Here is a 72089-nt window from a genome sequence, read left to right on the forward strand (position 1 = left end):
CGACACAAAGGTCGGAGGTGTCGTTGACAGTGTAGAGGGCTATTGTAGGCTGCAGCGGGACATTGACAGGATGCAGAGATGGGCTGAGAGGTGGCAGATGGAGTTCAACCTGGATAAATGCGAGGTGATGCATTTTGGAAGGTCGAATTTGAAAGCTGAGTACAGGATTAAGGATAGGATTCTTGGCAGCGTGGAGGAACAGAGGGATCTTGGTGGGCAGATACATAGATCCCTTAAAATGGCCACCCAAGTGGACAGGGTTGTTAAGAAAGCATATGGTGTTTTGGCTTTCATTAACAGGGGGATTGAGTTTAAGAGTCGTGAGATCTTATTGCAGCTCTATAAAACTTTGGTTAGACCGCACTTGGAATACTGCGTCCAGTTCTGGGCGCCCTATTATAGGAAAGATGTGGATGCTTTGGAGAGGGTTCAGAGGAGGTTTACCAGGATGCTGCCTGGACTGGAGGGCTTATCTTATGAAGAGAGGTTGACTGAGCTCGGTCTCTTTTCATTGGAGAAAAGGAGGAGGAGAGGGGACCTAATTGAGGTATACAAGATAATGAGAGGCATAGATAGAGTTGATAGCCAGAGACTATTTCCCAGGGCAGAAATGGCTAGCACGAGGGGTCATAGTTTTAAGCTGGTTGGTGGAAAGTATCGAGGGGATGTCAGAGGCAGGTTCTTTACGCAGAGAGTTGTGAGAGCATGGAATGCGTTGCCAGCAGCAGTTGTGGAAGCAAGGTCATTGGGGTCATTTAAGAGACTGCTGGACATGTATGTGATCACAGAAATTTGAGGGTGCATACATGAGGATCAATGGTCAGCACAACATTGTGGGCTGAAGGGCCTGTTCTGTGCTGTACTGTTCTATGTTCTATACTTTAACTAGCAAGTGTTATTAGAATTCATGTTCTATTTGATAATGAATATTAAAGGATGTTGATGGTCCAACTGGCAAAGGAACTTTGGATTCGAGAAGATCATAGATGTTGGAACAAAATTAAACCATTCAGCCCATCAAGTCTACTCCACCATTCAATGAGATTGTGGCTGATCTGATCATTTTCATCCTCATTTTCTTGCCTGTTCCCTGTCAACCTTGCTGCTCTTACTGATTAAAAGTCTACTCTAATGATTCACTGTTCCTCTTCAACAAAACTTGCAAAAACAAATTGTGATGGTTAAATATTAAGATATTGTGCATGGAATCACCTACTTACAGGCACTGCCTACTTTCATATTGGTTCCAATGTCACACTTAGAGGATTGGGCATCCAGATTATGTTCTGTAAAAGAGCATCTGAAAAAGCACACTAATGTGTTGGTTACTTCAACACTTTTTTCTATTTGGAATGTATTGTTAAGATCCATGTTTTTTTAACATTGATGGTACTTGTGCATTACGATACAGCTCCTTAATAAAACCCCAAACAAAATGTGCCAACTCTGATGAAGGGTCCAGGCCCGAAACGTCGGCTTTTGTGCTCCTGAGATGCTGCTTGGCCTGCTGTGTTCATCCAGCCTCACATTTTATTATCTTGGAATTCTCCAGCATCTGCAGTTCCCATTATCTCTGAGGACATCTAATAGCATCAGTCAACAATTGGACTTGCCTCTGCAATCTTCAACTCAAAGAACAATGGCCACTAAGTCACTGAAAGTGAGTTGAGAGTGACCCAGTAAGTCAAACCAAGCCTCTGCAACTAGCTATATACTTCCTTAAGCCAAGAGAATGAAGGAGTAAAAGAAAACACTTTAAGGACTAAGATGGCAGTGAACAATGCAGTGCAACTTTTCAAAATCCATGTTGGTGCCAAAAGGAGTAATGAAGAGTAGTACAATTGGTAATAGCTTTTTTGAAATATAACAATGAGTAAGGAATAGGGCAAGAACAAGTGTTGCATGAATGTATTTAATGGAGACAGCTGTCCATATTAACAGTTGCTGTCTATACTCATGTCCAAACTTGGTGAATCAGCTATGTAAATATAATATGCGTAGATTTGACATGATTGGAGCAGGCCTGAACTTTGTGTGAAATTTATAGAAAAGATCTCTGTCATTTTGAAAATCAGATGTAAAAGGAAAACTCTGATGTCTTTAATTTGAGATCCAAAATAGATGACCTCACAATCATTTGTACTGAAACATATGTTCCCACTCACTTCACAGCTGAGAAGGAAGGCAGAAAAAGGACAGATGCTGCATCTCCTGTCTTTACCCAGAAATATGCAGTGGGGGTGGGAAACAGAGTTGCTGGTGACAGAGAAATGGGCTAGGTTGTCACAGAGGAAATGGGATGTAATATAAAAAGAATTATCTGGAAGTTCTGCAAAGGCAATGTCAGATATTAGGGGATAAAACAAAAGCAGGATAACAAAGCTAATCACTTCTGAATCACTGGCTGAACCAGTTACAAATTGACAAATGGCAAAAGATAGAGACGAATATATGGTTAAGGACTGCTGTGAGAAGGAACGATCCCATTTCTTCATTTACTTGCACTAGTATTGAGAGAGGATCAAACAAACATGTCAACTAGGAACAAGAGTACGCCACTTCGCCCTTCGAGTCTACTGTACCATTTAATGAAATCATGACTGCTCTGATTTTAACCTGAACTCCACATTTCTACATATCCCTACAAAAAGAAATATTTCCTCATCTGTCTTAAATGAATGACCTCTTTTATTTTAAAATTTGACTGCTAGTTCTATGGGAAACTGGAGGAAGCTGGGATGGGCTTTACCTGAGTTGGGCAAATACTAAGCTCCTAATGCAAATGATAAATAATGGTGGCAAAAGACTTTTCAAATGGCTAATTGGAGAAATGGTGCAAGGATCAATCCATAATCTATTATTACAGAATTGAAAATAGAATGCTGAGGTGCGAATTCAGGTCATAAATTTTAGGACTGAATTTTGCTTGTGACAGAGGCCCTCTTCGTTATCGTTAAAACATTGGATAGGTCCAGAGCTTGCAAAACCCACCCCAGACATGGCACTTCCCACTTGAGAGGGCAGGAATGGATATGATTCTTCATGAAATAATTGGCAAGTAAGATCATCAGTTGACTTTTGTAACATAAATGTTGGTAGCCTAAAAGTTCAAAATGTGAACTGTGCGGAATAGAACTCAAGAAAACTAACCTGAACCTTTGTGCATGACTCTTTGTTGGACAGTGTACTCCTTTGAAAAGCTGAAGTATTATTTTAGATTTAGACCCTGGAAAGCTTTGGGGAAGGTAAGAAAGGGGCTATTTTGGAAGAGGATCAGGTGCCATACAGGAGAGATCATGTGCAATTGGGTGATGTGAAATGTTCTTTGGGATTAATAAAGTGAGCATAGGAAGAGTACAAGCAGATTAACTGTCAAATTCTTTGGAATACGTCAAAGCAATTATAAATACAAATTGTTAAAATTGTCAAGAAGATACGTGAGTATGGTCGAGAGGAACTGTCCGTACTCATGCCCAAATTTGGTGACTCAGCTATGTCAATATGATATGTGCAGATTGGACATGATTGGAGCAGGTCTGAACTTTGTGAAATTTATGGAAAGTATCTCTGTCATTTTGAAAGACAGATTTAAAATTCTAGATTTTGATAAGGCAAACATAAATGGAATGACAGACTTATGATGAAAAACTGACAAAACTATAGCTGTTAATTTTGCCTATTGTTGTTTAATCACCTGATCTTATTGCAATTAACATCTCATTGGTTTTGTACGATTTAAATGTTTTGTCATTTAATATTTCTTGCTGGCTATCTGACCACTGTTCTCTGTTTCTTTCATTTTTCTGACCTTCCCCCACCCCCTCCCATCCCACCCCCAGACACTTGCTCAAAATATATTGTGTTTCTAACACTTTTCAGTGCTGATCAAAAGTCACAGTTTTGAAAAAAGAAAGCCTTCTACTTTCTACCTCCAAAGGTACTGCCAGGCCTGCTGAGTATTTCCAACATTTCCTGTTGTTATCCATTTTGTCATATAAACACTCCTTCCATCCTATCACACACTTTCTCTTGTGTTCTATTATCTCCCTTGCCCTTTTTATTGTCTTTGAACTTCTTTAACCATGTCATTTTTTAACATGTACCAGTTCTGATGCAAAGCCTGGACCATTCACTCTGCTCAGCAGGTTTGCAGTCAGATCTGTTGGGCATTTTCACCATTTTCTGTTTTTAATTCAAATTTACAGCATTTGCAATATTTTTATGCCTTATCACTTTTTAGTGCCTACTCACCTTTCAACTGCATGAAATTGAATACTTTCTAGTGGTTAGGCAGGGAAGTGTTACTTTGTGAAGCAGCACAACTTGGGCATCAAATCTTTGTTTTGACAATTGATCAGCTCCTCATTCCAGTTGCTGCATGATTTTTAGTCAACAACATACTTACCATTATTTGATAAATGAAGTACAAACCATTCATTAGGTAATTCACACTACAGATAATGACTAATGCTCAAAATAATGAAAGAAAATTTATCCAATATGTTAATGCAAAGGGCAAATTTTGGTACATTTTATCTTATGGAAAGAAAATAAGCTTCCTGTGATCTTTTTAGCACTATGTATAACATTGTGATGGTTGTGAATTTCTTTTGGCTTTGTTCCAATTGCTGAGAAAGTTCACAGGGGGCATTGGAAAATTTGGAATGTTTAATCATTTTCTTGGGTGAATTTTGAGTATGGGAGACTGATGATTACAATCATGACAAAAAACAAAGATTTGAGAAAGAAATTGCAAGAAAAAGATATCAGAGTAATCAAGGAGAAAAAAGACATTCAAGGAACCAGAACTGAAATATATGGGTCAGCTATTCCCTAAAGACTCACTAAACCCAAATTCTGCTATAGTTGAGGTAGGGTTCAGAATGTTTCCTTCCATCAACAACGACGGTATCTAGAGAATTCTTGGAATGACTAATTATCCACTTCAATTTGCTCCAAGTTTCAGAGCTAATTGCTACTCTTTGTGAGAGAAGTTGCTTTACCTGGGACTGTTGCCATCAAAGTGTTTCATGAGGTCAAGGCAATCTCCTCTTAAGCACCAGTACTAAACTATTCTGATATCACTAAGAATGTATTCATTTGAAATTCTGCAACAAGATCAACATAAAGCATATACATTGAAATGTATAATCGAAAGCATACTTGAAGAAAAATCTCTATGTTCTTTTGACTGGAAGATATTTGAATTTTATGAGCTTGAAAAAAAATTACAAGTACGCAAATTACATGAAGCTACTTTGAAACTGTTCAATCATTAAACTCATTTGGCTCCAGAGAATGATTCAAAATTTTCAAAATCATGTAAGAGACAACGAGATATTTCTCAGTGGAATATTAGACAGAGTATCTTGACTGCTCATAGCCAGAAAAGCTGACAACTAAAGATATTTTGTTCGATCAAAACATAAGTAGAGACAAAAGCAGGAACCGTTAATGTGCTGCAATAATGCTCCTTATCTGAAGATAGCATGGCCAAGATTCAGCAAGCTATGAAATAAATAAGATCTAAAATACATGAGAATGATAATCTGGAAATTATGACATGAGGGATGGGAATGACCACTGCGGGTTATTGTGATTTCTGTTGTAAATGTAAACTTAATTCTATTTGTTTAATTAAATGTAAGGCCAGTCAAGTAAGTTATAGAAGGAAAACAAAAATGAAAAAAAGAGATCTCTAAAAGCACATTAAAAACTAAAGTTATCTGAGAGACTTGTTGGCCTTTGATAAAAGTGATCTAGATATTGAGGTTTGATGTATGGCAAAGCTACACAGCATAAATTGCCTTCATCAGCAACTACCTAGTAGAAAATCCATGGGGTGATACTTTAAATTTCCCATGGGATCTACAATTAACATAGGACCAGACTTGAATATTTCAGGCCAGAGTGTACATTCCCAGTTGCAGGCCCTCTCAAATATCAAGACAAGCAGCCTTTGGGCACCATATGGATGGGATTGCTTTTCTCTCATTTTCAACTGTCTATTACCAAACAGGCACACCTCTACATTCATCAGGGAATTTGATACAGATACAGAGAAGAATTTAGCAAGTTTAGCCTAGACAGTAAAAACACACTTTTGTAGGTAGGAATCAGAATTCATTTTGTGTTGGTTAATTACAAATGGCCTTTTCTTATCCTGACAATGTCGTGCATCTCTTACTAGACTTTTCTCCTTGGTCCAAATGTCACTTCTTCACAGTTTTAATGTTTTGCCTCTGGTTCTCGTAAGTCAGACATTAGCACACTTTTTAAAATGCTTGAGCTTCATTGACTGACTGATTTCTTGCTGCTTCCCATGTGGATGGTGGGCTGTTAGACTGATAGAATGCATATGACTGGGGTTCAGCAGTGATATGTTGAACCCCAGAAGTATATTTCCTTAATAATACATTATTCATTAGAAAATAACTAAACAATATAACACCTCCTGTTAATGGCCCACAGACAACCATGAAGAAACATTTTTAGGAGATGTGAAATGTGAAAAATAAAATTATCATTAATGGAGATGCCAGGCAATTGTTTATAAGTTATACAGCATGAGTGGAACTTTTTGCCAGTCCACAGTTAAGAAATTATAATAAGAGCATTGCAACAAAAGGTTCATAACCTGTAATTAGAAAAGCAATATGGTAAATGTTAAACTATCACAGGAACAGGAACTGCTCATGGAATAAGCTCTCTTTAACAATACGAAAAAAAATCCTGACTTCAAAGAATGGGGTTGGCTGGAGCGGAATAATGCAAAACCACACAATAACACAAACTTCGTAAAGCAATGCCTCTGAAATGTTTGTTATTACACATTCTTGCTTAAGTGTTCATTTACTAACGTAAAAAAAGTGTCAATATCCACTGTGAATTCAAAATTGATAACTGAGCAGGTCAGGATAAAACAGGTAAATCCAGGCTAGTCAGCCCTACAACAGAAAGTGAAATGTCTTAGAGACAAAACTCTGGAATGAAATTGCCATTTTTAAAGTCACGGGTTAATCTGTAAAAGCAATGTAACCATGGATCTTTGAAATCAGAAATAAAAACAGAGTGCTGGAAATATTCAACGGGTTGGGCAGCACCTGTGAAGAGGGGAACAAAGTAAACACTTCAGGTCTGTAACCTTTCCTCAGAACAGGGAAATATAAGTGTAGACAGGGTAGAGACTAGACAGGAAACTTTCTGAAGAAGGGTCTCGACCCAAAACCGTAGCTTTCCTGCTTCTCTGATGCTGCTTGGCCTGCTGTGTTCATCCAGCACTACACCTTGTACCTCAGGGAAATATGAGTGTTGAGCAACAGGTGGGTGGGAAATGAGCTAAAGGAAGCGTTTTGTGATGGTTAAAAGACACGTCAGTTCATTGACATGGACACTACATCACACATGGCAATACCACCCACTATGTACATGGCAGATACTGATGTGACTCAGCCAATATTGTCTATCTCATACACTGCAGGCAAGGAATCCCTAAGGCACAGTACATTGGTGAAACCATGCAGGCGTTATGACAATGGATAAATGGACACCGTGCAATAATTGCCAGAGAGGGATGTTCCCTCCCAGTGGGCGAACACTTCAGTGGCCTCGGATCTTTGGATAAACATCCTCCAAGGTGGATTTCAGGATACACAACAACTCAAAGTCACTGACCAGAGGCTAATACCCAAGTTCAGTTACTGATGAGGACAGCCTTAATCAGGAAGGCGCTATAGGTGACCCCCACCACATCATACACTCACTCACTTCCCACCCCCCCCCCACCTTTCATATACACAACCTCTCTCACACACGGACACATTCTCTCTCTCTCTCTCTCTCTCTCTCTCTCTCGAGCATACACATACACATTGTCTCTCCCACACACACATATTTTCCCTTTCTCTTTCCACACACACACACACACACACACACACACCCACACACACACCCACACCCCTATGGGGTGGCAGATACATTCTATTTTGTTCAAAAAGCACATAATTTGTGGACAATGTCGTATTTTGTAAACTTCTACTTTGAAATAGAACGAGCCTGACTTCGAGTTGATCTCCAGCCAGATTCTAAACAAGGCCTCACACCTAAAATGCATTGTCTGACCTGAGATGTCGCACTGGTGTACTGTGGGAATGAATAAAACCTTCAGTTATCTCAGGGAAGTGACTTGAAAGGAATTCTTGAATTTGCATGTTAATCCTTTCTAACTGATTAAAGATTTAGTGGCTATCTTGGGTTTGTTTAACACATTCACATAAGTTCTATGGCTTGTTGATCTTTTGCTTCTAAATTCTGCCTCTGATGTCACATCTCTCACTGGCATCTGAATAAGGAACAAGGCTCCGAAAGTTTGTGTCTTCAAATAAATCTGTTGGACATAACCTGGTATTGTGATTTTTGATCATGTCCACTCCAATCAACACTGGCACCTCCGCAGCACGGTTAAAAGAGAGGGAAGATGGCTTATCAATCAGGGGAACTTTTGCTAACATAAACTTTTATCTCACCCAGTGATAATGGCAACTGCAGATGCTGGAGAATTCGAAATAACAAAGTGTGGAGCTGGATGAACGCAACAGGCCAAGCAGCATCTTAGGAGCACAACAGCTGATGTTTCGGGCCGAGACCCTTTATCAGAGAGGGGGATGGGGAGAGGATTCTGAAATAAATAGGCAGAGAGGGGGAGGCAGACTGAAGATGGATAAAGGAGAAGATAGGTGGAGAGGAGAGTAATGGCAGGGGGGAAGGTAGGGAGGGGATAGGTCAGTCCGGGGAGGACAGACAGGTCAAGGGGGTGAGATGAGGTTAGTAGGTAGGAAATGAAGGTGCGGCTTGAGGTGGGAGGAGGGGATAGATGAGAGGAAGAACAGGTTCGGCAGATGGGGACAGGCTGGGCTGGTTTTGGGATGCAGTGGGGAGAGGATATTTTGAAGCTGGTGAAGTCCACATTGATACCATTGGGCTGCAGGGTTCCCAAGCGGAATATGTGTTGCTGTTCCTGCAACCTACCAGCCACCCCACCAACCTCTGGATACAACGCATCATCCTCCGACACTTCCGCCATCTACAATCCGACCCCACCACCCAAGACATTTTTCCATCCCCACCCTTGTCTGCTTTCCGGAGAGACCACTCTCTCCGTGACTCCCTTGTCCGCTCCACACTCCTCTCCAACTCCACCACACCCGACATCTTCCCCTACAACCGCAGGAAATGCTACACTTGCCCCCACACCTCCTCCCTCACCCCCATCCCAGGCCCCAAGATGACTTTCCACATCATGCAGATGTTCACCTGCACATCCGCCAATGTGGTATACTGCATCAGCTGTACATGGTGTGGCTTCCTCTACATTGGGGAAACAAAGCAGAGGCTTGGGGACTGCTTTGCAGAACACCTTCACTCGGTTCGCAATAAACAACTGCACCTCCCAGTCGCGAACCATTTCAACTCCCCCTCCCATTCCTTAGACGACATGTCCACCCTGGGCCTCCTGCAGTGCCATAATGATGCCATCCGTAGGTTGCATGAACAGCAACTCATATTCCACTTAGGAACCCTGCAGCCCAATGGTATCAATGTGAATTTCACCAACTTCAAAATCTCCACTGCCCCCCACTGCATCCTAAAACCAGCCCAGCTCGTCCCCACCTGCCAAACCTGTTCTTCCTCTCACCTATCCCCTCCTCCCACCTCAAGCCGCACCTCCATTTCCTACCTACTAACCTCATCTTGCCCCCTTGACCTGTCCATCCCCCCGGACTGACCTATCCCCTCCCTACCTCCCCCATCCATACTTTCCTCTCCACCTATCTTCTCCTCTATCCATCTTCAGTCCGCCTCCCCCTCTCTCCCCATTTAATTCAGAATCCTCTCCCCATCCCCTTTTTCTGATAAAAGCTGACGTTTCAGGTTTAGACCTTTTGTGCTCCTGAGATGCTGCTTGGCCTGCTGTGTTCATCCAGCCCCACATTTTATTTCACCCACTTGACTTGATTTCTTTAGTTAATTCATAGCAAAGTTTGGTGAGGAAGTATATGTTGTGCGTGAGTTCCTCCAAATCTGAAATGAGGTGTTCCAAATCATGAAGCTGAGACCTCATCTTCAAAATCACTGTGTGCTGGTCACTTTTTCTAGCCTTACCATGGAAAGATACATCGGTAAAAGATAGTTTTTTAAACACAAAGGCAGACTTGCTTTTGTTTGTTCTCTCATTGCCTGTGCAAGATCTACTTTAGCGACTATGTCCTTTCGTGCTGGACTAGCCCAGTCAGCCCCTAGCCACCCAAAGTTAATTCTATGACTTTCCCCACTGCACCCTACTTCACAAGTATACATCTTCCAAGTGATGCTTGAAATAGAAAGTATTGATTCATCAACCAACACTGAAAGGATGTGTTGGGTCACAATGTATCAATTAGCAGGAAATTTCCTTCACCACGATTGAACTACTGCCATGAGACTTCATGGTCCCAAAGGCAAAATTGAGGACTCCAGGGACAACACCATCCTTACTGTAGACTATTGTCCTGCCACCTGTGATGGTTCTGTCCAGCTGGTAGAACAGACACAGTGAAAGTAATGTTTGCGACATTTTCTGTCATGTAAGATTTGGTGAGAAAGACAATGCTAGGCTGTTGTTGATTGTACAGGTCTCCCATTTTTCAAGCAAGGCCTCAGATGCTAGCACTTTAGGATACAAGCAGGACTTTATAGGATTGGCAGGGCTTAGATTGCTATTAAAATAAACACAAAGAACTGTGGATGCTGGAAATCTGAAACAAAAACAGAAGGTGCTGGGGAAACACAGTAGGTGTGGCAGTGTCTGTGGAGGAAAAAGTCTACAGATGCTGACAGATGTGTTGTTTTTCTCCAGCATTGCCTGTTTTTGTTTGTAGCTTGCCATTGTTGTTTCCTTATGCCTTGGCTTATACTGGTGGATCATCTGATTTAACTCCTTTTCTTAGCCTGCATTGTGATTTGACTTGACTAAGTGATTTCAAGGCTACTTCAGAGAGCATTTAATAGTTAACATTGTAGGTCCAGAGTTATATGCAGGCCAGACCAGTTATGGATGTAAGAATTTCCTTCCCAGTAGCACACTAATAAACCAAATGAGATTTTGCAATTTTATTGGTCACCAACAGACCTGCTTTTAATTCCAGACATGTTAATTGAATTCAAATGTCACCATCTGTAACAGTGAGATTCAAACCCATGAATCTTGAAGCATCAATCTGGGCCTCTGAATTTCAAATCCAATGACATTACCACTACCTCAACATTTCCTCCAAAATGAATATTAAATAACTTATAATAATGTAAAACATTTGTTTGGCTGTCCAAAGATTTTATGGCGTGATTATTTTACTTCTGCTCATTTTTATTGGTAAGAAAGGATGGGTACCTGATAGTTGAATAAAAAATTTTAAAAATGCATTTTTACAACCTCTGAAAACAGTAATAGGACAATATTTTTTGTTTTTCTCCGTGTTGTTTGTCAAACATCCTTGTCTTAATTATTACCATTTGCAGTATCAGTGCACATATATCTTCTTGTCTTCTAAAGGAAGTGTAAGCAAGTGTTGCATCAGTGACATCTGGACTTGAATTGCATGTGTTTGGAAGGAAAATGGTCCTGGCATCACTTGTGAATCTCTAGAGAGTGTGTGATCGTTGTTTTGTAAAGTAATTAGCTAGATTTGGAAACATGATGTGATTGGTGACATCATTCATTACCAATTGTGTATTTCAAGAACTCGTTTAAAATATTTCTGAAATTGCTTTTGTTTGAACTGCTGAAGAGATGATAGCTTTGCAAGGGTAACTTGTCTGTTACTGTGTGAGTAGATCCCCAGGGTACAAAATGACACCTCTATGAGCCAAGCTGTTTCTGACTTTGAGCTTGTTAGGAAAGCTCTCATGTAAACAACATAACCCTTCTTTCAGTGCAGTTACCTGCATTCGTTCGGAAAGAAGATTAAGGTCAAGCATGTGGGCTTATGCCTTTCTATTTTCGAGGCTTTCTCTGGGCACTGAGGACATCTCAGTGGGTTTCTATCCTGTTCAGATTATTTTATTGAATAAACACTGGGTACTTAATAAAGTTGGGTCTTACATCATATTTACATTTCCTAGAAATGCAGTTATAAATAGGAAATATCAAAGAAAACATATCACCACATATATTTTGCTTCAGGACATTTCATATAGATGCTAATTGTCAGCCTTGCAGCTCCTAAAGTACTAGAGAGGTGTGATGTTGCTATGGCTACAGAATTTCAGGTGTGATAAATATGTAGTAGATGAACTAGTGCTGCAAGAAAACTCTAGTGATATGTTATTGACTTTGTGCAGTGCATATTAAGTTCAAAGTTTATTTAATTATGACTATTACTGGAATAAATAATAGATTACAAAACAAAATCTGTAAACAGATGTTCTTGACAGACAAAATGAAGCAAACATGCTCTTCTGAGAAATCAGGTTTACAAGTAATTACCTTAATTCCATGTTTATGAATGCTTATGAGTGAATTCAATGATACCAGTAAATTTTTGCGAGGTCTCAGTATCACATGCTTAATAAGAAACTACTTTTAAAAATAGCATCTTCCACACGAGAGATATAGAACATAGAACATAGAACAATACAACGCAGAACAGGCCCTTCGGCCCTCGATGTTGCGCCGACCTGTGAACTAATCTAAGCCCCTCCCCCTACACTATCCCATCATTATCCATATGCTTATCCAAGGACTGTTTAAATGCCCCTAATGTGGCCGAGTTAACTACATTGGCAGGCAGGGAGTTCCACGCCCTTACCACTCTCTGAGTAGAGAACCTGCCTCTGACATCTGTCTTAAATCTATCACCCCTCAATTTGTACCTATGCCCCCTTGTACAAGCTGAAGTAATCATCCTCGGAAAAAGACTCACACTGTCCACCCTATCTAATCCTCTGATCATCTTGTACGTCTCTATTAAATCCCCTCTTAGCCTCCTTCTCTCCAATGAGAACAGATCCAAGTCCCTCAGCCTTTCTTCATAGGGCCTGCACTCCAGACCAGGCAACATCCTGGTAAATCTCCTCTGCACCTTTTCCAATGCTTCCACATCTTTCTTGTAATTGGGCGTCCAGAACTGTACGCAATATTCCAAGTGAGGCCACACTAGCATTTTGTACAGTTGCAGCATGACATCACGGCTCCGGAACTCAATCCCTCTACCAATAAAACCTAAAACACTGGAGGCCTTCTTAACAGCACTATCAACCTGGGTGGCAACTTTCAGGGATCCCATGTACATGGACACCAAGATCCCTCTGCATATCTACACTACCAAGAATCTTTCCATTGACCTGGTATTCTGCCTTCCTATTATTCCTCCCAAAGTGAATCACCTCACATTTATCCGTATTAAACTCCATTTGCCACCTTTCGGCCCAATTCTGCAGTTTATCCAAGTCTCCTTGCAACCTGCAACATTCTTCCACCCTGTCCACCACTCCTCCGACTTTAGTGTCATCTGCAAACTTACGAACCCATCCACCTATGCCTGCGTCCAAGTCATTTATAAAAATGACAAACAGCAGTGGTCCCAAAATAGATCCTTGAGGCACAACACTAGTAACCGGACTCCAGGCTGAATATGTTCCATTAACCACCACTTTTCTTACAGATAGCCAGTTTCTAATCCAAACTGCTAAATCTCCCTTAATCCCGTGCCTCTGTATTTTCTCCAATAGCCTACCATGTGGAACCTTATCAAAGGTTTTACTGAAGTCCATGCACACCACGTCAACTGCCCTTCCCTCATCCACATGCTTGGTCACCTCCTCAAAAAACTCAATGAGGTTTGTGAGACACGGCCTGCCCTTGACGAATCCATGCTGACTATCTCCAATCAAATTGTTGCTTGCTAGATTATTATAAATCCTATCACTTATAATCCTTTCCAAAACTTTTCCTACAACAGACGTAAGGCTCACAGGTCTATAATTACCTGGGTCATCCCTACTGCCCTTCTTGAACAAGGGCACAACATTTGCAATCCTCCAGTCCTCTGATACTAAACCTGTAGACAATGAGGACTCAAAGATCAAGGCCAAAGGCTCCACCACCTCCTCCCTAGCTTCCCAGGCAATCCTCAGAAAAGTCCCATCTGGCCCAGGGGATTTATCTACCTTCACACCTTCTAGAATTGATAACACCTCCTCCGTACTAACCTTAGTCCTTTCAATTCTAGTAGCCTGTAACTCAGTCATCTCCTCTACAATATTCTCCTGTTCCTCAGTGAAAACAAATGAGAAATAATCATTTAACACCTCTCCAATCTCCACAGGGTCCACACACAACTTCCCACTTCTGTCTTTGACTGGCTCTTTTCCTACCCTAGTCATCCTCTTATTCCTCACATGTCTATAGAAAGCTTTAAGGTTCTCCTTTATTCTACCTGCCAATGTCTGCTCATGTCCCCTCCTTGCTCTTCTTAACTCTCTCCTTAAACCCTTCCCAGCTAATCTGTAACTCTCCATCACCTCATCTAACGATCTCATCTCATCGTCACATAAGCCTCCCTCTTCCACTTAACAAGCGATACAATTTCTTTAGTAAACCACAGTTCCCTTACCTTATCGCTTCCTCCCTGCCTAACAGGGACATACCTATCAAGGACACGCAATATCTGTTCCTTAAACCAGCTCCACATTTCGATTGTCCCCATCCCCTGCATTTTATGCCTCCTAAGTCTTGCCTAATCATATTATAATTGCTCTTCCCCCATCTATAACTCTTGCTCTTTGGCATGTTATTATCCCTTTCTATTGCTAAAGTAAACATAACCAAATTATGGTCACTCTCTCCAAAGTGCTCACCTACCACTAAATCAAACATCTGGCCTGGTTCATTATCAAGTACCAGATCCAGTGTGGCCTCCCCTCTTGTCGGCCCTTCGACATACTGAGTCAGGAAACCCTCCTCCACACATTGGACAAAAGCTGATCCATCCAACGTACTCGAGTTATAGCATTTCCAGTCAATATGGTCAAGATAGATTGGCTTTGTATTAAACTCCACCTGGGAAATAGCCTATCAATGTTCACTATGAGTGATGCATAAGTGAAGGCTACCATGGGAGAGATACCATAACTCTCAGAGATCTACAGCACAGAAAAAGGATCTTTGGCCCATCATGTCCAAACCAGCTGAAAGCAAACACAAAACTATTCTAATTAGTAATAAGTCTGATGTATTACCAACTGAGCTACCCAGTGCCCCTTAGGCCAATAAGATAATTGTCACTGGAAATTGATTCTGGAAAAAGTGCCAGTACAGGGTTTTGTGGGGAAGCGGTAATGTCCATACCTTTAACCTTGAGTACCTGTGTTGAAGTCCTACTAGAGGATGTAGTGATCACAGAGGTACGTTGTAACATGTTCGGACAAGGTGGAAGGTAAGTGAAAGAGCCCTTAGCAGAGGAGTAAGAATTGCACATAAAATAATTGAAAGTTAACAAGGTGATGATATGATTATTGTACATAATTGACAGCAAATGTGAAGCTGAAATACTGCAGCAGGTTAGATAATAAAATGGAGCCATTATGGTACTAATATCTTTATGCTGCTGATGAAGTAAAGGGTTAAGTCAGGAGGTAATAGTAATATGTACATGATTATATCTCAGAATCACTAATAACCAATGATTTACAACTTTGATTTTACGGAGACATAATTCTCTTGAGCTTTGATTTTGCATAATAAATTTAAATTTTCATAATTATGTAACATGAACTGCAGCTTGCTGTGTCCATGGTACAAACTTTTACATGCAAGCTTTTCTTTTCTAAATAGGGTGCTAGTAAATCTAGCAGTGTACATGCTGCATATCTATATCCCCCCCACCCCCCCCACCCTAACCATCTATCTATTGAATGGAGAATCCCATGGCATCATATGTAGTTAGGCGCAAGTTCTTTTTAATATCACTAACTGGGCTTACACTATTATTAGATTAAATTACTGAAAAGAATATGCCATTTCAATTTTAAACATTATAGTTCATTTGTATTAATTCATGGTCTTCTTGGATTAAACTAAAAGAAATGTAATCTTTATTAGTATTTCCTGTTTTATCTTTTAAAAATTGCTTTCTCGATTCCCAAAGGAGTTAATGGCTTTCATTAACACAAAGGGAATAGATCTACTTTCACTAGAATTAATTCAAACCGCTGTTTTGGATGAATCGGTGGTGTACAAACAGAAGTGGTTAACACGTCTTAAGAGATTGATTAGAAATATCAAAACAGAGATGGAGAGGGGGGTGCGGTGGGTGGGTGGGGGGATGGGATGGTGGATGGTGCTTCTGTGGTACAATGATAATGTCCCTGTCTCTGAACCAACAGGTCTGAATTCAAGTCCCACCCTTTTTCTTAGCTCACTCATGGGGCATGGGCATTACTGGCTAGGCCAGCATTTATTCCTCATCTTCATTACCCATGAGAAAGTGCTGGTGAGCTGCCCTCTTGAAGCACAGCAGGCCATGTCCAAGTGAAGATGGTGAGTGGCTTGGAGGCGAACTTACAGATTGTGGTGTTCCTACGTGTCTGTTACTCTTGACCTTCTAGGTAGTAATGGTTGTGGTTTTGTAAGATGCTATCTGAAGATTTTTGGTGAACTTCTGAAGTGCAACTTGTAGAAAGTACACATTGCTACTAACTGAGTGTCAACCGTGGAGTGACTGAAGATTTATGGATGTGTGCCAATCAAGTGGTCTGCTTTGTTCTGGATGGTGCCAAGCTTCTTGAATTTTGGAGCTGCACTGATCCAGGCAAGTGGGCATTATCCCATCACACTCTTGATTTGTGTCTTGTAGATGATGGACAAGCTTTGGGGACTCATGAGGTAAGTCATTTGCTGCAGCATTCCTAGCTTATGACCTACTGTTGAAGCTATTGTAGTTTTGTATGCCTCCAGCACAGATGCTGGTCAATGGTAACCCCCAGAGTGTTGGTAGTGGGGATTTAGTGATGATACTGAGTGTCAAGGGGTGGTGATTATATTGTCTCCTGTTGGAGATGGCTATTGCATTGTATTTGTGTGGCATGAATGTTACTTATTACTCATCCTATTGCATTTGGACATCGAATGCTTCAGTATCTGAAGAGTCTCAGGTGTTGCTGAACATTCTAAAATCATTGGTGAACATCTCCACTTCTGAACTTATCAGGGAGGGAAGGTCATTGGTGAAGCAGCTGAAGATGATTGGGCCTAGTACTACCCTGAGATACACCTGTAGAGATGTCGTGGAGCTGAGATGACTGACCTTCAGCAACAATAGTCATGTTCCTGTGTGCAAGGTATGACTCCAACAATTAGAGATTATTCCCCTTGATTTCCATTGACCTCAGTTTTGCTAGAGCTCCTTGATGCCACACTCAACCAAATGTGGTCTTGTTGTTACTGATGTCATTCTCACTGGAATTCAGCTCTTTTGTCCATGTTTCAAGATCTGCAATGAAGTCAGGAGCTGAATGGACCTGGTAGAATCCAAACTAGGTGTCAGTCAGCAGGCTTTTGATGAGAAGATAAAAACCAATAGAACTGCGGATGCCGTAAATCAGGAACAAAAACAAAGTTGCTGGAAAAACTCAGCAGGTTTGGCAGCATCTGTGAAGGAGAAAACGGAGTTAACATTTTCGGGTCTGGTGATCTTTCATCAGAACTGAGGAAGTTCTGAGGAAGGGTCACTGGACCTGAAGCATTAACTCTGTTTTCTTCTTTTGATGCGCAGATGCTGCTTGACAGCACTATTGATGACACTTTGATCATTTTCACTGATTATCGATAATAAACTTATGGGGCTTTAGTTGACTGTGTTGGATTTGAACTGCCTTTTAATGTATAGGACATACCTGGGCAACTTAGATGCCATTGTATAGTTATACTGGAACAGCTTGGCCAGGAAAGTGGCAACTTTTGCAGCACAAGTCTTCAGTACTATTGCTGAACGGTGCCTTTGCAATATCCAGTGCCTCCAACTGTTTCTTGATATCATGTGGAATGACTGAAATTGGGAGAAAACTGATTTCTGTGATACTTGGGACCTCTGGAGGAGTCAAGGATGGACCATCCTTCTGCTCTAGATGTGTATGATAACATTTCTGAACAGGTTGATTAGAAAGTATCTAATTTCCACAATCAAAGGGCTCTTGTGGCACCATGATAGTGCACCTACATCTGGGTCGAAGTGGTACCTACTCCTGAGGTGTGACAGAGGATATCTGAACAGTTTGATTAGGAAATATCTATAATATTTCATGGGCCACTTAGCCTGAGTATATTGTCTGAACTCAGATGGAGGTGGATATGACTTTCAATATATTGGCAGGACCACAAATTAAAAGTCAAACCAAACTAAGAAAATAACTTGATCTTGGAAGTAATATTGTTGCCAAAAATAAGGAATCTGTAATAAATCAAGTAGCCAGATGTTGAAGTATACATGTCTGCAAAATTTAATACATGAGCAGTAGGAAATTGTCAAAATTTTAAAAATCAGAATGAAAATGTGACAAACTGATCAAAATGAGAATAAAATCATTTTATGACTTCCTATAAGGTGCGTACATTATTCCAGAGATTTTAAGATTGTTTCTCTTCTAGAGAATGGAAATTGCACTGCTCGTGTCAACAAAAGTGTATTTATAACTAGATTTGATTAAATGTCTTGCATCTTAAATACTTTTCCTGGAATGGTGGTTGGAATTTTGAGAGACCATGAGCAATGAGCTTGGAGGTGAACAAGTTTGTGAAGTGACAGTGGAAGGCATAAGGGTGTTCCTAATGTCTGCCCTTCTACTTTGTCAATAATGAGAAAGGTGCTGGATTGGCAACCTGCCTGGTGTCTATAGACTGTCTTGGGGTGGCCCGGTGGCTCAGTGGCTAGCATTGCTGCCGCACAGTGCCAGGGACCCAGGTTCCATTCCACCCCTGTGTGACGATCTGTGCGGAGTTTGCACATTCTTCCCGTGTCTACATGGGTTTCCTTTGGGTGCTCTGGTTTCCTCACAGTCCAAAGATGTGCAGGCTAGGTGGATTGGCCATGCTAAATTGCCCGTAGTGTTCAAGGACATGTAGATTATGGGGATAGGTCAGGGTGGGATTCTCTGTGGGTTGGTGTGGACTTCTTAGGCCGAAGGGCTGTTTCCACACTGAAGGGATTCTATGGTGCTCTTAAGTGGTCAATTAAAAGTCATCTCCTGTGTTCACTTTGACAGTGCACTTCCTGAAATTGGAACAATATATTGAAGATCAGCATGGCCCCTGCGCAAGAACGACATGCAAATTCATGAAAGGAGGTTTTATGAAAAAGGCCCTTTGATCCAACTCATGCATGCCAAAAAAGTTTCCTAAACTAAGCCAGTCCCACTTGCCTGCATTTCGCCCATATTGCTCTAAACCTTTCTTACTTATGTACTTGTCCAAACGTCTTTTAAGTGCCGTAACTATACCCGCATCTGCAGCTTCCTTTGGCTGTTCATTCCACATTTGAACCACAATCTGTGTGAAAAAGTTGCCCCTCAAGTCCATTTTAAATCTGTCTCCTCTCACCTTAAAAATATGCCCTCTAATTCTGAATTCCCCTACCCTGGCAAAAGACCTTGGCTACTCACTTTATCTATGACCCTCGTGATTTTAGAAACCTCTACAAGGTCACCGCTCAACCACCTATGCTCAAGTGAAAAAAATTCCAGCCTATCCAGACTCTCATAATTCAAACGTTCTAGTCCTGGCAAAGTTCTGGTAAACCTATTCTGCACTTTCTCCAATTTGATCTTGGGTCAGGTATCCCTTAGACCCCTAACTTGCGGAAGCAATGTTGGACTCACTGGTAATGTTTTCTTTAAAAATACATTCTGATTGATCTGCATTTAGTCAATTTCTATTTGGTAGTTTAACAGAAAATAATAAACTGCGTATCAGGGCAACCCCCTGTCAAATTTGCAACCTTGCTTTTGGAATTCCAAAAAGCAGTCAGCAGATGTTGCACTCAACTGGGACCCCCAGTGTGCTACAGGCCATTAGTCCTCAGTAGGAGACACTCACTTAATTAGACTGGAAGCTGTCAGGCAAACAGATCCATGAGCCTTTGGTCAGTCGCAATCTTGCAATTAATAACTGTGCAAGCTAGGTGGATTGGCTATGCTAAATTGCCCACGGTATTCAAGGATGTGTAAATTAGGGGAATGGGTCTGGGTGGGATGATCTGGGTGGAACATTCTGAGGGTTGGCGTGGACTTGATGGGCCGAAGGGTCTGTTTTGATACTGTAGGCTTCTATGATCTATGATTATCCTTAGACAATGGCCCAATACCTAACAACAATCTAAAACAGCATTTAAAACTGACAGCTGTTTTTTCAACCTAACAAACACTTTATGTATTGGAGGTGTACCTTACACTAATGTATTGTCCAGTATGTTTCAAAAGTATTCAACAGTGACCCTGCTGATGGTACAGTCCCACTGAAGCAAATACCCATAAACAATGACTGGTTCAGCCAACACCCCATCTATTTTGATGGATGTTGCGGAACAAGAGAAATACTGGTCACGGGACTACAACAAATTCCACTGTGCCTCAAACACTGGCAAAACATCTTGATATCAACTATGGAATACCATCTCTGTGGCAGCAGGTCACAGGTTTAAGCCCCACTCCTAAAGAGTTGAGCACATCATCTTAGGTGACATTCCAGTGTTGTCCTGAATAAGCCAACATATAGAAGATGTACAAGGTACATGGAAATCTTTCCATAGCTCTTTTTGGAGGGAGAACCAGGGAGTGCCCTGGTGATGGGTCCATTAAGTTTGAAAACAGAGCAGAAGCTTTGGAAGAGGCCAGTCGACTCAACTACATAAATGAACACAGGCAGATCAAGAGGGATGAGCAGGGATAAGACATCAATCACACACGAGGGTTTCATAATTTTACTTAAGGCACAGCTTTATTGATTTTGCAGAAACTTGATTGTACAGACTCAAATGCAATTGCAGGAAAGATTTGGTAGGTACTGCTCATTCCACAACTCTACAAAAGAAAGGGAGGTTGGAGATTTGGGGCTGGAGTTGTTGGATGGAGAACGAGCAGGAGAGAAGGGGTGTGCAGGTTGATTTTTAAAGTCCACCAAGACCAGTGGAATGCAAAGTTAAGACCTACTTTTTAGATTAATCTCTGCATCCATTGCACAAAACGAAAGGAAAATCAGACACACCTATTTTGAATCTATCATCACAAATATTTTGGGCAAGTATCTGCATAATGTGCTGAAATAGAATCTCCTCAAGGAATAGATGAGCCCATCAACAGCTACAAATATTCAGCAGTGAATGTTGAATTATCCCTGATATATTTTCTGTGCCACAGCAAGTTGATCCACATACTTCAGCACTGGAATTGTCTGGCTTTCTATGAAATGACTTTGTTCAGTTTCAGTCTGCGTCACAGCAGTAGCATCTCTGCCTCTGGGCCAGAAAGTTTGTGTTCACTTGAGGACTCAATGATCATGGAGCTGCTTCTTTAAACACTCATATAAGTTAATTTATAAAAAATGCCACTTTCACTGGCATTCAGACGCATGGAATGTTACTCCTTTTGCGACTCCATGTTCCATGAAGGGAACCCCAGCCGACAAATAGTTCCTCCCATGGTAATGATATCACCTTCTCTTAGCACCCTGACCTCCTCCCCTCTATGCTTAATGGAGCCTGCTATGACCCTTTTTCTGTCTGGACCTGATGTCATGAAGTCCCATTATCAGCCTTCAGGGCAAATGAACTTCAATTCCTCCTCATTTTCACTCTCTATATTAGGCCCTTGGACTGAAACTACCCATGTGCTCCACTGAATTCTGGGCCATGTATTTTATCACTAGTTGGATTTCTGTCCAACTATCCTTTCAAGGATTTTTAAAATTTATGATTGGTTATTCACTCTACCCAAATCAGCATGATTCTAGGCATTAAAATTACTTATCATGGTATTTCTAAGCAAGCAGTATATACATTCGTTCAACTGCAACTAACTACATCTGGTCATGGATAGGCTAAACATTCTGAGCTCAGCATACAGTCTGAGAAGAGCTTCTTTTTATTCATTATTCAATACAATTTGCCATTTTTATGGATTTCTCTCACTCTATCACACTCATACTCAATCACACATGATTGCGTGGAAGTTGAAATGCAACGCCATTTAAGGAGAATTTAATTTTACTCATCTGTGATGAATGTTTAATTAAGAAACTGATTTCTAATTCCGAATAAACTTTCTTTTTTGTTGAGTTAAAGGTGTTCGTATAATTCCCATAGTTTGTTATCCTTACAAAATTTTGTTTTTGCTATGAATAATTGCTATTCCACCAAGTGAAAGCTTTAATTATATGTCTGTCTGATCAGTAGTCATCAAAACAAGCTAACTTTTGAGATTCTACACAGAGTTCAATTAAAAATATAGGCAATAGTTTTAGAAAAAGAGTGAAAAGAGTGACTAGGTGGATTCAATGCCTGTTACACCTGTTCATTTCAAAGCCTAGATTCAGTCCATGGCTTGGTCTCAATTACTGATTAGTACAATTTGAACTTGTTTAAAGATGCTAAAGCAGAACCCAGCAGTTAGCCTGCAAGAACAGATTGGATATAATTTTCAGGGAGTTGTGTATGTGGACTCCTTGTAACCACCACCACAGAAGTTGTGAAATGCTGTGGCTAGCGCATAGTGACATATTGTAGGATGGCACAGAAGCTGAGGGAATGGCCACACAAGTTCTCCAATGTAGCAGTATATAGGTCCTGCTGGAGATGTCCAGAGAAGGGGTATTGCCCAGCCCCTGTGCTGCACTGCTTTCCTTTTCTCCTGACCCTTTGTTCTTCTCTCATTCTCAATCAGACCAAAGATTCTTCCTAGTAAAATGTTGATGAGTAAGCACTCCCTTTTGCCTGGTGAATACGATAATGTGTCCAGTACAATGGAGGAGCAAGGTGCTATTCTTATTAAGTGAAATCTTCAGAGAATTTCTGGAATAAGTACTGCTCAATGTTGGTGAAGTTTCAATGAGGTGTCCTAGAAAATCACAGTAAGTGTTTCAGAGGTCCTCTTGACACGTTGAGCAGTCAAGCATACGAAAAGATATGTATCCCTTTAATAACTGCTTAAAGCTGACATCAGTGCTGTACTTTCCCATAAACAGCTGCTTGTTGTTAGATGAATGTGGAACCATAGCCACCAATGTCCCATGCAGACTCTTCAATGAGCACCACCCGACCTTTTAAAAGACATGGGCTCTTTAGTGAGCCGTCAGGTGGCAGTTACTATTACTGTATACAACTCACTTACTAAAACACTGTCAAATATCTTCAAAAGGTACCTTGGCCACCACAGATGTTCCTTAACGCTTAAAAAAATTGTAAAAAAATTGCCACAGTAACATTCATGCAGATGTTTGCTTTTTGCAGAGCTTGTACTTGCACAAACTTTAGTTAGGCTCAGGCCCCTGAATTGAATACGAAAGAACATCCTTGTTATGTGGTGTATTGTGCCATTATTACCCAGGGGTGGGGGTGGGGGTGGGGGTGGAGGAGAGGGGGTAGAGTCAGTTTAGCTCAGTTGGCTGGTTTCTAATGCCAGCAGCGTGGGTTTATTTTCTAGAAATGTTACCGCAAAAGATTCTCCTTCTCAACCTTCTTCCCTCTTCTGAGGCATGGTGACCCTCAGGTTAAGCTGCCACTAATCATCTCTCTCTAATGAGAGAGCAGACCTATGCTTTATCTTTATTAGTCTGAACCTGGCCATTGTGTTGTCTTAATTTCAGTTCAGCATTCAACTACTGTGAAAAGATAGAGATATAAAACAAGTTCTTGTCTCAGTGGTTGAGATTCTTTGAGATTCTCGAAAGAATTGTGGAGGCTGGATCATTGAATATGTTCAAGACAGAAGTAAACAATTATTGAGGTATGGGGGCATCAAAGTTATGTGGTAGAGGCAGAAAAATGGAGATGAAGCCAAAATCAGATCAGTCATGTTGTTACTGAATGGCAGAATAGTCTTGAACTGTGTGGCCTACTTCTATCTCGTGTGTTGTAATGCTTTTGTATTGTTGAACAGCTCCCAGGAGCCAAGAAAGTGCTGAAGATATAAGCCTGGATCAAAAACCTAAATCCAGGGCAGTGGCTTTCAGCACAGTTGTCTAGCTTAGTTGGTTAGAGAATGATGCTAATGATTTGCCAATTGTGGGTCTGATTCACCCAAGGGTCATTTGTTTCCTCAGGATGAGGGCTGTTTCTTAACTTTGTTTCTTCTTGTGAACAATTTTAAAACTTTGGAAAGAAGCTCACAGAAGGTCTGCAATAATTACAAGCACCACTGCAAACCCCCAGATCTGGTGACAACTCAGCAACTTGAAATCTTATCCCTGTCTTAGATGTTTCCAGATTTGCAATGTGCTTTTGGCGTTTACTGCCTTTACTTCAGATTTCCAGCATCAGCAGTATTTTCACTGTTATTTTACAATAGAGCAAAATCAAAGGCAACATATGGGAAAGCACTTTGAAAAAGAGTACTGTTGGGATCTGGAGTGCACTGCTTGAGAATGTAGAGGAGGTTTCTACAATCACGGCTTTTGAAAGGGAACTGGATAATTTATCTAGATTACAGGGAGGGAAGGGACTGGAACTAGGTGTGTTACTCTTGAAGAGAGCTAATATATAAGCACCTACAGTTTCCCTACAAACCACTCACCAACCTGACTTGGAGATATATTGCTGTTCCTTTGGTACCACTGGGTCAAAATTGCAGGACACACCCCAAACAGCATTATGGGCAATAGCCCCTCCATGTATTTTTTGCGCTTATATTTCCAAGGTTTGTGTACAGCAAAAACGTCCAAAACCCTCAAAAGTCAAACGCTGTACACAAATTGGTGTGTGCAGAACCTTGGTTGAATGTCAGAGCTGCTGTTCAGCTTAGAGTGAACACTAATTTTGGGATTCCCTGCAGCAAGTGGGCTGCAGTGGCTCTAAACAAAAGCTCACTACCATTATCACAAGGTCAAATAGGGATGGGTAATAAATTCTGGCTCAATCAGTGATGCCAACATCCCATGAATGAACAAAAAAAGGACATGAAAAGCTGAATAACTCCTTCAATGCGTAATCATTTGATGCTTCACTGTTTGATATCATTCCAAGTTTAACAAATCTATAGATGGCTATACTTCTAAGCTTAACAAAATAAGGTTGACATTAATAAAAGATCATAAGACATTGGAGCTAAAGTAGGCCATTTGGCCCATTGAGTCTGTTCTGTCATTCAATGAGATTGTGTCTGATCCGACAACCTTCAACTTCGCTTTCCTCCTAATCGCAATAATCCTTGATTCCCTAAATGATTAGAAATATGTTTATCTCAGCAGTGAACCTTCTGTTCTTTGAGAGAGAAAAAAGTTGTGCTCACTTCTACCTTAGGGTGACTTCATCTTCTGAGATGTTTCTCTCTGGCCATAAACTTCCCAACAGATGGAAACAACCTCTCAGCATCTACACTGTCAAATCCCTAAGGGTCCTATATGTTCCAATAAGATCATCTCTCTTTGTTCTAAATTCCAATGAGAAGAAGTCCAACCTACTTAACTTCTCCTCAAAGAAAAATCATTCAATACCCAGGATCAACCTGGTAATCCTGCTCTGAAATGTTTCCAATGCTAGTTTATCCTTACTTAGATAATGAGACAAAAAACTTTTCATGGTATTCCAGCTGTGGTCTGATAAGTCCCATGTATAGTTCTAGAAATAACTCCTTGTTTTTACCCTCTATTCCCTTTGAAATGAAGACCAACATTTCATTTACTTTCTCTGCCATTCACTGAATGTGAATGTTGGCTTCTTGTGACTCATGTACTAACACACTCTAACTCTCCTGTATTCTAGACTTCTGTGGTCTTTCTTGATTTAAATAATATATACACCTTCTATTCTTCCTGCCAAAGTACATAACCTGATACTTTCCGCATTATATTTCATCAGCCAGGTATTCTTTTTCCACTCACTTAATCTGTTTATGTCCCTCTCTAAACTCATTGTGTTATCTTCGCTACTTGCCTTCCCAACTATTTCATGTCAAATGCAAACTTGGCTATAAAACATACACTTCTATCATCCAAGCAATATATATCATAAATATTTGTGTTTCCAACAGTGGCAGTCCAATTGTTTCAGGTTGCCATGCTGAAATTGTCGCCCTTAGCCCAACCCTCCATCTTCTAATACCTAGCCATTTCTCTATCCATGCAAATACACTCACCCAACTCTATGGGAGTCTTATTAAGTAGCCTAATTCATGGTCCCTTATTGAATATCTTTTGAAAATCTGAGTACATTACATCTGTCGGTTCCCCTTTATCTCCACTTCTTGTTAGCTCTTCAAGGAACTACGATAAATCTTTCAGGCATAGTTTTCTTTTCATGAAGCCATGCTGGCTCTGCTTGATTATATAATGTGTTTCTAAACATATTGCTATTACATCCCTTATAATTAATTATAATGTCCTCCTAATGATAGGTGCAATGCCAACTGGTCTATATTTACCTGTTTTTGCCTCTCTTCCTTTTTGATTGCAAATGTTAAAATTAGAGTTTTCAATCATCTGCGTCTTTATTAGAAGAAGGATTACTCTTAGATTACTTCCATCGCATTGACAAACCCTGCAGGTATTTTCTTTAAAATCCTAGAATGCAAACCATCAAGTTCAGGAACTTATCAGTTTTTAGCCACATTCGCTTTCCTGGTACTTGTTCTCAAGTAATATTTATTGTATTTATTTCCTCCATCACTTTGGCCCTTAATTATTTAGCATTCTTGGAATTCTATTTGTATCCTCTGCCATGAAAACAGATGTGAAGTATTTGTTCAATACTTTTCCCATTTTCTGGCTCCCTAGTTATATTTCTCCAGTGTCATTTTCTAAGGGGCCTAAGTTCACTGTTGCCTGTCTCTTCCTTATTACATATTTAAAGAAAATCTTACTGGCTGCTTTTATGCAACTTGTTAGCTTCTCCTCATCATTTATTTTCACCCACTTGATTTGACATTTTTCTTAATTTGCCTGGTTAACCATGGTTAGTTCATCTTCTTTCTAGAATTTTAATTACTATATTACAGAGAAAACCACGTGCGTGTAATGTCAGTAGCTTAAAAGATGTATGGCGAATTCTCTCCTATGAATATCTGGCAATGTGGTGCCCAAAACCAATAACACTTTAGCTAGCACCATGCAAGCTGAAATGTCACCAATAGCATTAGTTAAGGATCAAAGAAATTAAAGACCCGGAGGACCAAAGAAATGTTGAAACTTCCATAAGAAGCAGAACCAATGCAACAACCTGAGGGCGGAAGTAACCAACAGTTTAGAGTTCTACTTCCCTCAAGGTAGCAGGCTGCACTCAATGGATCCACATTCTCTATGCAACAACTGCGCACAGCCTCCATAAATGGAATTTCGAGGATTTCCAAATATGACATTGGTCGTCCAGTTCAACTGTTCACCACACTGTGAATGTGTATGGCTGACAAAAATTTGGACTTAGATTTGAAAAGCTGCAAGTTGTCGCCCATAAGTTGAGGTCAAAAATGTAGCTTCAGTACGAGAAAAAGAGGGATATGCATGATGTGCAATAATAATGATCTCACTATGTTAAATGTTTTAAAATACACCCTAACAATTCAAATTAATATGACATTTGAGCATCATAACAGGCTAAATGGAACAGTTTCTGTACCAGGTAAATGTTCAATTAATGTTACTTACTTAATTAGATACTGGGAGCATTGTTGCAAAGATTGAATGGGGAATAAATCCAATACATTTAAAATACAATGGCCCAACTCTGCAATAAATGCTGAATCAATAATTCTTACTCAAAGAAAGCTGCTCACAAATATATCAATTTCTGTGCAGTATTTTTTGCTCTTTCTGGTGTTAATTTGAAACAAGTACCGAGTCAAGAAAATCTCCAGGAATCCGGAAGTGTTATATAATCGAGTAATATAAGCAGCCATAGACAGCAAACCAGAAATTAAATGCACTGCTTATCTTCCACTCCTAGCTAAATTTTACTGAACAAAATAAATTGTTGAGGCACATATATGACATTAAGTTAGAAAATCAAACAATATTAATTACATATTTTTAAAAATTATAAGACATATTTGGAATTACTTTTATCATAATGGAACAATTTGATGCTGCACAATTATAAAATGAGTTTTTTTTTCTGAGTCAGTAGACCCGCTCGCCTGTAACAGTTCACCAGAACTCATTGCACTTTAAAAAACCCAGTTACAACACATTCAATACAGTGGAGCATTTTCGTGGGCTTTTACAGTGAGAATAACAGAGCAAAAGGTTAGTTGTCAGCAGTTCAATTATTTCTATTTGGTTTTAGATTGAGCAGACTTCAACCTTTCATTCTATGGAGATGCGCAGAATTATTAACAGCAACTTCTCCATATACACATTTATGCATGTCTGGCTTCCAGAAGTGGCTGTCAGTTTAATAGAACTACTGACTGTTAACACTTACTGCTTTGTTGACATTATTACAGTGAAATATGGGCTCTCTTCAGGTTTCGCATTGGAATACCTGCTATTAGATTTCTTCCTGTAAATGTAGTCATTTTGCTATGGGTGCTGTTTCATGGTTTTCTACTTAAGCAGAAAAAATAAATATGGGAAAAATTAGCATAGAAATATCAAGTAAAGCATGATGTCTGACAAGCAAAAAGAGAATATAGATGCAAAACAAATAAAAGATTGAGAGGAAATATACAAAGTTGAAGGCACTGTGAGGTGATGACAAAGCCTGAGATTATTTTGGCTGCAGAACTGCATATTTAGTAATTTAATGCATAGGAAATCACACACATCAAAGTTAAGAAACGATGCTTTCAAAATCAGTCTACTGGAAAAACATTGGCTAACAAAAGACGCGAGATAAGTAACTCATTTATTTGGCTTATGAAGCTGCTCAATCAGGGAGTGAAACACTAACGATTCTACAACAGTTGCTTGTTTTGAACTTATAAAGAATGAAATTTACAGTAATCAAAGCATGTTACTTTGGTAAGGTGTTTATCACTGTTACAGGAAAAAGGCAATTTACTTTCCTCAAGCAGTCTGCAGAATGCAGATTTATATGCAAATAGCCCAACATTATCTGCATGTAGTGCCATTGAAAAGGGCAAGATATTCTGGTCTCATTAAAACATACAAGTGCCTACAAGATTTTCGTATTGGAGGGGCAAAGCCACACTTGATATATTAATAAGCGAATGCACCACAGCCTACATATTTTCTTCTCAAACAATTTTTCAATTTTTGTTTAATCCCTCACGCTGTAATGTTTTACTCACTTAAATCCTTTTAAGATATTTCAGTTTTAATGATAGCTAATCTCAATGACATTATGTGTAAACCAAGTACTGCTGCCAAAAAGACTTGTCAAATACTTAATCATATTGATTATCAGTCAAAGTCACTTTGGTTACCTTTTGATTTTCATATTCTACATACTGAATTGAAATATAACTGAAATGTCTTCATGTTATGGGCCAGATCAAACTCCTACAAAAAATTAAGAACGCAGCATATACCCCAATTTTTTTCTTATTTTTAAAAGCAAGTGTAAGGCGTTATGTTCCAAATGCAGTTTGATTGGTCAAACTACGAGACTAGAAGCAGAACAGCCTCTATTTTTACACTATAGTTAAAATAAAATGGAAGAAAGAAAAATTGGCATAACAACTGTACTGTAAAATTTAACATATAATAGATTATTTAACTACTAAACAGCAAAGGTTCTAAAATAGTAACATCCTATAAACACACCCTTGGCAAAGGCATATTCAGTAAATTAGATTGTCTCACATGCTAATCTCGAAGCAGGAAGAGACCCCCCGCTTTATGTTGCAGCAGAGACAGGAATAACAGCTTCTGCATTACAGCTTCAAGATCTCAGCAGCAACTGCAAGTTAAATTAAAATCCTGGTTCTGTGGAGCTTGACCCCACCCATTCCTGGTGCTTCTATTGTTCCAACTTTAAAGAAAAAAACTCACAAGCTGTTTACTTCATTGGCTTTAAGCAGCCCACTTGGTACGTCTGTCTCAATATCTCCATAAAAATGAAGACAAAATACACCTGTTAATGTATGATTACATTCATAAGGTAAAGCAATGGCAAAAACAACATGCTGGCTATCCACTCATTTGTATTGATAATATGTTGTGAAGTTTGGAACAGAAATGAAAAAAATGTATAAAGTTCTCTCTCATTGGAAATATCTGTAAGTCTGTTTATCGTCAATTAGGCTTGAGAGCAGTCACTTTACGTTATTATTGTAAAGAAGAAAAGAGCCATGTTATTGAAAATAGTCAGTATATTTTGGAGGCTGAGAACATTGTAATAACTGAAGGCTGAATACAGTTCTGCATTTATTGCCAACTGGATACAATAGCCTAATGCCTAATATACCAGATTACAAATGCACAGTCATTAGTTATAAATCCCAGCAAAGGTGCTATGAAACTGAAATCAACCAACCTATTAATTTTGACCAGCACCAAAAAGTGGCCAGTAAAAAGCTATTGGATTTTCATAAAGGCCAACTGATATAGTAATATCTCTGAGGGTTAATTCTGCAATTGTTCCCGCATCAGTCTAATATAACATTATAGATCATACAAAGAAATGAATTCTAAAGATAATAGGGTAGGATTAAGTAAATGATAAAAAAAATTAAAATTGCAATCTTAACCCCAACGAACTCCAATTTGCCCATGCCTGTTTTTTTGAGGTGAGAGAAGAGAAAGGCGGACAGTGTTCCCAGTAGGCACTTAAATATCACTAACAGGAAACTCCAATTGAGCTAAAAAGATTCGTCCTACCAAACAAATGAGTAATGTAGCAGCTTCAGGACCTTTGGCGAACCAAGATGTTTTCCTACAACAGGAGATCAGGTTTATTCAATGTACAAATACATAAAAAAAGTGAAGGCTTCACCTTGATTGGTATCAATCACATGCTAACTAATACATGAATTTTCAACTGAACACCAATACGAGAATTTGGGCTTTCTAAGCCAGAAAAACTAAAACAGAAGGTAACATGAATGAAAATCGACCCAGATCCTGCTCCAGGGAGAACTGGAAGTTCTTCAGGTGCCAAAACACGAGGATTGCCAGGCCAGATGGTACTGGATTACAGAGGTACAACTCGTATGCAGACAGTTCCTACCAATGGCTGCTGAAACATTCAAACAACATCTCTCTGTGGGATGTTGCGATAAGCCACACTCAACCAGCCTGCGGCTATAAAACTCGGAATATTGTCCAGTCTTAGCTTAGGTCCTGCAACTGGGCAAAACATCTTTTAAATAATCCAAAATTGCAAAACAAATTACACAAAGCAAAAGTTTAAGATTATTAGTCAGGCTTGCAATGTGGCTAACTCAAACCTGCTAAAAGCGGCATACATTCAAGCACAGGGCTGTATGCTCTTCAAGCAGTAAGAATGCATTCATCATTGCACTTTTCTTAGCTAAATAAAAACATGAAGGACAACTATTCTTCATGGCAATCAGAGTCAATTTGCATTTTTAAAAGTTAAACAATTGCCTGGGGGAGTTACTGTTCCCTGGGACATTCTCCAAGACAATGTTCTGACCAACCAGAATTAAGTTGCTAACCAATCAGTGCCCTTTTTTCCTTGCAGTATGAATTGTTGTTCCCCTTGAAATTTGACATTCTCATATCTGTTCTGTTGGGAATGTGAGAAGTAGGCTTGGTCTTGTGTTGTTGACAATAAATATTTAAAGGCACAGCTGACATAAGGAAAATGTTAATCTTATTTGAGAAACATCTTACTATGTTTTTATTTTGCCACACAGCTGCAAACAGAGCAGGGAAAGGTCATATTGCATCACTTTTTGTTATGAGTTACACTGTGTCTCATTTATAAGTCATGTAGTCAAACTCCTTACACGAGAAGAACAAGATGAAAAACTTAAAGCATCTCCTTTACATACTCAGAATGTTTACAATCTATTAACAATCTCAAGTTTTGTACTACCAAGTGACTACTTGGATAAAATTTCTGCTCATTATAATTTATTTCCATTCTACAGTCTTGCTAAATGTTAATTTTCCTGTTAAGAATGTTAGCTTCAAGTTGATAAGTAAAAACACCCATTGCACGAGGAGGTACCAGAAGCAAACCATTGCAGTTGATCTGAGTTACTTACTAAATCCAATGGAAATGCAAACACTCTGAAACTTACATGAAGGAACAAAGGAAGAACAAAGGCTAAAGCTCAGAGCTGCAGAATTCTGTGATATTGTTATCATGGATATGAGCTTTAAATTAAAGTGCCAGTACTATCAATTCCAAATAAAAAGGCAAAGGCTGACACATGTTGCATCTATGGTTTGCACAAAGCTTCACATTTTAAATTACTGTATTGGTAATATACAAGCAGTTCAAAAATTTCATCCTAAGCAGCTCCACAGTTTTGCACACAGGCTTAAAGAGAACATTGATATATTTTTAAACTCAGACTTTTTATTTTTGTTGTGCATTCCGAGTAGTTGGCTCAAATTGGTCAGACAATATTCTTAAATATTTGAAAGTTTCTGTTACATTCATCTCAAGGGTAACATTTTGGTTTTGACGTTAGAAATACAGCATAATGTCAAGGAAAAATGCTTGGACATATTACTGACAGTTACAATTTCTTTTGTTCTTCACTTCTGCACCTCTTTTCGACTTAATGACATTTCTTTTTCATATGTATTTCTCATACTCTTCCTTCCTTAATTTTACGTTTCTCTTTTTTTATAGCCTAGAAATTGGTGCTAGTATAGCAGCTTACATTAGTAGCCAACACTCATAATCTGAATGAAAAACAAAAAAAAAAATTGCTGGAAATCACAGTGACTCAGGCAGCATCCATTCAGACAGTGTAAGCTGATGTTTTGAGTCTAGATGACTCTTCATCAGAGCTGAAGTGAAGTGTGGGGGAGGCAGCATTTATCCTGTAGTGAAGGGGGGTTGTGTGCTGGGAGAGAGGCTGCTGATAGCACAGATTAAGTGATCGGAATGTGAGAATGGCAGAAAAAATGGTGTGTCTAACGGCCAAACAGGAAAGAAAATCTAGTCCCATGGGGCTGGGGGGAGGGGAGTAAGGACATGGTGATGGAGAATGCAATAAGTAAAGATCCCACAACTATTGCATAAATGCTGTCCTCCCTCCACATTTCACGTCAGCTCTGATAAAGAGTTATCTAGACTTAAAAAAATAGCTTACCCTTTCTCCTTAGATGCTGCCTGAACCGCTGTGATGTTTGCTTTGAGTAGATTCCAGCATCTGCTGTAATTTACTCCTGCATATTATCTGTATGTGCTGCATTTCCACTTCTGTGAAATTCCTGAGGCAGTGCTGTCTCAATAGATAACTAAGTGTGCAGCTGGATGAACACAGCAGGCCAAACAGCATCTCAGGAGCACAAAAGCTGACATTGCTGTCTCAATAGACTCAGGTTTAGTGGATTAGTACTCTCAAAATTATGCTATAAATTTCATGCTAAGAACCTTATGCCTGAGGGTGGATCTGCCCACGGCTATGTAACTATATTTGTCAATTGTTTAAATCTCTATTCTGTTCAGGAAATATCAATTTTGTACCTAGAGTTTCAACAGACAGTTGATTGACACTTTATTTATGGAAGTTAATCCCCTTGCCTCCATTCCCACTAAATGGAAACTTCTACCTGCTTGCCTGCTTTCCGAATGTACAAGAGTTAAATACATGACATCCTTATAGCCATCCAAAACCTCAACTGTAATATGAAAAATAAATGTTCCTGATTCATAGTTGAGGAAGAGCACCTGATTATTCAGGTCTGTGCCCACTTGACTGCCAGGATGCAAGATGCTTTTGCCTGTACTTGGTATACTGGAAGGAAAGGGTTAACTGGAGTGATGACTTCTCAGAACTCAAGACACCTTTAATACTGCTTAAAGACATCTTTGTGGCAGCCACAGACAAAGATAAAGAGAACAAGACCAATAATCATTTGAATCATCGCTGAGTAAATACTTGAGACGTTAATGTAGCATTGTTTAGCCACATGGATGGACCAGGCAGCCCTCAAGGCTATCTGGACATTTTCATTTGCTGTCTACACCATAATTTTGCTACAGAGACCTAATCACTGAGGTGGAAGAGAGGAGAAGACACTTAACTATAAGGCTTGCAAGCAGAAGTCTAGGTATCCCACTGTGTTCAGAAGATATGCTACTGCTGTTTCTGGAATTACTACATGCTGCAGTATAGACTACACTTCAGGCAACTGTTCATCCATAACTACACACATCTGACTCGTGGACTCATTCATACTACATCCCTTTCTCTGACTTCCCTGTGGTGAAATTATGAACAGTGCTGAAGACGTGGAAACACTTGGGCACAGTTAGGACTGGCAGTATTTATAAGAAGAGCAGAAGGCCAGCAGCCAAGGGACAAAATATGTAGCGTTTTGTGCCAATGTGCTTCATATGTCAAGGTTGTAAAGTGAGTATATAGGTGATTAAGAGATTAGGTAAGTGCTGCAGAGCTTATTTTTAATGTGATTTGGTCAGGCACTCAATGGTAATTTTTGTGGATTGTTATGGGTTGAAAAGAAAGTGGTTTCTGCTTCTATGGATCTACAGGACACATTTATATAGAAATATATTGAAACACAAAAAATAATAGACTTTATTTCCCTATTGCAAACTATAAACTCAAAATACATAGCTAATGTAAATATGCATGCAGAGCTATTTTTTCCCCATGCCTTAACCATATAAAATTGCCAGAAAGCATGTTACAGGTTATATTCTTCATCCACCTCGAACAGCAAAATTTTAGTAGTGATCATTTTTACCCTCTTACGTACCCCCAGATTTTCACCAATATGCTTGACTGCTTCCTGTGTTTGGAATGCCTTCAGTTTGCACTTAGACTTGCTTCAAGATCCTTGTACTTGGATTGCACTCAGTGACTTTCAAAGTTGAAGTCTCCAGGCTCCTGATTAACACAACACTTGACCTTTCTATTTCTTCTCATGTTGTGTGTCTGCAAGGACAAACAGGAAAATGAATACAAAAATCGAGGGAAACATGGATGCACGAAAAAAGACCAGGCAACTGATAATCAAAGAGTGCTGGCAATAGACACAGAAATCTCCACTGAGTACACCTAGCAGTCTGAAAATTCAGTTCTTAATGGACTATTTGTTCCGAGGGTCATTCTGTTCAACTCATCATTTGGAAAGTACATCTGTGCCAGATCAACTAAATGAACTCGCGAACTAGAAAATAGTACAGTTAATAGGGCCTGTATGGCAATTCACATCATGCTAGCAGAGCACATGGTAGCTGTGGAGCAGAAGGTGTTTGCCAGTGTTTCACAAGAGGGATGTCATGTCCATCTTTTCCTAAATTGAGAAATTATCAGAATAATTTTAAATTCACCTGTATAAAATTTGTACTTGTATTTTATGTAAAGATTTACCACATTTTGCTTTTAAATACTTTTGATCGTATTGCCAACAAGAACATTGTGTCATCATCTGTGGCTAATTTTAATTTTATTACTTTGAAATTTGCTGCTTGTAATGTAAGATCTGGTATAATGGATTATTGACTTTTAGGAAATTGACTGTGTCAATTGTTGCAAGCTGTTGTTCCTCGGAAAGAAATGTGGAATATTCTTCCACAGCCTCCTTTAGTTATTACATTTTTGAATAGTCTTGTTGCTTCCCTAACATGTTTTAAAGCAGAACTTACTGTTTTTGTTCAACCTGAACTCATTTTATTTAAGAAATATCAGTAATAGAATGGAAGAGTTTTGTACAATCCATCATTCTGTCATTTTGATTGAGATAGTATCTTACTACTTATGGTGTGTGCATGGAGTGGGTCTTGAACTTTGTGGTTTAAAACAGCTTTTCTTTTAATTGCATATAGATTATATGATTATCAATGGTATCACAATTATTTGACCTCTCCTTTGCGAGGTTTGAACTGAAATGTCAAATCTCCTGTTGTGTTAGGGCTGAAAAGGTTTAAAAGGGTTAGTACTTGATTGAGTGAAGTAAGCACTACGACTGTGATAATGTCACAATGAATTGGGGACAGTAACGTAAGAACTTGAAGGGAAAGGACCGGGATTATTGCGTCTCTAACAGTCTCTTTAGTAATGTGGATCATAGTCATGTAACCTATAAATAGTTGCAGCAAAACAATGAACACAACAGAACTTTTCTGGATGGACCAGAAAGCTGTACCCCACACAAACTACATAGGGAACAACGATTTGTCAGCAGATATGTACTGGCACTGTTTCTAAATAGCACCAACTAGAAGAAATTAGATTCCAGACCTTCAAAGTAAAATAAATATGCTGGTGATCCTGTGGTTTCAAAAGAAACAGAAACTGTTGATTGAAAATGCTATCAAACTCCACAAACCTTGTGGGAACACTCAGCACAGACAAATACTTCAGAGAATAACACACTAAGCATTTCAGACATGAGACAGGATGTGCAGAAACAGAAGAAAAAACCTGGTGCTTCAAAACAGACACAGGTGCCAGCAAGGTGATGGTCAATGCAAGCAGTCTCAATTCTCAGTTGACCCAACAAAAAGTAAGATGTTGAGCATTACAAACAGCAAAGTTAAAAAAAGTGAATAAAAGAGGAGGCCTTAAATAGTGTAGTAATTCAGGCTGAAAGGGCAGGAATTCAAAAAATAATCATTTGTAGCTCTGATTGTTTAATTGCCCTTTGACCCACCATGTCTATGCTGGCAAATAATCACCAAGTTGTACTAATCCTATTTGCCTGCAATTAGTCCAGAGACTACTAGGCCCTAACAGTGTAGGTAGTCATCCAGATGCTTCTTAAATGATGTAAGTATATCTGCCACCTTCACCGTCTCAGGAAACATGTTCCATATATCCATCATCCATAGCGGGTAGAAAAAATTCTTTCTCAGTTCTCCTCTGAACCACTTGTTCCTCACTTTAAACTTACATCCTCTGATCTTAGAAATGTCTGCCATGGGGAAGAGATTCTCATGATCTACCCTGTCTATGCCTCTCACAATTTTGAATACCCCAATCAGATTCCCCTTTAACCTCTTCTGCTCCAAGGAAAACAAATACAGCTTATCCAGTTTCTTCTCTTAACTGAGACTTTTCATTCCAGGCAACATTCTGGTGAATCTCCTCCACACCCTCACCAGAGCAATCACATCCTTCTGAAAGTGTGGTGACTAGAACTGCTCACGGTTTTCCATTTGTGGCCTAATCAATGTTTTTATAAAATTGTAACCAGTCTCCCTACTCCTATATTCTATACCCCAGCTAATGAAGACAAGCAACCTGTGTGCAATCTTCACCACCCTGTCTACCTGTGCTTATACCTTCAGTTGATCTATGGGCTTGCATACCAAGGTTGCTTTCTTCCTCAGTACTCGCTAGGCATCTACCATTCATTGTGTATATTCTTTCCCTATTAGACCTCACAAAATGCATTAGGTAGCTCACACTTATCAGGATTAAATTCCATTTGCTATTGCTTTGCCCAATTTACCAGCTGAACAATATCAGATTGCAGCCATCCTCCTCACTATCAACAGTACCACTAATTTTCGTAACTTCTGCAAAATTAAGAATTATACCTTCTACATTCACATCCAGATTATTAATGTGCATAAAAAGAGTTATAGAACCCATCCCTGTGGTATATTACTAATCACAGGCATTTATTTACAAGAAAAACCCCTCCTCCATTAACCTTTGTCGTTTGTAACCTAATTTTGGATTCTGTTGGCCAACTTGCCTTGGTCCCATGGGGTCTTACCTTTGGACCAGCCTTCTATGTGGGACCTTGTCAAAGGCCTCACTGAGGTTCATGTTAACCACATCAACTGCACTGCCTTCATCAATATATTAAGTCATGTTTTCAAGGAAAACTCAATTACATTAGTCAGACAGGATCTCCATCTAACAAATCCATATTGACTATCCTGAAAAATGCATGCCTTTTTAAGAATTTTTCAATAATTTCCCTACCACTGACATCAAACTAACTGATCTGTAATTACCTGGCCTATCCCTGCTGCCCTTCTGAATCAAAGGAACAACATTAGCTACCCTCCAGTCATCTGGCACTTCACCTGCAGCCAGTGAAATGCTAAGTCTCTACCAGGACCCCAGCATTCTCCACCGTTGTGTCCCATAGCAGTCCAGGATATATCTCATCAGGCCCTGGGGATTTGTGCTCCTGTATGTACGTTAAAATGTTTCATGTTTTTTGCTTTTTAATCTTAATGCATTCTGGAGTTTTACCATCCTGATTGAAATTCATGGTTACAATTTATTTCTCTTCTGTGAATACAGGTGAGAAATATTCATTTAAAACCTCACCCATTTTAACTAGCTGTATGTACAGATTGTGTGTTTGATCTCTTAAGAAGTCCCACCTTTTTCCTGATAATCTTCTTTCTCCTAATAAACTTTTCAAAACCTTTGGTATTTTTCTTCCACTCATCTGACAGAAATATTTTGTGGCCCCTCTTTGCACCCCACTCTCCCACAATTTCCTTTTTAAGCAACCTTTTACACTCTCCATATGTTTGAAGAGTCTCCCCAGTTTTAAATATGCTTTATCCGACATATGTTTTCTTGTTGTAAAACTATATCAAGCTTGTAATATTCTTTGAAATCCAGGGTTTCCTGGACCTGCTTCCCTTGCCCTTCTCTCTTAGAGGAGCTCATGGGCTCAGAATTCTCACTTTTAGAGGACTATTTTTCCAAATGTAGACATACCAGTAAATAGCTGCTTTCAGTCTACCTTTGCTAGATCATGTCTAATGGTATTGAAAACAGCCTTCCCCAAATTTAGACATTTATTTTCTACTCTACCGTTATCCCTTTTGTTAATGACTTTGAACTTACAGAGCTTTCCTTGTTATTCCCCAAATGCTCACCCATTGAAATTCCAACTGCTTGACTGGTTACATTTCCTAGGATTGGGTCTTGCACTACTTCATCTCTAGTATGGCTATCTACATACTGGCAGACAAAGCTCTCCTGATGCACTTTGAAAGATCCCCCCATTCTGATCCCTTCACATTAAATCAATCCCAGTTAATGTTAAGAAAGTTCCCAACAAAATGAGCAAACATTCCAGCCAGGGTATTGGACCTATTCTAGTCCAAGTGTAAACTGTTTAATTCAATCAGGGCCTTCTTACCCCAACAGCTGTCCCATGATTCAAAAATCTAAAACCCTCCCTCCATCACCAGCTTTTCAGCTATGCCTACATCTGATCTTTCTTTCTATTCCTGTATTCAGTAGTGCCTGCACTGAAAATAATCCAGAGATTGCAATTTTAGTAATTTTTTCTCTTTAATCTACAATCTAATGCTCTAAATTCCTACTGCAGGACCTTGTTTCATTTTATACCCATGCTATTGGCATTGACATGTACCATGACTGCTGGCTGTTCACCCTCCCTCTTCAGTATGTCATACAACTGTTCTGAGATATCCCTGGCCTTGGCACCAGGGAGACAGTGCACCTTTCAAGAGTGTCATTTGCTGCCACAGAATTGTCTGTCAGTTCCCCTTACAACCCGGAACCTGATCTCCAAAGCTCTGCCAGTTTGTTTCCTCCCATGTTGTGCAGCAGAGCCAACTGTGGTGCCACAAACCCAGCTGTTGCTGCTTTCCTGGAGAGGCCAATCCTGCCCCCAAGCAGTTTCCAACACGGTGTATCTGTTTGAGTGGGAATGATCACAGGGGATTCCTGCACTACCTACCTTTACTTACTAGTCCTCCTAGTTGTCACCTGATGCTTCTCTGTCTATGTAACCCTTACTGATGGTCTGACCAGCTGATAAACATACTATCTACTATGGAGACTCATGAATACTTCAGAGTGAGTCCATCCTCAGCTTCAGCTGCTCCAATGCAGCCAATCACGAACATCCTTCCACTTTTACAGTTCGTGTCACTGATTTCCAACATATTGCAGGAGGAGCGTTCCATGGGTCTGAGTTTTCCTGCCATTTCGAACCTTATCAACTGCAGACAATAAACAAGGAACCAGTTATTCAATCTTACTGACTACTCACCAACATCAGATTTCTCTCTCGCCCTATTCCTAACAAACTCAAACAAAGACTTCATATTCTTTCACCATCCTGGAATTATTCACTCAGGATCTAAAGGTGGTTCCCTTTAAATCCACATCAATTTTCAAATTGTAATATCACTCCAGAGCTCGGCCTCTGGATTCAGCTCTGATCCTCCCTCTACTGCACTGACTGAGCTTGATCCAGGCCCCACTTCTCAGGCTTTTGTCTGGAAGCTCTGCTGCTGCTGTTCACACCCAGTTTGCTCTGCTCTGCTCCACTCTCCCTGCCACTCGGACTGAGCACAGGCAACATGAGGCTGAACTGGAAAATTGAAACTAAGACGGTTACAAGAGAGAACTCACAACTTCTGCGATCAGAGGGACGAGGAAATCAAATCTAAGCATTGGGTAACTTAAGGGAGGATGTGATTCTGCTCCAACACTGATTTTCTTTTCAGGAAGCCTCTGTTACAGCCACAGAGCATGGAAGGGCGGAAATGTTTGGGGTTATGTAGACAGATTGGATGGTGACCTGGAGAGGTAAGAAGCCTATGGGGTTTGCAGGATGGACTAACCGGCAGGATGTTTGGGAACTCACCAATATGTAAAGGTGGAAGCTAAAGCCATTGGCCAATCTCCTTGTCCCTGTGTGGCCATGCCTTCAGCACTGAGGTCCAATGCTTGAGGCACTAAAGTGCAGGCATATGCACCTCTCCAACAGCTCCTGAGGAAATGGAACCTCACTCTCCATGGCAGTTACCAACCTGTCCATGGAGGCAGCCAGACTTCCGCATGATTCACTGCACTGCTGCAACTCTGACCAACAAAGGCCATTGTGTCCCAGATAACTGTCTGCTACAGCTATTCCTTCCCATGCATCTGGACCACACCTCTGATTACTGAGCACGTCTGGGTGCTGTTCTTTTTGGGGCTGAGCAGGTGGCTGGTCTCTGACAGTCATAGAGTTATGGAGATATTACAGCTTGGAAAGACACCCTTCACCCCAACATGCTCTTGTGATTATCAAACATTCATCTATTCTCATCCCATTTCTAACACTTGCTCTGTAGCCTTCTACCCCATGACATTTCAGACGTTTGACTAAATAGTTTTTAGTTGTTTAAGTGTCACTGGCCTGTGGCATTTCTAATTCAGTCAGCTGTGGAGCTGTACAGTAAGATTCTCATTGGATTGTAGTCCCACACCTTCTAAGCCTAACATCCCCACTGAGGTGTCAGTATCTGAGCTTGAGAAGTATACAAGAGGCAGTCTTATCAATCCTTCCCTGGATATTTTGGCACTCTCCTTCTCAGAGGATGAAAAGCCAGCTCCTGGGAGAGTCAGCTGATTCTCTGCAGTGATGCTGGGCATGCAGGCAGTGTCTGCAAGACAAAAGGTAGAGAAGGATTTACGGTCAGTGGTTAGAAGTGCAGTGTAATGGTAGAAATTAGCAGCAGAGTTACTGTAAGATTTCCAGAGGAATGAACAGTGGTAGTTACTTGTTTGAGAGGACAGAGATGTTTTGGCGTGTTTTGCATATAGACCATCATCCATGGATGTTGTCATTGCATGCGCATCCCGTACAATTTAGAAGTTTTTCAAATGTCTGTCTCCCCACATCATTTTTAGGGCTAGTTTGTGGATGACAAGCAGTGCCCTAAAAAGGTTAATGACACCAATATGAAACCTTCCAAATGGCACAGACTACTGTAGTATGTGTATCTATTAGGGTCATATTTGAACAGGAAATCGACCTTCTGAAGATGTGCTTTGATTGGCTGGACTGCTCAGAATGAGCACTCTGTTACTCACCTTACTAGGCCTCTAGAATGGTCTTTGCTGCACAGTGAAGTAATTAGCTCAATGACGAGGAGGCAATGGATCAACTGACTATCTCCTCAGGCTCAGAGATTCTGATGTAGATGCTGATGATGTGGATCCTAAAGAAACGAGGGCAATGCTGAGCTGAGGCAGGCAGGCCTGTGAGAGAACTTGATAAAAGCCAGACTTGCAGTTAAATGGCTTTGCATGTACATTTGTGGACACTCAGAAGTAATAGACATTTATGGTGAGAGACATTCCTGCTTTCAAGGGAAAACCTGTTCTATAATTGTGAAACATTTATTATCTATTGTAACTGACTTTGCTCCTATACACCAATTATGTCTAGTTTGGTTTCCTGGTTAGAGTATTAGCATGGGATTCTGCAGGCTTCCATGGGTGACATGATTGTGTGAAACAAAGTTTAGTTTGCAAAGTGTAATCATCTGTCACAGAGATGTGGTGAAAGTGCACTTTGCTTAATGACTGCTAAATCCCAACCATCTAGCTGGAGCTCCTGGTTTTCAGAGAACATGTTGCTCCCAGAGGACTGCAGTGGATAAGAGCTTTACTGTTCTTCGCATTACAACACATGATGTACATGAAAGCATCCAGAATAATCATTGGTCCACGAGGTAATCCACAAGGAAAACATTCAGAAGTAAATGTCTTAAATGATTGAAAGCGACAACAGGAATGCAATACAAAGCATTGTATTTATTTCATGCTTAGTGCTGTACAAAAGGTTAACACTGGCACCCAAAGAGATTTCAATGTTGCTTCACCTTTCTTTTCTTACTGCTGCGCCTTGCTGCTGCCTTGACAACAGTAGCTGAGCTTGAGGAAACCTGCTGACAGTTGTGCCTTGTCACAGATTATTTTGGTCGGCTGCCTCAGTTGGGCCTGGGCCAAGAGGGCTCTGACCTGGGCTATCTCCTGCACAGTTGCCAGGGCTGCCACCTCAGTCTGGTCTGAGGCAGGTGTTTGGGCATCGAGCAGAGAACATTTGGTGAGTAGGGAACCTCTGGTGTATGCTGAGCTGATAATTCTTGATGCCTGTCAAATACCTGGCTATCCATATCAATGCATAATGACACCTTCCTCACTTCTTGAGGGGATGGAGCATGGAATTTGGTCAAAATGCCTCAGTCCTCTCTTTACTAACCACTGAATTAAAGCATCCAAGCCTGAGTAAGGGAGTGAAGGTCCCTGCACATATCTGGTAGATATTAATAGTTTGCTGGATCCACGTCTCCACGGTGGCCTCTGTGTGGAGGCAAGCATGCACTTACAGGCCAGAGCTATGGCATCAGGCAGAACACTGTCACTTTCTATTATCCCTCCCTCCTGACTCGACACAACCTCTGGCACCGCTATAAGATGATTCCTGCTTGCCTCTATATTTTCTTCAGCTTATTAAAGGCTGATTCGAAAGGCTCATCATCTGCACTAGGTTTGGCTGTGACCTGTTCTCCAATTGTCATCCAAGTGTCAGAGACAATGGCTGCTCCGTCTCCTGTAGCTGTGAGCCTCCACCACTGCTATGCTCTCCAGAATCCAGGTTTACCCGAAGTCTACTTTCCCTACCCAGAACTTGATGGGACATATTTTGCAAAGTCCATTGTTGCTCCTCAGAGATGGGCCTGAGGGTTGGGGTGCTTCCTGTCATGACCTAGATCTAAAAGCAGTAGAGAAAAACAAAGATTTCCTCCAGCTGGTGGCTCATGACACTGACCATGTTATATTAGGGTGTCTGGTGTGCAGCTGGGAATAACACCTTTGAGGGCTTTCATGCGAGATGACTGGATGCGATCAATCTCCTCGTGAACACTGACACATGTCCTTTGCTGTCTTGCATTCTCCTTGGCATCTTCTTCGAAAGTGTTCAATGCCCTTATACCAGTGCCGCCCACAGTCTGCACATGATCATAATGTTTGTTCATAAGCTTCTCCTGCAGAAAGAGAGAAACATTAACAGACCATTAGCATGGGTACATTAGCATTTTGTTTGCATTGATAGATTCAGATAGAGCTGTGATGGTCAATATGCAATATGTGCAAAAAGAACATGGTTTGGGGAAGTTATGAGTTAAAATGTTCTGAGTAAAAAGTGGTTCGATGCAGGCAAAGAACTGGTAGATGATGGAAATCAATAGAGCTCAATCAATGTCTGTGCCTATGAGGTTCATAGATCCATAGAACCCTTACAGTGTGAAAACAGGCCATTTGGTTCAACAAGTCCACACCGACTCTCTGAAAGGCATCCGCCCAGACTCATCCCCCACCTTTTCCCTGTAACCCTGCATTTCGCATGGCTAATGCACGTAACCTACACACCCTCAAACACTACGGGCAATTTAGCATGGCCAATCCACCTAGCCTGCATATCTTTGGACTGTGGGTGGAAATCAGGGTACCCGAAGGAAACCCACGTAGACACGGGGACAATGTACAAACTCCACACAGACAGTTGCCCAAGGGTGGAATCAAACACAGATTCCTGGAGCTGTGAGATAGCAGTGCTCACCACTGCTTCACCATGCTGTCCATGGTGGTACTGAAACCACTTTCTATGGTTGTGTACTTCTCCCACACAAGTGTTTGGTGGAAGCTATTAGATGTGTAGGTTTTTCCAGCTGGGATAGAACATCACAAACTGATAATGAATCAGCTGTTGAATGTTGTAGTTTCTTTCTTTTAAGTGTGAATTCTAGCAGACGTGTGAGACATTTGCACAGTGATGCGTGTACTGCAATATTAGTCAGGGTAATAGAGTAACAGATTTTGATTATACAGGGATCATGTCTTGGAGATGTCTGGCACCTAATCTTATACTTGACAGTCCTGGACAATGGCTACTTTACAAAGTTACTTCACACTCTGAATAGTAAGCAGAAAGGGGCTCTTCCTCTGGCAGTGTGCAGCAGATCATTCATCCTCTTGTGCACTGTGCCTAGTCTCCCTTCTCATTTCCGCAGGCCACTGATGCCTGTGGTCTCCTCTGTCTAGGCTCCCGTGGTCCCTCTATTGCGGTTGTTACTAAAGCATGGAGCTGACTTCCAGCCTGTCTCTGAAATCTTAAGGAGTAGATGGGGCTGATGACAGGAGGTTGTGTGATGCTGTTGTGTTACAGAAAGTGAAGTGAAATCCTGATGCATGTCAAATATAGTGTTCGGAAATTGAGCCCCGAGAAAGAAGGAGTGCGAGAAAGAACCTTCCACCTGCCTGTCCATAAAATTTGATGTTTGACTCATGCTTGAATGTGTAACAAGCTTAAAAGAATGTAATCAGGTGAAACGACCTGGGCTGTCTCTGAGCAGAAGTCCTTCCTGCTTTCCAGCTTGGCTTGACACCACCCCAGAAATGAAAATTTCCATTCCTATATGTGTACAAGTTGAATTTGGAAAACCTAAACAGTATCACATTCTTAAAAATTCAGACAACACAGGATTTTCAGACACACTGAAAATTCAGATAACAAAATGAATCAATTTCATCGCTAAGATTTCACCAATAACTCCCTATCTCCAGCTTGTTTAGAAATGTCCTGTTATTTTCTTTCAGTTGCATAGCAGTGAAATCTACATTCTCCTCCTTCACATAAGAGTGCAATTGAGCATGCAATCAGATTTTTTTTCCAATTTTAATGATTTGATGCTGTAAGCATTGGCTGGCATGGGCTGAAGTGTAGAGAGATCTTTTGTCTCCCCCACTAAGCTATTCACCCTCCAAAGAAATATAGCTATTTGGAACAAGATGCAGTCATTATTTGTATCAGCATGCACTAAATTTTAGTTAACTCAGGAGCCATCAGAATAAGTATTTCAATTAAATCGGGTATGTATGTTTCTGGGTTTGACAACAGTGTTAATTTTAAATAACCTTTATTAGTCTATCATTTTGAACACCAGTTGGATTCTCACAGCTGATCAAAGCCTTAGTCATTTTTTTCCAATGATCCTGATCTTCTGTTGTCCAATAACAATGATTTTACATATCATCTTTGTTACTAATCACTGGTAATAACAGTTTCTGTGTCTGACTAACCATACAATGCTCTCCAGCATCTGTGGATAATTTCACACGAATATTTTCAAACAAATTTAATAATGAACCACTAAAGACGTATTAAGATAAATGGCTGAAAATGTTGATCAAACATAGGTTATAAGGCTTTCTAATTGGAGGAAAAGGTGGCACAAGGTGAGGGGTGTTAGAGCCTAACAGCTGATGAAAGTTAGGAAAGTTGAAAAGGCCAATGTCCAGTGATTGGTCATATCAATAAAAACCTGGTTTACATGTTTTAATTTCCTACAAGTGTTCTTATTGTGATATGGATTCTCACAAATTATAAGTGCTGCCTTTTTATCTGTCATATGCAGTATGCTATCCAGAATTTTATTGGAGGCTGTTATATATATTTTTAAAAAATCTTGTTTTAAATTCACATTGACCAGGGGCCGGGGTCAATTTGGTTCCCAATTGTAATTTTGCTGTCAGGGAATTTTATCAATTGTGGAATCAGATACAACGGGATGGCTACTCAAAAGGAGAGATAGTTTATTTACAAAAGGCCAAAATAGGGACCACTTACAGTGTCTTTGACATTTTATTGAGATGGAGGTAATCCCTGATGTGTGGGAAGGCCTACAGCTAAATAAGGATAGCCCTATTACCATAGTAAAAGGAGACCAAGACCAATGACCTAGAGACTGCAGCCAGATGGACAGCAAACAAGAATGCAATGACTACTCTAGAGAGGTTTGTCCTGTAACTCTTGGCCATGTGACAATTATTTTTCCAAGTTACTCCAATGGAGCCTCCAGCAGCAGGTAGCAACTATGAGGCAGGACACCAGCCAGGCATTTGGAATGCACAGGCGGTACCTTCCTTATTTAAACTTCTCTTCATGCTTGCAAAGGTCTGACACCAATGCAATAAGAATACTTGCTTCATGTGTTCAAATCTCAGGTTACGTGTTCTCTTGGAAACTCCAAGTCTCCCGAATTGCTCAACAGTGTCCACCTCACCTTTTGGCATTACTGAGTCTTCAGAATGGCCGGCCCTGTGGTTGGGCCAGGAATATCAGCAACCCACCCGTTGTCCTTTATGGGGTGGCATACCTACAGATGGGCAATTTGTAGGTGACCTGTGATAAAATTGTCATGCTTGTCCCACTGACAATGGTGAGGAACCCATCTTTTACCCTAATGTTTTTGTGCTGACATCCCTTTTAAAATTCAGCCCTTTGGTTTCTAAGTAATGTGGGAACCTGTCATTTTTCTCATATGGTTCAATTATTTTATTGAATGCTGCTAATTTTAGCAGTAACACCATCAATGGGCATATAATATATGCTGCTGCAGGTTAAGTTGCCAAGAATTGCAGGGAATGTAATCTCTGCCCTGCACTTGAAGGGCACTAGCAAGTACATGACAAAACTGCATGCTCCTACTCAGTTCTCCACTTTGTAACACTTTGAAGCAAATCACTGTAGAATAATACAATAGTGGAATTTAGATAGATAAGTAGCTCAGGAGTAAAGTGATGCTTCAATCATGATTGTGTGTGGATGGCTGTATGAGGCTGGCTGATGGAATGTGCTTTGCATAATATTCCTTTATGTGATCAATTTCAGATAAAACTGATGTGACTTTGATCCAATTTTATCTAAATTTGATGGAGTGAATTGGAGATTAAATGTTCAACATAGAAATAGAACCAGTTAAATACTGAGGAGGGGCAGGTATGTGTGTAGAGGAGGAGATGGGAAAAGAATGTTGATAAAAGATGGACAATCTGCTCCAGCAGATCACCAGTTAGCTGCGCAAGTAAAATTTTATTCTGTTACCAGAACAAAGAAAAATGACCAAAAACAACAGACACTTAAATGTTAGAAAAGTTTGGCACGTCTGGCTGAATCTGTGGAGATGGATACAAAGTTAATGTTTTGAATTTTCTTCAGAAATCCATTTAAAATGCACAATAGAGATAGAATATCTTGCAAATCCAGCAGTAATTCAATTTTGATACAAACACAAATGATGTTTCAAGGATCAGAATGTTTCGATTTTGAGACAAATTATACTGTTGAGTGGGTTAAATGTTGTCACTAAAATAAAGCAGCAAAATTTGGATGTTGGAGCTCTGAAACAAAAGCAGATATGGCTGGTGAAACTCAGCAGGTCTGGCAGCATCAGTGGGGAGAAAGTAGAGTTAATGTTTTAGTCCAGTGAATCTTCATCAGAATGTTTATCCCAAATATTGCCAAATCTACTATATCACAGAGTGAGTGATCCTATGCCATTGTGCGAGTCAGGTACATCAAGTAATCAAGGAGGCAAATGGAATACTATTTTTTCTCGTGGTGTAGATTAGAAGAGTAGGAAGGTTATGTTAGAGGTGTACATAACTTTAGTTAGGTCACAGATGGAGTATTGTGTGCAGTTCTGGTTGTCACTCTATAGGAAGGATGTGATTACACAGGAAATGCAGAGAAAGTTCCCCAGGATGTTGCCTTGGATGGAACTGTTCAGCTATGAGAGAGGCTGGATAAGCTTGGGTTGTTTTCTTTAAAAAGAAGGCTGAAAGGGCACCTGAATGAAGTGTATACGATTATGAGGTGAATGGAGGGATTGCATAGAAAACAGCTGCTCCCCTTTCAGTCAATAACAAGGATCATAATTTTAAGGTGAAAGGCTGGAGTTTAAAGGAGATTATTTTCACCAAAGGGTGGTGAGAATCTGGAATAGACTGCCTCGGAGTGCCTGAGTACTTGAATAAGCACTTGATGTATCACAACATTCAAGGCCATGGCCCAAGTGTTAGAAGGTGGAAAGAGTATTGGTTTAGAGTAGTTTTTGTTAGTGAAGACTCAATAGGTTGAAGGTCCTCTTCTGTACTCTATGATTCTCTTGAAAAATTGAACATAACAGTAAGGATATTATAAAGGGCATTGGTGAAAACTCATCTCAAATACTTACGGCTTCTTTATTTAAGGAAGGTTGTAAATGCACTGCAGGCAGTTCAAAGGAGGTTTACTAGATTTATACATGGAATGAGTGTGGTCTTATGAGAATAGGTTGGACAACCTGAACTTGTTTCCATTGGTACTTAGAAGAGTGAGAGATAGCTTGATTAGAATGTATAAGATCTTGTGTGGTCTTATCAATGTGGATGTGGGAAAAAAACCTGGTGGATCAGGCTAGTACTAGGTGCACTGTTTCAATATTGGGTCACCCTTTCAGGAGAGTGAATATTTCTCTCCTAGAGGGCTGTGCAACTTTGGAACTCTTTGCCTCAGAAGATAATGGAGGTCATCAAACTGTTTCCAGACAGGTAGGTTTGTTCTTGTTCGGGGAAATCAAAATAGATAGGCACTTGAATCTGCTACTCACTGGGAATCAAACTCCACTATTACCAGAGTTGTCACAAAAATTAAAGATTTTAAAATAATTAAGCAAGGTTACCAAATTAACCTGATCTGCAGACACTGGTTGGTTGACACAGAGGCACACACAAAAAGACATACAGAGGCACAAAAATTATGGATGGAGTATATTTTGAGCAGGTTGCTTTTTACTCTTTATTCACAAGGTTTGTTGACCTGTTTCTCGCTGATGAAAAGGTTTCTTCTCTGCCTTTTTTTTCCAAATGCTTCCACTGATCAGCAAGAGGTACAGGATAGCTGTTTCATTTACAAAACATCTCCGGCTTATCAATTAAATGTTACATGTTTCAGTAACTGATAAAGGAAAAATAAACTGGCTTACTACAAGAATACAGAGAAAGTTCCTTAGCTGGTATAGATCTGATCACTTTTCTATGTCGTGTTCCTAGCCCCAAGCTGTTGAGTTACCCAAGAATTTCTGCAGTACATCCTGTAGATAGTACACACTGCTGCTACTGAAAGTCAGTGAAGGGAATGGGTGTTCAAGGACGTAGCGTGAATCAAGCAGGCTGCTTTTTCCTGGGTGGTGTCAAGCTTCTTGAGTATTGTTGGAGCAGCACTCATCCAGGTAAGTAGGGCGTATTGCATCACACTGCTGACTTGTGCCTTGTAGATGGTGAACAGGCCTTGAGGAGTCAAGAGGTGAATTACTTGTTGCAGTATTCCTAACTTCTGACCTACTTTAGTAGCTGTTAAATTTATGTGTGAGTTCAGCTGAGTTTCTGGTCAATGGCTGATACTTGGAGGTAAAGTCATGGTTACCGCATTGCATGTCAAGGGGTAGGTGGTTAAATTGTCTCCTACTGGTGATGCCTGGCATTTGTGTGCTCAAATGTTACTCGCCACTTTCCAACCCAAGCCCAGATATTGACCATTTGAACATGGACTACTACTGAGGAGTTACAAACAGTGATGAACATTGAGCAATCATCAGCAAACATCCCCACTTCTGACCTTGTGATGAGATCTACATTTCCTCTTTTACTAACATATCCCCCTTTTGTGACTGAGCACAGCATTAAATTCAGGACTCTTTGTCCAGGGTGCACTGCATCACAACACTTGAACAGTATCGTCTTCAGGAGGCCTAAGGCCTGCTCTTCAGTTGCCCTTGTGAAGCATGGCAGTTACAAATGTCTCCTATGCGGCTGTCTGAGAATTGTTGAGAGATGTCATTAACCAGATGTGAAAGGGATAATCTTTACTACCAAAAACCATCATTGTTTATGCAGAGGGTCTTTGGAGGAGATTGGTACATGTAATCGAAGATCAACAACAGAGGTGTCCTCGCTGGGCTCCTTCTGAGGACCTGGGTGACCAGGTTTCAAAAGGGTCAGGACATTACTCCACCCCCTTAAGCAGCTCACCCATGGAGTGCAGACTCATGTCTGAACTAATTGCTGATGAATCTGATGCACCAACTTGAGAGACAGGGAGTCGGCTGTCACTGATTTCACTGTCAGCCAGTGATTGGAATCACATCACTGAAATCCCTAAATGGGCTGGCCAAAACCCCAGAGGTGCCAAACTACAATTAGGCAATCACAGTCTCCAGGTCTGCAGATGATGGTGACATATGGCTCAATGGTTAGCACTGCTGCCCCACAGCACCAGGGAACTAAATTCAATTCCAGCCTTGGGCAGCTGCCTGTGTGGTGCTCGCAAATTCTCCTCATGTCGGCATGGGTTTCGTCCAGATGCTCTGGTTTCCTCCCACAATCCAAAGGTGCGCAGGCTACATGGATTGGCTGTGCTAAATTGCCCATAGTGTCCAGAGATGTGTAGATTAGGTGGGTTAGGCAGGATGGGTCTGGGTGAGAATGTGTGAGGGTCAGTGTGGACCTGTTGGGGTGAATGGCCTGTTTCTATGCAATAGGGATTCCATGATTTCTGTGATGATAGCAGTGTTAAACTTGGTCCCTTCACTGTTAGAAAGCAGGGTGAAGGGTCCATAGGGACATTTCATTCTCTTTCATGGATAGGCAGTTCTTGTTTTCGGCTTATTCCACTTCTGAGGAGTAATGTTTCCTTCTACTGAGGAATTTTGCTGGAAGCTCCTGTTTGACATTCTCCCATGAGCTATTTGCTGTAGCAGGGACATTGCCTTGGGCTCAACAGGTTTTGGGTTAGGCTCAAGGTCACATGCAGTCTTCACAGTTTTATGGCCAGTCATCCAACCAACTGATAATTCAGCACAGTTTAGATTAGATTTCCTACAGTGTGGAAACAGGGCCTTTGGCCCAACAAGTCCACACTGCCCCTTGCAGCATCCCACCCAGACCCATCCCCCTATAACCCACACACCCCTGAACACTACGGGCAATTTAGCATGGCCGATCCACCTAACCCACATATCTTTGGACTGCAGGAGGAAACCGGAGCACCCGGAGGAAACCCACGCAGACATGGGGAGAATGTGAAAACTCCACACAGACAGTCACCCGAGGCTGGAATTGAACCCAGGTCCCTGGTGCCGTGAGGCTGCAGTGCTAACCACTGAGCCACCGTGCCACCGTTTAGTTCAGGGCACAAAGTAATGGGGACAGCTGAGCTGCAAACAGGCCACAGCGAACCTACCGTCAGTTCAGCAAGTGATCAACTTATAATTGGCTGGTATGAATTAGCCTGTAAAGAAACTTTAAAACAAGTCAACCAATTAAATCAATGTAATCCAAGTCCTTAAAGAGATAGTGTAACTAAAGGAAACCTCAAGTGACTCATACAAATAAAATTAAAATGTGAGTTTGGAAATTAAGGATTCACTTCAACCTCCGCAATTCTCACTTGCCAGGGAAAGCCTTGAGTGTACAGGGAGGCACTCACCAAGACACCCATGTACAGGTGTAACTATAAAGGAGCGGTGGGCAGTCATGCTCAACAATCCTCTCAACCTAGATATGTGTATGGCAATCTTGGTAGCCATTATTAAGAAGAATGCACACTGAGGTGTGTCCTTGCTCTTAAATGTTATCAAGAAGCTGCATGTTCAGCCAGAGGAACAGGTATAACTCACTGCTCAGAACCGCACACACTTGAGCTCAAGATGGCTCGGACAGTAGGAGGTACTCTTTTGAAAACAGTAGGAACAAATAAACCAAATTAAGCCAAATTAGACTAAATTAAACAAAGTTGAAAGCCCTTGGAACATGTGAGCCACTCGCTTCAAGCAACTTTAAGATAAATTAGCCAAAGAAATCAAATTAGCCCAAATGAAAAGATGCCAGCTCCTTAAAGAAGCTTGGTACAAAAGCACAACTGCACAAGTTTAAGTTAAGAAAATTGAAGTAAAAATATTGATGTGTGTGGAGATGATGCACTTCACTCCCTACAATGCCCGTATACCAAAGAACAAAGAACAAAGAAACCTACAGCACAGGAACAGGCCCTTCGGACCTCCAAGCCTGCGCCGATCAAGATCCTCTGTCTAACCTGTCATCTATTTTCTAACGGTCTGTGTCCATTTGCTCCCTGCCCATTCATGTACCTGTCCAAATATATCTTAAAAGATGCTAATGTGTCTGTGTCTACCACCTCCACTGGCAACGTGTTCCAGGCACCCACCACCCTCTGTGTAAAGAACTTTCCATGCATATCTCCCTTAAACTTTCCTCCTCTCACTTTGAACTCATGACCCCTCGTAATTGAGTCCCCCACTCTGGGAAAAAACTTTTTGCTATCCACCCTGTCTATACCCCTTATGATTTTGTAGACCTCAATCAGGTCACCCTTCAATTTCCGTCTTTCTAATGAAAATAATCCTAATCTACTCAACCTCTCTTCATAGCTAGCACCCTCCATAACAGGCAACATCCTGGTGAACCTCCTCTGCACCCTCTCCAAAGCATCCGCATCCTTTTGGTAATGTGGCAACCAGAACTGCACACAGGACTCCATATGTGGCCAAACCAAAGTCCTATACAACTGCAACATGACCTGCCAACTCTTGTATTCAATACCCCACCCAATGAAGGAAAGCATGCCATATGCCTTTTTGACGACCCTATTTACCTGCGTTGTCACCTTCAGGGAACAATAGACCTGAACATCCAGATCTCTCTGTTCATCAATTTTCCCCAGGGCTTTTCCATTTACCGTATAGCTCGCCCTTGAATTTGATCTTCCAAAATGCATCACCTCGCATTTGCCAGGATTGAATTCCATCTGAAATTTATCTGCCCAACTCTCTAGTCTATCTATATTCTGCTGTAATCTCTGATAGTCCCCTTCACTATCAGCTACTCCACCAATCTTAGTGTCATCTGCAAACTTGCTGATCAGACCACCTACATCATCCTCCAAATTATTTACATATATCAGAAACAGCAGTGGTCCCAGCACAGATCCCTGTGGAACACCACTGGTCACAGTTCTCCAATTTGAGAAACTCCCTTCTACTACTACTCTCTGTCTCCTGTTGCCTAGCCAGTTTTTTTATCCATCTACCTAGCACACCCTGGACCCCATGTGACTTCATTTTCTCCATCAGCCTGCCATGGGGAACCTTAAGGCCATCAGCCTTACTGAAGTCCATGTATATGGCATGTACAGCCTTTCCCTCATCAATCAACTTTGCCACATCCTCAAAGAATTCAATTAAGTTGGTAAGACATGGCCTTCCCTGCACAAAACCATGTTGCCTATCACTGATAAGCCCATTTTCTTCCAAATGGGAATAGATCCTATCCCTCAATATCTTCTCCAGTAGCTTCCCTACCACTGACGTCAGGCTCACCGGTCGATAATTACCTGGATTATCCTTGCTGCCCTTCTTAAACAAGGGGACAACATTAGCACGTCTCCAGTCCTCTGGGACCTCACTCATGTCTAAGGACGCTACAAAGATATCTGTTAAGGCCCCAGCTATTTCCTCTCTCGCTTCCCTCAGTAACTTGGGATAGATCCCATCCGGACCTGGGGACTTGTCCACCTTAATGTCTTTTAGGATACCTAACACTTCCTCCTTCCTTATGTCAACTTGATACCATAGAAAGTCTCAAGCATATCACTGGCCACCATATTTTCTCTTTTCAAGGACACCTGGGAACAGATGTAGCAACAAAAGTAGGACTGACAGTCAAGCTGCATGACTCTGTTAACTACCCACTGCCTCGTCCTGTTTATGACCATCTTGACCAGGGTTGTGTATTTGTGCAGCACATGGGCCAACAGCAATCAGGATGCATAATGAGGTGTAAACTTGCTCCTAAATGTGCAAGAGAAATCATAGTTTCATATGCAGGGATGGTGGCAAAGCATTTTGCAGAGCTCCTTAACCTGTAGACAACTTGGAAAGTATGAGCTGTGTAGCCATGTCATTTAAATGAGAATTGAAGGCACTTGTTTCACATTGATTAATTACTGGATTCCTGATTACTCGAGCAGCCTTTTAGTTGGCCACATGTTCCACCCATTAATTCCACCCCCTTTCAGGAAACAAGTATGTTGCTTATGCTTCCCATTTTGTGTAGACTCGCTGAAATTAAATACTCATTGCAATCAATGTGGCAAACTGCAGTATTTGTATTCACTGTAGTGAGTTGCATGTCACCTGTTTGACCCATCAAATCCCCAACAGATTTTGCATTTCCCTCAATGTTTTGAGATTCCTGTGTCCCCAATGACCATTTGTACCTCCCTCTGCATTGGTTGAGTCCCTTTATGTTGCAATTATCATTCCAGTTTTAACCTTGGAACGCCTCACATTTAAGGTTTCGATGTCCTTGCTGGCCCTATGCTTTCTCCAGATTGACATTACAGTTACCCTGAGTTTTACTGGTTCCTCTTTTCAAGACCATCCAACATTCCAATCTAGAAATGGTCCAACCAATGGACCGACTGTGTTAGAACTCCCTGATTGACAGGATTCTACCATTGCAACGTTAAACATTCCTCTCCTTTCCTGTTCACATATTTCCATATCCTTCATGCACATGCAGTGCGTTTGCCATGATACTGCAAATACATATACCAGGTTTGAAATTGACATTACACATTGTCCTTTAGTCATATGTACCCACTCTTTTATGCAGACCCTACGCTGTGTCCTACAGCCATAAAAATGCTGCCCCCTCTTCCCTGGTAAGTTGTTGCTAAGACACAAGCTGTTGCATTTTCTATCTCCATTTGAGTTTTGTGCGGGAGCAGGAGCACATCCTGCTTTGCTCCCCTTAGAAGGGCCTACTGCAGTTTTGTTCTGAAAACAACAAACATTTGCAATGTTTCTCTGGAGAAAGAAAAGGCAAAGAACTTACGCAGACCAAAGGCTGTAAACCAAAACTCTAGCTATGTATTTACTGAATGTGGTCATATACCTGGTATGTCAAATATCTCAAATGAGTAGAAGTTACTTGGGAAGATGAGTTTAATTACATCCGGCTGTGCAATTAATAAAATGCAAATGAATTGATGCTAGGCTTGGTTTCTCTTGTGGCAAAGTGGTGGTGTCACTACTTCTGGACTGGGAGGCCTAGGTTCAAGTTCCACCTGCTCCAGAGGTGTGTCATAGCACTTTTGAAGAGGTTCATTAGAAAAATGGGTTAAATAAAAAAAAATTAAAAATATGTACGTGTTAAAATAGGCTTACATCACCTGATTGTGAGTAGGTCAATTTGCCATAAGAGGAAAGATGACTTAATTGCTCAAGTTTATCTTGATGATGAGAATTTGATGTTTGGTCTCTTGTAATTATGCCAGCTCTCAGGTCTTTGAGCATAAAAAACGTCTGGTTTAATGAAATTCACTTGTTGAAACATTTTCTTGTTTAAATTTGTGCTAAGTCTCACAAGGCAATTTCTAACATGACCAAAATTTTATTCTTCGAACAAGGCTTTGAAATGAAACATTTAACAAATAGCAGAATATTGAACTAGGGAGATGGAATTTAGAATTCTAATTACTTAATAATTGAAGTGGGGCAAATAAATACTGAAAAACAATAAAGTGACATTAAAGGGAACAATTTCATATAATCTGATTATTGACAAATGTGTGTGCCGATGCAAGCGACTACCAATCTTTTATTACTTCACTGATAATATGCTTTATTCTTATCTTGTTACCTCCCTGAGTTAAACAGTAACATTAATGCATCTGATAATGATGCTGAAAATCATAATTTATTTTACTGAACAAGTTCTTTGAAGATTTCTTTAAAAATCAGTATTGAGCAGATCACCATAAGTGAGAAAGTAAAGGAGCAGGTTAGACAGCTTCCTTGACAGGAATATTTATGATATTTCAACAAGTGGTAGTGACAAATGCATTTTTAAATGTAAATTTCTTATAAGATGTGTTCAGCTCAGTGTCAGTCGTTAAAATAGCAGACATAGTAATTTCATAATTACTGATTATGTGATATCTTGCAGCCTGATTTCACAGTTTCGAAGAGTATCTTAATGAAGTTAAGGTAGCAATGAGAAGGCAGCATTAGCTCGGGTATAGTTACAAATGTGAGGTTTACAAGGCTAAGATGTTTTAAGACGATAATTTTGGTTATAAGTCTGTTACAATTAGGAACAGTATTGGTAAGTATTGAGTGAATGTAAGGAGTGCGACATGTGTTGGAATCTGACAAGTCCAAAGGTTTTTGTTTGATTGTTTCAATTGATGATTTTTGGATTCATTATTTTGAATACAATATGATGTATATTTATCAAGTCATTTCAATGATAAAGCTTCCCACTTAAAAAGCACAATATTTTTCTTTCTATATTTTCATCAATTACTGTATTAATATTTGACAGCCCATAATAGCTTTAGAATAAGAACCTGAACTATATTAAATATTTAAAAATTTAATTTTAAGTAATTGTATGTCATAGTAAATTGAGCACATAAAAATGCAATATGTAATTTTTTACAAGGTGTTGTTGCAGTATTTTGTATCTGTCTCCATCCCCTCCAACAGTCCTGTCTTTGTCAACTGAACTCAGAAACATGTTTGGTTTGGTACCTAATCAGTGAGCCATTGAGAGTTGCTAATTTTGCCAAATGCAGTTTTTTCTCCTATTGTTGTAAAATGAATGTCAGATTCCTTCCCTTTGTAATGAGGACTTGCCCTGTATGTTTGGTACTATTGCAAAATTGATTAATATCAGTTTTTCAATGAAAATTACCTTTTCTTATCAAAGTAAACTTTAGTTACCAAAAATAGTAATTATAAATATTTTACTAAAAGTGTGGTTAATTAAAACAGTAATTTGCTTCATAGTGCCTCAGATTATCAGACACTGAAATAGAGTAGAACTCCTTTGAGCCCTGGAAAGAATGCTCTCTAATGTGCTTGCAGAATTTGAGCTGCTCTTTAAATCTTCTAGGTAAGATGATGGTGGAGTAGAGCTTCTGAGCCCGGGGCTCATCCATTTTCTTTGCTTTTCTTTTTTTTTCTTTTCTCATTTTATTTTCATGTTTTATTTTATTTACCTCTTGTTGAAGAACTTGGTAACATCAGTGATGACTTGGCCTAGTGTGGACTTGTGGCAGTAGCAATGAAGGCGAGTTTGGGCTCCTGGTGATGTCTGCACCTAACGCAGGCTCTTGGAAGCAGTGGCAGAGGCGTGTTTGGGCCCAGTTTGAGACCCAGCAGCATTGGCAACAACTGTATCGGTGAGGCTGACCCAACGCAGATTCATGGTGGTGCTGGAGCCGAGTTTTGGGCTCGTGCGATGCCCTGCGACATTGGTAGCGTCTGCATTGGCGAGGTCCAGCAAGGATTTCATAGTGGTGAGGGCATTGATGGAGATGAGCTGGCACTGCAGCGTGGTGACATTTATGCCAATATGGAGCGGCGAAGGGGATTAGTGAGTGGCCACCAGGCCCATGGCCTATGATGGAGTACCTAACAAGAAGGCAAGAAGGACTATAAAATTGAACACTTTTTTTTTACTTCCTTATCTTTCTGTCTTTATATTCTATTACCATTATTAATATTTTCTGATATTTCTATATTAATATTTATTAATATATTTAAATATATTAATAATAAATAATATTACTATTTTCTGAGTTTTAAGGTGGTGCCAGAGAGTGGTGACATGATACAAAAATTTTCACTGCATTTTGCAGCAAAATACACTAGGCTATAAATAAATCAGTTCAAATCGGAAGATATTTTGCATCAATATGAAAAGCCTATCCATAAAGCATGTGACATGAGAGAACAATTGTAAGCATCAATGGACAAAAACCATGTGAGCTGATTGGCTGCAAATTCTATATAAATCTATGGAGTGATGCTTTATGTTGATTCTTAAAGTAAGCCAACTTTTCCAATAAATGTTGCTATTATTTGTTGATTAATTTTCTTCATATGAAAAGTGATTCTTGCGAACAATTTGGATGTTTGTTTGTCTGCATGTCTGTTTTGCTCCTTCAACACAAGAGGACATTAATCTGACAATCAGGCTCCTAAAACTGAAATCAACATACCTCTCGACTTTCCTAAGCTTTTCCAAACATGCAAAGTTATGACCTGCAGCCGTTTGAGGTCTTCTCTGGAAAAAGAACAATTGTTTTTATACAGAGATAACAAGGTGCAGAGCTGGAAGACACAGCAGGCCAAGCAGCATCTGTTTTTATATAGTGCCTTTCGCAACCAGTGTATGTTCCAAGGCACTTTACAGCAATTTTATAAATACAGTCATTTTTGTAATTTAGACAGCGTGATGGCCAGTTTACATGTAACAAGCTCCAATACATAGGAATCCAATCTAAATTGGCTAAATAATCTATTTGTCATTTTGATTAAGGGCTAATATAGCCCAATGCACTAAGGGTAACTTTCTCATCTTCACTAAGATAGCATCATGAAAACATTTGCATCCACATGACAAGCCATACAAGCCGCTCATCTGGAAGGCAGGCACCTCTGTTAGAACAGCATCCCCTCAGCACTGCTCCAGAATGTTAGCATTGATTTTTTTCACACACAAGGTCTGGAGAAAACAACCACTAATTTGAGTCTCAGGGCTCAGAGTGCTACTGAACCACAGCTGGCATATGACTGAAGTGGAATGCACACAGTCTGTTCAAGAAATTCTAACCACTTCCCATAACTCTGGGTTTTTGTCTGGGCCCAACATCAAAGATGCTACTCAACTTAGATATCTGCATTAGTCGCACTTTAAAAAGGTGCATTGATGTTTTCAGTCTTCCCCAGCTATGTCCAGTTGTGGGTCCATTCCAAATGCCTCTAGCTTGGACTGTCTACCTTGAATAGCGAATTACCAGAATGCAACAGTTGTACCAGCTGCCATCAGGACATCTGATCCCAGTGTGAACGAAATAATAGAAATGGATTTCCAGAACTTCAGCTCCAGGACCAATTTATTTTTACACTACGTTGAAGTGAAAATGACTGAAAGTCATATCATTGGCAGAATACTACAATTATGACCACAATGTTTAGAAATTCAAAGAACATGTTAAAATTGACTTCAACTTAGATTGGTGAAGAATTGGAAATAACTCAATCTTGATCAAAATTTTAGCATAAGTTGCTTGATGGGCCTTATTTCTAAAGGTATTTTGTATAATTTCAGTATAATAACATTGATAATAAATTTTAGAGAAATAATTGTCCAAAGTGCATGCTTAGGTTTTAAAAAAAATTGGCATTCACAGACTATTATTTGAAATTTCTCCAAAATGGTAATTCTAAATCTACAAATTAATTTTTAACTCAGCAAACAGTCAGTCTTTACGTTGTCTCTTGCCTTTGACAACGTTCAACATTAATCTTGAACTTTTTAAGCACGTATGCAGTAAGTAGAGGAGAAGGCTGTGCATGTTTGACTTTATGTAGACTTCTTGTTCAGCCCAAAGGGTTGACCTGAGATATAATAGGACTTCAGAGAGAAATAGCATTATAGCTTGCAGCACACGAAAGAAACAAATTACTTTCAAAATGTCACTGTTTGGCTTCAAAAGGATATCAACGCAAACTTCCACGCTTTTAAGTCTAAAGGGCACTTTGATGAAATCTTAGTCGCAATTATATGTGGCTAAAGGCTAAAACTCAATCTGCAGAGTCGCCTAAAATGGGAACAAGTATGTCTGTGGGCAAGATAAAAGGTCGCCATTCATTTTAGTCAGTTTTGTTTCTGCCTGTCTATGCAGTGCATTTATTGAATAGAGTCGCGACACAAGCAGCTTGCATTGTTTCAACACAAAAGAAGAATGCTGTGGAAGCTAGAAATCTGAAATGTAGAAAATTCTGGAAATACTCAGCAGGACAAGCAGCTTCTGTGGTGAAACAAACAGTTATGGGGTGAATTTATCCAGCTTTTGAGCAGCATGGACAATAGTGAGAAATCTGTGAACAAACCACCAGAATGCACAAAATCTCATTCTCAATGTTGAGAAAAAAATTGTACGCTGAGGTTTCAAGGCTGAGCTCTGAATCTCATCATTGAGCAGTGACTGCTTTATTTATTTGCATCTCAGTAGTTAATCACATCTCATTTTTATGCAGTTTGTGATTCTCATAGAACGCCTACAGTGCAGTTAAGGACTACTTGGCCTATCACATGTGCACGAACGCTCCAAAGTGCATCCCACCAAATCCCCACCACGATTTTAAATCTGTCTATCTCAGCCTGAGCTATACTTAATGACTAATCTTGACAGCCTCTGCAGAAAATAATTCTACTTTCTGGGAGAAGAAATTCCTCCCTTATCTCTGTATTAAAAGTGTGGCACCTTATTCTGAGATTATATCCTTGGGCCCTAGATCTCTCACAAGGAGAAGCAGCCTTTCCCCATCAATCTTGTTAAATCCTCTAAGAATCTTGTATGTTTCAAAAAGATCACTTCGCACTCTTCTATAATCCACTAGAACAGGGCATCTTTAAGAATTGCCTAGAGCTTGGCAACTTGCCTAGCTCTACAAAATGCACACACAGAGATCAGTTTGATTGCTGTAATAACTGTTTCATAAACTATGATATGTTTTGTTGCCATTTTACAGATATAACCCTTGAACTAATCAAAACTGGAAGACTAACTGATTATCAAATCATTTGTTTACGAAATAGTAAGGTTAGATCACACAGGATTCAGGGTGAGCTTGCTAATTATACGCAAAATTGTCTTAACAGCAACAAATAGAGAGTGATTGTGGAGGGTTGTTTTTCAGTTGGAGGCCTGTGACCAGGAAGTGCTCCTCAGGATCCCTCCTGGGTCCACTTTTGTTTGTCATTTATATAAATAATTTAGATGAGAATATAGAAAGCATGGCTATTAAGTTTGCAGATGACACCAAGATTGGTGGTTGAGTGGACAGTGAAGAAAGCTTTCTAAGACTACAAAGAGATCTTTCTCAATTGGGTCAATGGGCTATATAGAGTGACAGATGGAATTTAATTTAGATAAATGTGAGGTATCGCAGTTTGGTAAACAAACAAAAGCAAGTCTTATAAAATTAAAAGTATGGTGTTGCATAGTGTTGCAGAACAAAGAGACCAAGGGGTTTGGTACATAATTCTCTGAAGTTTGCGAGACATATACATAGAGTGGTTAAGAAGGCATTTAGCATCTGGATGTGAGTTTGCTCTCTGAGCTGGAAGGTTCGTTTTCAGACGTTTCATCACCATTCTAGGTAACATCATCAGTGAGCCTCAAATGAAGCGCTGGTGTTATGTTCCGCTTTCTATTTATCTGATTAGGTTTCCTTGGGTTGGTGATGTCATTTCCTGCGTTGGTGATGTCATTTCCTGTTCTTTTTCTCAGGGGATGGTAGATTGATTTGGAGCCAATGTGTTTGTTGATGGAGTTCTGGTTGGAATGCCATGCTTCTAGGAATTCTCATGTGTGTTTCTGTTTGGCTTGTCCGAGGATGGATGTGTTGTCCCAATCAAAGTGGTGTCCTTCCTCATCTGTATGTAAGGATGCGAGTGATAGTGGGTCATGTCATTTTGTGGCTAGTTGATGTTCATGTATCCTGGTGGCTAGTTTTCTGCCAGTTTGTCCAATGTAGTGTTTGTCATAGTTCTTGCAAGGTATTTTGTAGATGACGTTCGTTTTATTTGTTGTCTGTATAGGGTCTTTTAAGTTCATTAGCTGCTGTTTTACTGTGTTGGTGTCTTGGCATCAGGGTAGCCCACAAACCCACCAACACACTAAAACAGCAGCTAATGAACTTTAAAGACCCTATACAGACAAATAAAACGAACGTCATCTATAAAATACCTTGCAAGATCTGTGACAAACACTACATTGGACAAACTGGCAGAAAGCTAGCCACCAGGATATATGAACATCAACTACCCACAAAACCAAATGACCCACTATCACTCACATCCTTACATACAGATGTGGAAGGACACCACTTTGATTGGGACAACACATCCATCCTAGGACAAGCCAAACAGAGACATGCACGAGAATTCCTAGAAGCATGGCATTCCAACTGGAACTCCATCAACAAACACATTGATTTGGAGCCAATCTACCATCCCCTGAGAAAAAGAACAGAAAATGACATCACCAACACAGGAAATGACATCACCAACCCAAGGAAGCCTAACCAGATAAATAGAAAGCGGAACATAACACCAGCGCTTCAATGGAGGCTCACTGTTGATGTCACCTAGAATGGTGACAAAACATCTGGGAACAAACCGGCAAGCTCAGTGAACTAGCTTACATCCGGAACACAATAAAGACCCACTCTCTTGTGGACCGAGAGGAGGAGAGTGCTGTCTTGGAGGTGAAAGGAGGACGTCGGGTTGGCTGTGCACCTTTGCGACCAGTGGATCTTATTGCTGGCTTCGGCCTAACGCTGGTTCAGGGGAGCAGCCAACCTGCAATGATGGCTGCGGCAAGTGCTCGTGCCCCAGGTCAGGGGGTCCGGAACACCATCTGTGTTCCCGTAAAGAAGGCAGATGAAGATGCACCTGTGGACCGCACCTTCTTCGTGAAGAGGGTCCTGTTGGACTGTTGTGGGTTCGCTGCTGCGGACATTTACTGCCTGCAGGATTTCCCCGGAGGGGATTTTTACGACGTGACCTTCAGGAGTGCCAAGCTTTGCGAGCGCTTCCTGAAGTTTTTGAAGGAGAAAGGAGGTGAGGGCCCCCTCTCTGTATTGACCGCTGTCCCGCTGTTCGTGATGCCAGCGCAGAGGAGCCGTACGGTGACTGTACACATGTACAACCCGCATGTGTCAGCAGTTGATGTCCTGACCTTCCTTGGAAGGTACATGAAGGTGGAAGGGGACCTAACCGACATCATGGACCCCTTTGGCATCTGGACCAGTAAGAGGCAGGTCAAGGTGATGCTGAGGATGGGCGCAGGTGGGAACATCGTACACCCACCGTCCAGCTTCGCGATCGGCGGGAGCAGGGGCTACCTGACCTATGCAGGGCAACCTAAAGTCTGCCATGCCTGTGGTAGGTCAGGTCACATGGCGGCCGACTGCCAAGCCACTATCTGCAGGAACTGCAGGGAGGAGGGACGCCTTGCAAAGGATTGCCCACAAGAGAACAGCTGCTACCTTTGCGGGGAAGCGGGCCACCTCTATAGGGCATGCCCGTGGCGGGGGACCACCTACGCCCAGGTTGCCGGCAGGGGCAATGCGGGGCCAGCCCCCCCGGAGCAGAGGAAGGCACCAGGGCACAGCAAGGACCCCACTAATGTGCAGGAGGGCCAGGCTGTGCAGGAGGGCCCAGCCCCGCAGGATGGGCCTGAGGCCAGCAAAGCGCCCCTGCAGGCTCCGATCCCCCCCCGACAACCCGGAGTCGATAGAGGTGGCGACAGGAGACCCAGGGGAGTAGACAACAGTCCGGAAAGCGAGGAGGAAGGTACGTCGATGGGCCCAGGAACCACAACCATCAGGCGGGAAGAGGCAGCTACAGGGGGGCTATAAGAGGTCCTCTGATGAGGGGGATTCGGAGAGGGCCCACCTGAAGCAGAAGTTAAAGATCTCGAGGGGGAAGGAAAGCAGCAAACCGCTTCCAGGTGACGGGAGGCGTCCTGAGGCTCCCTCCAACACCCAGTCAAGTGCCGCTGGAGCACTGGAGGGCCCCCCGGAACTTCCAGGCGGGAAGGAGGAAACAGTGCGTCCCCAGCCTGATCCGGAGCCGGACCCTCCTGCCTCCGCACCCCTGACGGGGCGATGCCACCCGGAAGGCAGCACGGACGGTTTCTGAGCCCGGAGAGTGTCCAGCAGTTAGCCCGGGCAATGGGCATGAAGGGACAGATATAGGGGCTGGACCTTGGACTTGGGGAGGGTACTGCGGTCACTGCCCACAATGGGGGTACGAATTGCGAGCATTAATGTGCGCAGCGTGAAGTCAACCGCGAGATGTGTGTCCACGTTGGCCTACCTGACCACCATCAAGGCGGACCTCCTGTTTCTGCTGGAGTGCGGGATACCGCACCTCGGCAGGTACGGGAAATGGTCCGGCGCCTGGACCTGTGTGCCTTCAATCTGGTTGGGGGGTAACGACTGTCGCTCCTCGGGCCTGGCTATTCTGCTGCGGGGGCGCAACTTCACCATCTCTCAAGTTCAGGAGGTGGTGGGGGGGCGCCTCCTAGTGGCTGACATCACCTACAGGAATGCTCCCCTGAGGCTGATCAACGTGTACGCCCCAGCGGTACGGAATGAGCGGTTGGCCGTCCTGCAGCAGCTTCCACCCCTGCTGGCTACGTCCAGGCCGGTCATCCTAGGCGGAGACTTCAACTGCATCATTGATGCAGATGGAAGATCCGGCGTGGGGACAGCGGGTGGGGGGAGTCAAATGGACGTCACGTCCAGATTCCTGATGGGCACGGTGACGGACGCCAAGCTGCTCGACGTCTTCAGCACCCTTGCAGACGGAGCGCAGAAGAGGTACACCTGGTCGCGGCCAGACGGGTCTATCCGCTCAAGGATAGACTTCCTGTTTGTGTCACGGACGCTCTCGATCAGGTCCACCGGCGTCGAGCCGGTGTTCTTCTCTGACCACTGCCTCCTGCTGGCCGACTGTCACTTACAGGACGACCAGCCGGCCAGCAAGGGCACATGGAAGCTCAACACGGCTCTGTTGACCCCAGAGAACGTCGAGGAGCTTAAGAGGGAGTACGGCGGTTGGAGAACCGTGAAACCCCTCTTTGAGTCTCCAGGCAACTGGTGGGAGACGATGAAGGAGAACATCAAGAGGTTCTTTGTCCTCAAGGGTGTTCGGAAGGCAAGAGAGAGGCGGGGAAAGCTGTCGCGACTCCAGAAAAGGGTGCAGAACCTGCTCCTTCTGCAGTTGATGGGTGTCGATGTCACGAAGGACCTCCGCGAGGTGAGGGGCCAGCAAGCTTCGCTCTTCGCCGTGGAGGCCTCCTGGATAATCTTCCGGTCCAGGGTCCGCTCCGTGGAGCAGAACGAGACGTGCTCGCGTTTCTTCTTTCAGAAGGTGCACAAAGAGAGCTCTGTACTTAGCCGGCTGAAGGAGGACGACGGCTCGGTGACGTCGTCTCGGCCCGACATTTTGAGGATCAACAGATCCTTCTATGCCGGACTGTACGACACGAAGCCCACGGACAGCACGGCCTCCGAGTCGTTCCTGTCGTCTACCACGGAGGTCTTAGACGACGGCACGAGGGAGTGGCTGGACCGGCCGATATCCCTGAACGAGCTGACCAGAGCCCTCAAGTCCTTGGAGAGGAATAGGACTCCTGGAAGCGACGGCTTACCGGTTGAGCTGTATTCCGCTCTGTGGGGCCTGGTCGGCCAGGACCTGCTGGAGGTGTACGATAGTGCACTTCGGGCAGGGGAAATGTGCAAGTCCATGAGGAAGGGCATCATCACCCTCATTTACAAGAGGAAGGGGGAGAGGGAAGAAATTAAGAATTGGCGTCCCATTTCACTATTGAACGTGGACTACAAAATCCTGGCCAAGGTCATAGCCAACCGGGTCAGGTCTGTCCTGGAGTCAGTGATTCACCCTGACCAAACCTGTGCTGTGCCGGGCAGGAAGATCGCTGAGAGCCTCGCGCTCATCAGGGATACGATCGCCTACGTACAGGACAGGCGGGTGGACACCTGCCTCCTCAGCCTGGACCAGGAGAAGGCCTTCGACAGGGTCTCTCATGCTTACATGAGGGACGTCCTCTCCAAATTGGGGTTCGGGGAGGGCATCCGCAATTGCATCCGGCTGCTCGACGCCAACATCGTTAGCGCAGTCTCGATCAACGGGTGGGAATCAGACAGTTTTCCTGTTCGATCTGGAGTCAGGCAGGGCTGCCCGTTCTCTCCTGCCTTGTTCGTGTGCTGTGTGGAGCCCTTCGCCGCCTCCATCAGGAAGGATGTGAGCCTGAAGGGCGCGACTATCCCAGGCAGCGGAGGCCTTCAGGTCAAGACCTCCCTGTACATGGACGATGTCGCCGTCTTCTGCACCAATCGTCGGTCGGTGAGTAGACTATTGGACATCTGCGGCCAGTTTGAACTGGCTTCGGGTGCCAAAGTCAATAAGGGTAAGAGCGAGGTCATGGTCTTCGGGAACTGGGACAACCGCTCCTTCATCCCCTTCACCGTCAGGACAAACTACCTGAAGGTGCTGGGTGTTTGGTTTGGTGGAGCTGGGGCGTGCACTAAGACTTGGGAGGAGCGTATCACCAAATTGAAGCAGAAGCTGGGCAGGTGGACGCCCCTGTCCCTCTCCATCGCGGGCAAGAACCTGGTTGTCAGGTGCGATGGGCTTTCGGTACTGTTGTAGGTGGCGCAGGCCTGGCGTATTCCCTGGACCTGCGCCGCTGTGGTCACCCGGGCCATCTTCCACTTCATTTGGGGGTCGAGGATGGACCGGGTCCACAGAGACACCATGTACAAAGGCCCGGAAAATGGGGGACAGGGCGTACTGAATGCCACCCTCGCCCTGACGGCTACCTTTGTGTGCGGCTGCATCAAGCTGTGCGTAGATCCTCAGTACGCAAACACCAAGTGTCATTACTTACTGAGGTTCTACCTGTACCCGGTGTTGCGAAGGATGGGCCTGGCCTCGTTGCCGCGGAACGCTCCGAGTAGTGGGACCGTTCCGTACCACCTGTCCTTCGTGGAGAAATTTTTGAAAGGAAACATCTTCGACCACAAGGCCGTCAGGCAGTGGTCAGCACGTAGTATCCTCGAGATCCTTCGGGAAAAGGAGAGGGTGGATCCTGTCGTGTGGTTCCCCACGCAGACTACCAAAGTCGTTTGGCAGAATGCCTCATCGCCAGAACTTTCCATCAAGCACAGGGACATTGCTTGGCTGGCGGTGAGAGGGGCTCTGCCAGTGAGATCCTTTATGCATGCCCGGAATCTCTGCGCCACCGCACACTGCCCTCGAGGTGGCTGCGGGGGGGACGAGACTGTCGATCACATCCTTCTGGAGTGTACCTATGCGCAGGAGGTCTGGAGGGGATGCAGTGGTATTTGTCGAGGTTCGTCCCGAGCAGCTCCGTGATGCGGGACTCAGTGCTGTACGGGCTGTTTCCGGGGACGCACACCGAGACCAACATCAACTGCGCTTGGAGGACCATCAATGCGGTGAAAGACACTCTTTGGTCTGCCAGCTGAAAGAGCTGACCCCGACCGAGTGTTGCAGACTGGCGCACTCCAAGGTCCAGGGCTATGTGCTGAGCGACGCCCTAAAGCTTGGGGCAGCCAAGGTGCGGTGGGGAAAGACCACCATATGAACCCCTTCGTCCAGAATACGAAAAAGAACCCTATCTGGTAACTGGGCCCAGCTGGCGCCTTTCCCAACTGGTCAGGGGTCCAACGGGGACTGTGCGGGGTGACGACTGCCGGGGCGGTTTCTTTGCTTTTTTTTTCTCTCTGTTTTGTTTTTTTTTCCTTTAGTTGGTGTATTTACCCCCTGGGTAACCCGGAGTGGCTTGCATGACTGTGTAGGTGTGTAAATATGTTTTATTTTTTGTACATCTTACGAATAAAGTATATTTTTTCAAATAAAAAAAAAGGTGACAAAACATCTGGGAACAAACCTTCCAGCTCAGTGAACCAGCTGACATCCGGAACAAAATAAAGACCCACTCTCTTGTGGACCGAGAGGAGGAGAGTGCTGTGTTGGAGGTGAAAGGAGGACGTCGGGTTGGCTGTGCACCCTTGCAACCAGTGGATCTTAATGCTGGCTTCGGCCAAACGCTGGTTCAGGGGAGCAGCCAACCTGCAACGATGGCTGCGGCAATTGCTCATGCCCCAGATCAGGGGGTCCGGAACACCATCCGTGTTTCCGTGAAGAAGGTGGATGAAGGTGCACCTGTGGACTGCACCTTCTTCGTGAAGAGGGTCCTGTTGGACTGTTGTGGGTTCGCTGCTGCGGACATTTACTGCCTGCAGGATTTCCCCGGAGGAGGTTTTTACGACGTGACCTTCAGGAGTGCCAAGCTTTGCGAGCGCTTCCTGAAGTTTTTGAAGGAGAAAGGAGGTGAGGGCCCCCTCTCTGTATTGGCCGCTGTCCCGCTGTTCGTGATGCCAGCGCAGAGGAGCCGTATGGTGACTGTACACATGTACAACCCGCATGTGCCAGCAGTTGATGTCCTGACCTTCCTTGGAAGGTACGTGAAGGTGGAAGGGGACCTAACTGACATCATGGACCCCTTTGGCATCTGAACCAGTAAGAGGCAGGTCAAGGTGACGCTGAGGATGTGTGCAGATGGGAATGTCGTACACCCACCGTCCAGCTTCGCGATCGGCGGGAGCAAGGGCTACCTGACCTATGCAGGGTAACCTAAAGTCTGCCATGCCTGTGGTAGGTCAGGTCACGTGGCGGCCGACTGCAAAGCCACCATCTGCAGGAACTGCAGGGAGGAGGGACGCCTTGCAAAGGATTGCGCACGAGAGAGAAGCTGCAACCTTTGCGGGGAAGCGGGCCACCTCTATAGAGCATGCCCGCTGCGGGGGACAACCTACGCCCAGGTCGCCGGCAGGGGCAATGCGGGGCCAGCCCCCCCGGAGGAGAGGAAGGCACCAGTGCCCAGCAAGGACCCCACTAATGTGCAGGAGGGCCAGGTCGTGCTGGAGGGCCCAGCCCCACAGAATGGGCCCGAGGCCAGCAAAGCTCCCCTCCAGGCTCCGCTCCCCCCTGACAACCCGGTGTTGATGGAGGCGGCGACAGGCGACCCAGGGGAGATGACGATGGTCCGGAAAGCGAGAATGAAGGTGCTTCGGCGGGTGCAGGAAGCGCAACCATCAGGCGGGAAGAGGCAGCTACAGGGGGGCTATAAGAGCTCCTCTGACGTGGGAGATTCGGAGGCGGCCCGCCCGAAGCAGAAGCTAAAGATCTCAAGGGAGAAGGAAAGCAGCACCATGCTTCCAGGTGACGGGAGGCGTCCTGAGGCTCCCTCTTACACCCAGTCACGTGTTGCTGGGGCACTGGAGGGCCCCCCGGAACTTCCAGGCAGGAAGGAGGAAACAGCGCGTCCCCAGCCTGACCCAGAGACGGACTCTCCTGCCTCCATACCCCCGATGGAGGGATGCCACCCGGAAGGCAGCACGGACGGTTTCCTGAGCCCGGAGAGCATCCAGCAGTTAGCCCGAGCAATGAGCATGAAGGGACAGATAGAGGGGCTGGACCTTGGACTTGGGGAGTGTACTGCGGTCACTGCCCACAATGGGGGTACGAGTTGCGAGCATTCATGTGCGCAGCGTCAAGTCCACCGCTAGATGTGTGTCCACGTTGGCCTACCTGACCACCGTCAAGGCGGACCTCCTGTTTCTGCAGGAGTGCGGGATACCGCACCTCAGCAGGTACGGGAAATGGTCCAGCGCCCGGATCTATGGGCCTTTGATCTGGTCGGGGGGTAATGACTGTCGGTCCTTGGGCCTGGCTATTCTGCTGCAGGGGCGCAACTTCACCATCTCTCAAGTTCAGGAGGTGGTGGGGAGGCGCCTCCTAGTGGCTGACGTCACCTACAGGAATGCTCCCCTGAGGCTGATCAACGTGTACACCCCAGCGGTATAGAGTGAGCGGTTGGCCGGCCAGCAGCGGCTTCCACCCCTGCTGGCTACATCCAGGCCGGTCATCCTAGGCGGAGACTTCAACTGCATCATCGATGCAGATGGAAGATCCGGCGTGGGGACAGCGGGTGGAGGGAGTCAACTGGATGTCATGTCCAGATTCCTGATGGGCACGGTTAAATACGCCAAGCTGCTCGACGTCTTCAGCACCCCTGCAGACGGAGCGCAGCGGTCGTACACCTGGTCGCGGCCTGTCTGGTCTATTCGCTCAAGGATAGACTTCCTGTTTGCGTCACGGGCGTTCTCGGTCAGGTCCACCGGCGTCGAGCCGGTGTTCTTCTCTGACCACTGCCTCCTGCTGGCCGACTGTCACTTACAGGACGACCAGCCAGCCGGCAAGGGGATGTGGAAGCTCAACGCGACTCTGCTGACCCCAGAGAACGTCGAGGAGCTTAAGAGGGAGTACGCCGGTTGGAGAACCGTGAAACCCCTCTTTGAGTCTCCAGGCGACTGGTGGGAGACGGTGAAGGGGAACATCAAGAGATTCTTTGTCCTCAAAGGTGTTCAGAAGGCAAGAGAGAGGCGGGGAAAGCTGTCGCGACTCCAGAAAAGGGTGCAGAACCCGCTCCTTCTGCAGCTAATGGGGGTTGATGTCACGGGGGACCTCCGTGAGGTGAGGGGCCAGCAAGCCTTGCTCTTCGCTGCGGAGTCCTCCAGGATAATCTTCCGGTCCAGGGTCCGCTCCGTGGAGCAGGACGAGACGTGCTCGCGTTTCTTCTTTCAGAAGGTGCACAAAGAGAGCTCTGTGCTTAGCCGGCTGAAGGAGGACGACGGCTCGGTGACGTCGTCTCGGCCCGACATTTTGAAGATCAGCAGATCCTTCTATGCCGGACTGTACGACACGAAGCCCACGGACAGCACAGCCTCCGAGTCGCTCCTGTCGTCTATCACGGAGGTCTTAGACGACGGCACGAGGGAGTGGCTGGACCGGCCGATACCCCTGGACGAGCTGACCAGAGCCCTCAAGTCCTTGGAGAGGAATAAGAGTCCCACGAGCGACGGCTTACCGGTCGAGCTGTCTTCCGTTCTGTGGGACCTTGTCGGCCAGGACCTGCTGGAGGTGTACGATCGTGCGCTTCGGGCAGGGGAAATGTGCAAGTCCATGTGGAAGGGCATCATCACCCTCATTTACAAGAGGAAGGGTGTGAGGGAAGAAATTAAGAATTGGCGTCCCATTTCACTATTGAACGTGGACTACAAAATCCTGGCCAAGGTCATAGCCAACCGGGTCAAGTCTGTCCTGGAGTCAGTGATTCACCCTGACCAAACCTGTGCTGTGCCGGGCAGGAAGATCGCTGAGAACCTCGCGCTCATCAGGGATACGATCGCCTACGTACAGGACAGGCGGGTGGCCACCTGCCTCGTCAGCCTGGACCAGGAGAAGGCCTTCGACAGGGTCTCTCATGCTGACATGAGGGACGTCCTCTCCAAATTGGGGTTTGGGGAGGGCATCCGCTATTGCATCCGGCTGCTCTACACCAACATCGTTAGCGCAGTCTCGATCAACGGGTGGGAATCGGACAGTTTTCC

General features: G+C 42.5%; 1 pseudogene; it reads left to right on the forward strand.

Moving 5' to 3' along the window:
- The first annotated feature begins 19281 nt into the window (after positions 1-19281).
- On the forward strand, positions 19282-19381 carry LOC125461649 (U6 spliceosomal RNA; annotated as a pseudogene).
- The last annotated feature ends 52708 nt before the right edge of the window (positions 19382-72089 follow it).

Source organism: Stegostoma tigrinum, chromosome 19 (assembly GCF_030684315.1).
Source record: "Stegostoma tigrinum isolate sSteTig4 chromosome 19, sSteTig4.hap1, whole genome shotgun sequence".
NCBI classification, from domain to species: domain Eukaryota; kingdom Metazoa; phylum Chordata; class Chondrichthyes; order Orectolobiformes; family Stegostomatidae; genus Stegostoma; species Stegostoma tigrinum.